The sequence below is a fragment of the Oryzias latipes genome, chromosome 16 (assembly GCF_002234675.1).
Source record: "Oryzias latipes chromosome 16, ASM223467v1".
Lineage (NCBI taxonomy): Eukaryota > Metazoa > Chordata > Actinopteri > Beloniformes > Adrianichthyidae > Oryzias > Oryzias latipes.
The window spans coordinates 4,283,194-4,355,112 of record NC_019874.2 but is presented as its reverse complement, the minus strand read 5'-3'; the positions used below and the strand labels follow the sequence as shown (position 1 = coordinate 4,355,112).

The window sequence follows — 71,919 nt, the reverse complement described above, 5'->3', positions numbered from 1 at the left end:
CCATAAGAGGAACATAAAAGTCTTACATTTTCTCCAAAATGTACGGTGCGGCCCTAATGTCTTGTTCTGTGACTTCGGTAAAGAGATTCTAGGAGATAACAGCATGAAAACGGTACGAAGAGAGGTGAGAACGTGAAAGAAGCCCCCCCCCTCCCCCATAGTACAAAGGTGCAGATATGTGCATAATGCAGAACAACTTTAGAAACCCTGGAGGTATTGAGGTTGGAAGTCTGAATCTGTGAAGATCTTTCTAACTTTATCAAACCTCAGCTGCCAGAGAATTTAAAATAATGAATCCATGGTTTGCAAGTGAGGACGCTGGAAAACCAACTCCGACAAGACAAGAAGACGCAGCAGCAGCTGAGTTTCCGTGGAAAAAGAGGTTGCCTGTGTTGAAGTATCGACTCGGGCGCAGCAACTTCCAGCAGATTACAATGAGAAGCTGTCCATCCTCTGCTCCTTTTACTGGGAGGCAGCGCCGGGCGAGTAACGCCACACTATTGGACTGTAGGACTAAAGCTGGGGCTGACGTGTCTGCTTGTTCTTTGGAGCCGCACGGCAACGAGACGGACTCTGACGATGATGAAAGGGAAGCTGGCGTGTTTGAAATGGAGCCCAGCTGTTTCAGATACAGGCAATGAGGACTTTGATGAATTTTTTTGGTGCTGATTAATGACTGAAAAAAATGAAAAATCACAACCAACTCACTTTTGCTCTCACTGCCTTTTTAAAACACACCAGCATGCATGTTTTACCGGTATATGTTAACGTTAAATACAGAAAAAAACACTCATAACTGAAACTGCACCGTTTAATCCGGAGCTGTTGTATTGTATTGTTGTGTTATGGGAAATAACATGGCTTTAATTGCATGTTTGTGTGTGTGTGGTGTGGCTCTTTGACTATCACAGTTAGAAAATTTCGGCTTTTTGTGTCAAACTTGTTTGCCACACCTGTTTGTGTTAGAGGCTTGTATAGAAAAAATACGGATTAAAACGTTAACCAACAACCCAAGACCAAGGTAAGAAAGTTCAGCGGGTTTCTTTGTGCTGTAAGTTTTTCCTCATGGGAAAATCACTGCATTCGTTAACGTTTTAATACACATTACAGCCGCCATTTCTTTTCTATTAAAGCCCCAAAAAAGAAAGTCCCGCCCCGCTGCCTCGCCAAATTTGAGCAGCAAATTTTGGCCAATCAGATCAACCAGAAAGGTTTCCACCCCTAAGTGACAAACACACCCCTGAACACCGCCCCCCAAGTGACAAAAAACGCCCCTTAACACTGAACGCAAATCCTGGTGAGGGCGCACAGGAGGTGTGCAGTTTTAAAATGCTGGGTCACTCGGTTAGAATTGCACCTGCGTGGTTGTAAGGTTTGCTCACTCAGCTCCTGAATACGCCGCTCAGTTGTCTTTGAGCTTGTTCAATAAATGGCAGCCAGGAAACGCCATTGCGGCCATTCTAGCCCATATTTTTAGAAGCGTGAATTCTCTGTGATTAAAACAAGGAAGAGAGAGGGGAATCGTTGCCCTGACATGTCCGAATTCCATCACTATTCCTTTACTCCTAAAAGACTGGGACTATGGTACGGAACTGTCTAGTGCCCTGAATTTTGATGAAACTGAGACACATGCTCTACTATTATTATTTTTTTACTCCAAAGATGATGTCACCTTTTTGCCAAAGTAAAAACCTAATAAATATGAAAATGTTATGACTATTAATAAATCCACTTTGATAAAAACTTAAATGATTTATAAAATATTAATTAGCATGCAAATTGTTCGAAATAACAAGTTGTTCCAATGCTATGCAATATTCGCCAATTTGAGCATTATGCACACTGGTTTTTCACAGAGACTTCTTGGAAATTTCCAGTGCACTGGATTTTGGACACCCATGACAAAATGGTGAACGCTTTATATAGTGCACTAACCAGAGAGTAGCTAGTGAAATCGAATATAGCACTAGTTTGCTAGACCAGATCTGTTTTCCATGATGGAGACCATTTTTTTTTAAATAGACATCCAAACAGGTCCAAATCAAATTGAATTCTTGGAGTCCTTCCTTCCAGATATTTTTCTACAAACTTACCTTCAGAAATGGGGGGCTGAGTTTCAGTGTCTTTGCAGCAAAATTTGTTTGATTATTAACATATTTAAAGTGTGAAAAATTTGCAAAAACAAATATCTGAAAGAGGAAAAATACTTTTTTACTGCACTGTATGAGTTCAATAGCGGATTATTGCCAGAACAGGGGAAACAAAAACTATGCAAAACTATAAAATGAATTAACTCAGTTGGGGTGAGATTATATAATCTCGCTTCTTCCCAATCCTTTTCAAGCAATAAATCAAGTTCAGCATGTCTTTAGTTAATAATCCCCATTTAATAAGCAAATGTGACTTAAGTGTGTCTTTGTGTTTTTTTATCTGTATTCTATCATTTCTGTAGTTTGATCAAATTTTCATTTTTTATTGTATTGACTACAATTAATGCTTGAAATACAAATAAATCAAATCAAATCAAAACACAGAACCAAAAGGCTGTATATTAGTCTTAATGTTTCTCCTCCGCTGTCATAAACTGCAGTCAAGAATGACAGACAGTTTTTCACTCACAAAAATGGCAGAATTACTCAGCACATTTCCTGGTTTTCCCCTCCTTCAGTCCCTTCAGGAGTTGATTGTAGCTGCAGGTGAAAGCAGCTTCCTTTTGTAAAGTGGACTTCACCTCTGGAGCCCTGCAGCCATACATCCTTCACATGAAAAACCAAAGAAAATAGCAAAGTGAGGCCAATAACAGGCTGAGACACCTTCCTGCTGGCCAAATGGAGCAGACTGTTTTTGTATGTGCCCCCCTGCCAGTTTATGTGAGTCACTGGATGCTGCCAAAGACTGGCATTTTATTTGTTCCAATTCATTTCCATGAACCTGTTTTTAGATGGGACTTTGAGTGACCATTCCATTTTCTTTCAAGGACTCTGGACATTATGAGTCCCTTGAGGTGTTTAAGTTTTGAGGTGCAACCGTCCTTTGTCCTTGTTACAACGAGCAGTTGTCACATTAAAGAAACAGGCAGAGATGGTTAACTGACAGAATTTTATTGGTTGGTGTTGCTGGAGTTGAGCAGCAGCGGCAGAGTTCTTCTTGAGTTCTGTGAAAGCACATATGTTTAAATATTTAGGTTTTACAGCTGCTGCGTGTCTATGTGTATGTAGGGATGGCCAGTTCGACACAGATGCTTCGGCGCTTGTTTCACCTTCATGAAACAGAGTGGTTCGACACAATGTGTCGGGGCGAGTGTCAACTAGCGCAGATCACGTGGTTGATGACGTATGAAGCACCAAATGCTTCGTTTGGTCGAACCACGGTTCAGATGTCACTTGTGTTTGAACAGTTGGGCGCGCTATTCTCTATAAAGTTCTATTGTCTCCCCTGGATTGGAATCAGCGTCAGTCCAATGCACTTTACCATGGCTCCTAGTTAATAAAAAAAAGTACTGTGGCTCAGGATCCTTTCAACTCTGTTTCTCCTAATAAGACAATTCACTGGGAACGTTGTTTATAAGGAAAGTACTTGTATCCATATATGATGGCAAAAGATCATTGTATCAGTACTGATAGATCAGTGGATTTACAGTGATTGAATCCTTGAAACCTGGGTTCAAAGCTAGCGCTTTACTTTTTTTCTTTTTTTGTTTGTAATCTGCTTTAGCTCGTGCTGGTTTGCGGCACCTTCCATCCGTGAAACCAGGGTTCAAATCCAGGCTGCTCCCTGTTCCCTTCTCCACCTCTGTGCCGGTCCCAAGCCCGGTTGCTTTGAGAAGGTTGCATCAGGAAGGGCATCTGGCATAAAACATTGCCTAGTTTACCATGCGACTTGTTCGCTATGGCGACCCCTGATGGGAAATGCCAAAAGTGAAAAAAGAATTTGCTTTGCTTTTATTTTCTTCATGTATGTGTGTTTTGCTGCGTCGAGCACTTCTCACAGCAAACGTAACTCGTGTTGTTTTACGTTGTTTTTCATCATCAATAATAATAGTTTTGTTTTACGTTTTTTCATTATCATTTCCACATTGAAGTGTTGCAAGGAGCTTAGTTGAAGGATATACACCCAGTCTGCCACCAGATGCCGCTGTTCACCGAATGATTGGTTCAGTTTTCTGGCACAATTACATGAACCCCAATGAGGCTTCATGGAGCTTCTATTCATCTCCATATGTGTATGCCTTGTGTGATTGTGGTGACTCACCTCTGTTTTCTGTGTCAGGAATGGTCTACCAGTTCCGGGGAGGGAACCAAAATCATTGTAAAGTTAACAGGGGATATTTAGAGTGTTAATTTTATTATTAGAGTGAATTATTGAAATGTTTTAGGAACAGTTAGGGAGTTCTATTTTTGTATGGGGAAATGATCTTTTTTTATAGGGGTTGGGGAAACTTTGAATGTATATCTTTTAATATTTTGTGTAAACAGGTTATCTGTGGGAACCTGCGTGGATGTTAGCTCCCAAAGGAGAAATCCTAAAGGCGGGAGTTGTAACCATTTGGGGTTTGTTGTTGGTTAGCGGTTAGAGTTTGGGGCATGACTGTGAAATGGCAATGAAAGAAAAAGAAAAATGAGGTTTTGAGCTAAACCCAAGTCCTGAGACCCCGCCTGTGCTCCATCGTGATGGCCTCCAAGACTACGAGCTGAATGTGACAGTCCTGGACCTCCTCCTGAATCCCACCTCTCTATACTGTATGTACAGGTGTCCAAAGTAGCCTGTCCAGCTGGACAGAAAGTCTAATTTCAGTGGGTTGTGTATTGCTGAGACTAAATAAAGAACCACTTTATTCTGCAGAGGCTACAGGAGAATGATTGGAAGGGTCATGTGTTGATGAAAGATTTTCTATTTTACGCTGCAGAGGCATTCATTAACCTCTTAACTATAACTTAATATAAGTAATAGTGTTTCTTCATTTTTTAATTTCAAACTGCAAATAAATGTATAAATAGACAGAATTTTCTTTGATAAATCACACAAGAAATAGAGTTTTCAATGTGGAACTGTTATTTGCAGGTGATTAAAAACCTGAGTGTTGAAGGGGCTTGTCTGGAATAGAGCCTTTTTCATGACGCCAGCAGGACACTGCATTAACCATAACAGCCTCTCCATCAAAGTTAAGGAATAAGTCACTCCACTCTGCTGAAGGTGTTATTTGTTCTGCACTGCTCTGTGTGCAAGGATCCACCGTCACTATCTGCTGCATTCAAAAGGATTCTCACATGGGAGGGTTGAGATAAGATTTAATATGTGCTTCAAATGTAGCTCATGTTTGTTTTGCTTTTTCCATTCACTTACAGATAAAAGATCTGATTGAACTGATATTTCAGTGTATTTCTTTTTTCCTGTTGTTTGTAAACCACTTCACAGTTTGAGGCATCTGACCCCAATTATTCTGCATAAAAATGTGTTAAGATAACAAATTATTATATTATATATGTATTTAGATTTAGATATAGATTTAGATATAGATATATATATCTATAGATTGATATATATCAATCTATAGATATATATCAATATATATGGATAAATACGACACACCAACCTGTGCCCAGCCTGGATTGATTACAAGAAAGCCTATGACTCAATGCCACACACGTGGATCACTGAATGCTTGGAGCTGTACAACATCAACAGGACTCTAAGAGCCTTCATAGGAAACTCAATGAAGCTGTGGAAAACCACCCTTGAAGCCAATGGAAAGCCTCTTGCACAAGTGTCCATCAAATGTGGGATATACCAAGGTGATGCTCTGTCCCCACTGCTGTTCTGCATAGGTCTGAACCCCCTCAGCCAAATAATCAACAAGACTGGCTATGGATACCGACTGAGAAATGGGGCCAACATCAGTCACCTCCTCTACATGGATGACATCAAGCTATATGCTAAGAGCAAGCGTGACATTGACTCCCTGATCCACATCACCAGGATCTACAGTACTGACATTGGGATGTCATTCGGGCTCCAGAAATGCAGCCGAATGGTGACAAAGAGAGTCAAGGTAGTCCACACAGGAGGGGTCTCACTCCCAGAACTGGAAGCCCCAAGGTCAAAATGGGAAACACCTCCGAAGGTGGTAGAGAATGAAAGGGTAAAGATCCTGGGGGACTTCCAGATCCAGACTGATGGGATGGTAATGGCGAACCAACCAGACATTGTAGTGGTGGATAAAGAACAGAGGAACGCCGTTGTGGTGGATGTGGCAGTGCCAAGTGATGGGAACATCAGAAAGAAGGAACATTAGAAACTGGAGAAATACCAGGGACTCAGAGAAGAACTGGAGAACCAACAACATCCAAACTTTTGCAAAGATGGTTTTGCATATTGTGCATATAAAAGGAATGAGTTTTTGCTGATCACCGCTAGCTCTGCTGAGAAAGTGTGTGTGTGTTGGCCTGGGGATGGTGCACGCAGCGCAGACTCTTCCTGGAAGAGGCTGTTCTCACTGGTCTACGTCAGCTCGTTTTTGTGGATTGGGAGGGGCTGGTGCTCAGAGCACAGGTTTTTAGAAGAATACTCAGAAATGCGTGAACAGATCAAAATATCGCTTTGGGGGTTCTTTTCTTGGGGAATGAACATCATGATACACTTAAAAGCTCAAAAAAATGGATTTTGCATGGTATAGGTCCCTTTAAAATATTGAGGAAGAAACCATGTTATTGATCAAGACTGTCTTGTTTTCTCTTATTGTGTTTCTCTTTTCACTGTATTTTCAACTATAAAACTCAATTAAAAGGATTTATGGAGATGATCTGGTTCTGCTGGTTGACTTTGGGTTGAGATTTCTTGTTCTCCCTATGTTTGTGTAACTTTTTTCAGAGCGGTTTGGTTTCTCCACACTGTTCAAAGACAAGCATTAGGTTCTGTGATGGACTGGTGCCCCTCCCCAGGGTGGACCCAAGCTTCTAAAGACAGCTGAGATCCACCAGACTCCCATGACCCTGATTAGGAGGAAGCAGGAATGGATGGATAGTTCTGCCAGAGGTTTTGGCCCCCTATCTTAAAAGCTTATCTTCAGCAGCAGTTATTAGATATCTGTAAAGGGTACTGACATGACAGGGCATCCCACAATTGGTGTATGTGGTGTCTCATATTGGTGTCTCATATGTTCTCCAGAAACAGGTCTGTGCACTCACTCACTGTTACCATAGCACAGCCGGTCCATCTCACACTCAGTTGCATTAGAGAAGATTTTATCTGAACATTTCAGGGTGAATTTGGCCTTAACTCGTAGAATTGTGGAGCTTTGTTATTTTCATCTGAGCAAATGAAACCTCTCAGCGCTGCCAGTGCCTCAACCAGAGGATGCTATTACCACCGTTTTTTTCTCTGTTCTTCCAGCCTCTGCTTGTTATCTAGTAGCTTCTTCATCTCTTGCAGTGGCCTGTCGTCACAGTGCAGAGTGGCTAAACAAGCGAGCTTCGCAGCATGAGCACAGGCAGAGTGCCACTAACATTGTTACGTGTCACGAGTTTGCAGCATTTATAGGCCACAGCATGCACATGATTTCATCTCCAGTGTGTGCATGCACCGCCAATGTGTTGTCATTAACATTTTGCACCCTTCTCTGTAACATCAGGGGACCACAGCGGTTTTGCCCATAGCTGCAGCTCCTGCTACCCTGCCAGCTTCATTCAGGATCACATCTGACGAGAGGGAAATGTTTGAGAACCACGCAACAAAGAGGAGGGGCTTCATCTTCCAGCAACAGCTGTCAGGTTGATCTTGTACACTTTTAGCACACATGCACCTTTTACATAAGTCTGCAGTCGTCTTTCAAAAAGATTGTAAACAAGGCTTTTTAGAACACTTTTGTGCAACAGACAAGAGATTTATTTTGCACAGCTAACAAACTGCTATCCATCCATCTATTTTCTGAACCTGCAGAATCCCTTTCGTGGTCCTAGGGTTGCTGGTGCCTATCCCAGTTATTGTTGGGTGAAGGCAAGGAAGTCTGTTGCAGGGCCACAAAACCACACCCTCTCAAATGCACACCTAACGACAACTTAGAATCACCAATCAGCCTATGAAGCCTGTTTCTGTCAGGTAGGAGTGTCATGGATGGCTGGTGGCAGAAGACCCAGAAGCAGGAAGGACACAAACAAATCCAGTAGGTTTAGATGATTTCATAGCAAAAGAGCAGAATATCACCCAAAAGTACAGAGGATGCTCCTATAGTAAGAACAACAAATATACTGAAAAGCAGAGGGTAGGGGATCCAGGAGAAGTCGTAGCAAAAGTGAACACAGAAACAAAACACCCGATTCAAACCGTAACAGAGAGTGCAAACCTCTACATCACAGTGCAGCCCCAAAGTTCAATCTAATTTTTCTCCCCTTCACAATCCACACATCCATAGAAAACAAAGCCATGAGCATAAAAAGTGGAGACCAGGGTGTACACGAATTTATTTTTGAAGTAAAATCTGATTTTTGAAAATCGGAGTCAATAAGAAATTGCTCCCATCTGATACCAGCTTCTTGTGGTATTTTGAGGAATTGCAATATTTAGTTCTTCCTGATATGGGTCCTGTTTAGAAGGGAATGGTGGGCAGTTATTGTCCAGTATCCAATATGAGAATTGGACTGAATGAGAAAATGGTTTTCTTCCAGATCCAGCCAAATTAAGGCCATTTAGTCACCATATTTTTGTTATATGGATGCCGCCATGCAGAAGCCATAAAACATCAGCGATTGGTCTGAGTCTGTCTGAGTCAACATTTCTATGGCAACCACTCTTGCCAATCAGGAGCAAGCTTGTTGGGAGGCCACTCCCCTACCACTTAAAAGTGGTCTCAGGAGAATCTGTCAATCAAACATTTAAGACGTTTGACGTAGGACCACCTGCTTTTATTGAGGCATTTGATTGGTCAGTTTATAACTGGAATAACTTGTACTACAGTAAAAATATTATAAAAAATAGGATTAGCAAGAACATGTTAAAAAGAAGGTTGCAAGAGCAAGAATGGTTATTTCTGCTAAATAAAAGCTGTTTATTTTGCTATAGAAGTCTATGGCGCTTTGACATTTTGAAGCCAGGAGGTACCTTCTGTTTAAAACACATGGGGGGAGGGGCCACTCAGTCCAGTTCTCATATACAGTAGACGCTCTGAACCACCCCTCAAAGTGTTTCACATTGAGAAGTGGCACCAGAGCTGTGACAGAGATGAGATGCTGTTTTCTATCGTGAGTGCTATCCGGCAGTATTTGCTGGGACCAAGACTTACAAGTCTGACATTTAGAAGAAACTTTTATTTAAAGTAACCTGTAGGTTACTCACAATTAAAGGCAATGTAGGCTTGAATGTCTGGGAACAGAACCGCCAACTTCTGTCCGCGATTGGCAGACGGTTGTTCAACACAGTGAAATAAAGATGCATTGTTTATTGAATTTTATAAAGCTGCTTAGAGTTTATCTAGTTAGACTGAATTTGATCACACAACATTCCTGTACCAAATCACAGAATGAATGTCTGTTCAGATGCTTTGGTTCAGATTTTTTTAACAACTCATGTTCAATTGTGTGCACTGCAAAAACTCATTCTTAAAAAAGTAAAAAGACTTTTTTACAGAAAAAAATTATTTTCTTCTGCTGTGCAAGAAAAATAATCTTATTAAGAAAGTCTTTCAGCATCTTAGTTTGCAAATACCTGTTAGTGTCTAGAATTTTTTCCTTAAAGTAAGATTTCTTGGTAAGACTGTTTTTCTTAACCCATTGGCAGATTTTTTCTTTTGCTTTTTTAAACCCAAAATTTCAAGTTTTTTCAGTTTCTTTTTACTTATTTTAAGGGGTCTGTTTTTCAGTGTGCACTTGATTTAGGTTAATACGTCAGATGTCTGCATGTTTACTCCAGAGAAAGGGAATGAACTATTGTTTCACACTGGCAGGCCATGCAAACAGCTGCAGGTCTTCCACAGGTTGCAAGCGTCCTCAGTCAGTTCATCTTTCATTGTAGGATAGGATGCAAAGTAGGAGGAGCAAATGTAATGAAACTTTAACGCCATTGGAAGAGAAGGCCCAAAAGCAGAGGAACATTTTGCTGGAATCTCTGTTTTCTGTGAGGCTTTGGCTCATCACAGTCGCGAAGATGAAACTTTCTAAGCACAGGCTGGAGGTCTTTATCAATACACTGAAACAGCTTAGATTGCAAGAGAGTGCACCCTTTCTTTCATCTACGCTTTTGCATCAAATCTCAAAATAGAGCAATTTTGAGTAAAGAAATGCAGCACAGATGTGTTTTTAAAGAACTACTTACGCTTTAACAGAAAATCTAGAAATTTCTAATCCACAGCGATAGGGAAAAGAAACAATGCAACTTTAACAATACTGGAGAAGAGGTAAGTGTAATCTCAATTCTCTCAATCCAAAGAGGGTGGAAGTCATTACTGCAACGTGTACCCTCAAGCGTGCTGAACTGACGCCTCCTTCTGCCCGCTCGTGAATGTCTAAAACCACAAGACCAGATGTCAGATCAAGTTTTTTTGTCTGTGTTTGTTGAAGGGATTTGCCAGAGAGCATGAAAAATCCTTTTCGAGCAATGGTTTTGAGCACCCCAGTGAATTCCAAGAATTTGGTTTTAACCCAGAAATTGAAAGAAGTGCCTGAATCTGTCGTGGAACATACGAGCATGTAAAGTGGTCGGAGTTTGCAAGAGATAATTGAGTTTTTATCCTCCTCATCTGAAACTGGCAGAGGGGTAACAGGAGAGAGGTTAATCGCTTGAAGTGTTGGCTTGTAGACGGTAATAGAGGTATAGTCCACTACTATCTGATATCTACAGATCGAGCTCATGTTACTCAGCACTTTAAGAATGCCGCGTGTCATCTGTCGAAGGGCTGTCTGGCCCCATCCAAAGCCTGCCTCATTGCTCTCCAGCTTGTTTGCCAGACTGCTTTGGAGGGTTGCCTCATTTTAAACTGAGAGCAGAAAAAGGCGACTCTGAAAGCAAAAAGAAACAAGACTGAAAACTAGACTATAGCTTGTGAAATATTAAAAGTAAACATTTCCAGTCTTCATAAAGTTCTTGTGTGGGCAATGGAGATGTGAATGCATGTGTGGAGCACTGCCAAAAGACAGAAATCTGGAAAATGACATTGGAATTCATCAGGTATCAACAAGGAAAAAGGTAAAACTGTTTAATATAAAATCAAAACCTGTTGATCCTAAAAATTGACTGAAATTATTTTTCAAATTTTATTTTCATAGTAATGGGATGTTTTGGAAGCGTCTTACATACTATAGAATGTTACTGAAGTGAGGAAAAAATGAAATGAAAAATAAGTACCAGGAAATGTTTTAAGATTACATTACCTTTTTGGAACAACAGGGGGCGACAAACTAGGTCTCAAATTGACACTTTGCAAACACATGGTAACTATGTTCACCTATCAAGAGCTATAACTGGTAAACACATATTTATACTGAATCTTTAATAGAATGAAAAATAGACTGTTTAAACACGAAGAGCGTTCTTAGATTTGTCATGTCTAGGTGTAATTATGATGTCTGATTTCAGTAGATAAAGGTGTCTCTGTAGCACATGAGTCAAACTCAAGGCTCTCTGTCATGAGGTGAGTTATGACGTAAGTAATTGAGTTTATTTTTATCCGACGTGGCTTGAAGTTGTGGCGTGGCTGGAGGTTAAAGTGTGGCGGAATGTTTCCAGGAAATTCCGTGAGGAAACTTCTGCTCTGGGAGACGGGAAATGCAGGTGACCACTCGTGGTTAGTTGTCATGTAGACGAGGCGTAAAGCGAGATTAGGCAAGAAGCAAAAACACATGAGTGGAGAATAAACATAGTGACCAGACTAAGCACCATTAGGGTCAATGATCTGGCGATGAATGCTGGCATTGGATCTCCTTAAGAAGGTCTGGAGGATGATGAGGTGAATGGCCACAACTGGTTCGAGTCAGGAACAGAGCAGAGAGGGGAGGGGGAGGAGAGCTGCCAGAGGCACCATGACGCTCGCGGGCCAAATGTGACCCGCCATGTCATTTTATGCAGGAGCATAAAAGTTTTAATTTCTCACAATAAAATTAAATAATGGTGTTTAATTATTCATATCTAGGGGGAATCTGATATGAAATATCGGATTGGTCAACTATACATTAGGACTTAAACACTGTCCACATAACCTAACCTGACAGAATCAAATGTATAAGAATTTATGCTAGAGTAACAACCAAACATATGTTTTCTATGCAACTGATATTGTCACTTTAAAAAGTTATAATAAATAAAAAAATGAGTTACTTAACATTAAGGAGTAGGTACATTTATTTTTCATTACATTTGGTTACATGTATAAGTTATATCTGGCCCTTTGAGGACAGACACTATGCTGATGTGGCCCTCAGTGAAAATGAGTTTGACACCCCTGGTCTATAGGATTCAGGAAAATCTACTCCTTGTTTACTGATCCAACAGGTCCCCACTAAAAAGCACTTAAATTTAAGATGGAAACAATAAAAATAGAATTAAATAATAAAACGGGAATAAAAAAATATATATGTAAATGGATCCAGGGTGCAAAGGCACTGTTATGTTGAAAATGACTTATTGTTCTTTACACAGACAGCCCACGTTCAGTTAAATTAAACTTTATTCAACGATTTTAATTCTCTTTTACTTTCTCGCTTTAACTTATCAGTACGTTTTTTTTATGTAATCAACAGCCGAATTTCAGTCAGTGTGTTTCCAGTCAAATACAACTTTTAAAATGTTTTTACATTTAAAGCAGAACAGATAGGGAACAGTAAAAATAATATATATATATCATATGATATGATATCATATCATCGTGAGAGACAGGTGAAGCAGGTCAAATTTGACCTGAACCTGAACCTCAATGTGACTAAACAAAAATCAGAAACCTGACAAGACAAACGAGTAAAGAGTCAGAGGAGGAAAACTCTTAAATCACCGAGGGGTAACTGACCAACAGAAAGCAAAGTCAAAGAAACAAAAACCAAAAAACAAACCCACAACCAGAAGACAAATACATGGCCTCGGTGACTTTTTCAACCATTTTTGAATCATAATGTGTTTTTGGGTCATGCGTCCTTCACTTCTGAGTCAAGGAAAACTTCCTCGATCAGATCTTCAGCATAGTCTAAAAAAGAAACCCTACAATTAATTTAAGAAATCCAGAACAAATGGAACCTTTATTGCTTTTTAAAAAATGCATAACAGAAGTTCCGATTGGTAATAATAAGCTACATTAATAATTCAGTCTTCCTTTTAGTTTGCTGTTGCCTGAGGAGCTGAGCCTCCACTTTAGCACCAAACACATTCATAGCTTTCTCTTTCAGTGAAGTCCTTTTTATTATATTTTCTCAAGGCTTTCTGGCCGTGCCAATTTGAAGAAATAGTACTACATGTTTATAGATGGATATTTTTGCATCACATGACCTTGTGGAAGCAGTGTTGGATGAGGTGTGTGTGGAGGAGGGGGTGTCCTCCCTGTCTCCACTCTTGATGTGGTGCCATTCTTTTGCTGAGGTCATTACTCACAGTGACACCTTCCGCTGATCTACATCTACAGCGTTTCAAACTGCTGCCTGCTTCTTGTGGCCTAGAGAAGAACAACGACCGGGACTCCCAAGCTCTGCTGCAGGCATCATGGAGGATGTGCGTTCCTCGCCAGATCCACCAGGCTACTGATTTGCAAAACTTGCAATTTGTAGAAATGAAATTTCAAAATAACAGCAAAATGCAAAAACAATTGGTGAAATAGGCCGAGTCGAGCTCCACAGTATCACTTTTTCTCTTAAAGTTACCTTTAGTTCTTCTGCCAGCAATGTTAGAAAGAAACCACACTCACGGACACTGACCAATGACTTTTCAGGCAAACCTGGGGCTACTGCATTTCTCTGCTCTTCTCTAAATCAGATTTTCCTTACTCTCTGGAGAAACCACTTAGCTTTAACCAGATAAAAATACAGTACACTCGTGAACACTCGGCATTCTCAAATCTCACACAACCAAGCTGAATGAAGATCATTTTTCTTGATCTAATCTTCCTTATGTCATGATTTGAATTTGTTGTCTTGTTTTTGGTCCTTGTTCTGTCTTGTTTCTGTTTCCTGTTTTATTTTGAAAGTCTCCTGTCTTGTCTGGTTTCTTGAGTTTTACTTCCTTTGGTCCCCATCAGCCCTGATCGTGTCCACCTGTGTCTTGTCTGCCCTGTCTGTATTTAAGTCTTGTCTCTGCCTTCCTCCTGTGTTGGTCCATTACCCCTGTTATGGTGTTCATGCCTTGTTCCTTGTCCCTCGCCATGCCACAGTAAGTTTTAGTTTGGTTTTGTCATCCTGCTCTGCAGCGCTTTTGTTTGTTCTTTTTGTGCATTAAAACCCACTAGCCCTGATCTTCATACCTCCGCCTCTGCGTCTGGGTCCAACCGGCTCTCGAGCCACCCCTCACCATGACACCTTAATTTAGACTATTCTGGCTTTTTTATGTTTTCTCTCCTTACTTGCTTGTGGGAAGTTTATGGTTGGTGTGTTCACACAATTAACATAAAAGCACCTTTTTGTGACATGATCAATTTTGTTTGATTTTATTTAACTCTAAAAGGCAGGTTTTATCTCGGCTTTTTCTTTTTTTTTTTTACTAGTTTTCCCTGCTGTCTAGCATTACCAGCATGAGCAGAGAGGTCAGGTGACTGCAGGAACTCAGGATCTGATTGTGAATGGTAAAGTGCGCTGCAGTGGGGCAACATTTTTCCATGAACTCTCTCCTTCAGGGCTCAGATCAGGTTTCAAAAAAAGGAATCCAGACTCAGAGTGTTGCTCAATGGACTCATTTGAATGTTAGTTTTCTATTTGGGGGCATACCGGTAATTTTGAACCTGTTACTGCAGGCGAGCATCATGTGACAATAAAAAAAAATTACTGACGCTTTTTCCAAATGGTTATAATGTTTTTTCTTGGCAGATTTTCTTTCTGATTTTTTTTTCCAATAAAAAATGTGAAGATAACAAATAACCCGACGCACTGTGTCTCCTGCCCTTGTCTTAAAGGCACAGCATGAAGCGGGCTGCAAGACTGAACTGAGGCTCAGTCCATGATGGACATAACAGACCAACATGTTGAGTGGTGCTGCTCAGCTTTAACCACACCAACAAATTGTTTCAAACTAGAGGTGCAACAAATCTTTATAAAAACTTCTTCGAAATGCATTTAGATGTTTTTAGTCACACCTTTTTTCCCTTTTGCAATAATTTCCAAAAGCATCAACGCCCCTCTACATTTCCCTCGCTGCTGCCCCTGAAGCTCCTGTGGCAGATGCTGCACCAGCGGAGGCCGCACTGTTGTCACCTAAGATCCATCTTCGTTTAGAAACTCGTTCATTAGGCGCTGTGTAGCTCAACGGGAGGCCGGCCTGCGCAACACGCCTGTGCGACCTCATGAATCCACATTATAGATGAGCAAGGAGGCAGGTTGCCCCAACACTGCTTGAAGCAGTAATAGCAAATACTTGACAAAGAGGGAAACAAACACAAGTTTATGAAGTCAGTGGAAATGCAATTTTGCTGAAAAATGTCACTCCTTTTATTAATTTGATTTGTTTTAAAACTTTTCATTTATTTAAATGGTTGAAAAAATGATTTTCATTATTTATTTAAAAAGTGTCTAAATCTACCTGCCTCTTGGTAATAGAGAAAAAAAATCAGTCAACAGCTGTAAATCAGCCTCTGATCCTAAATCTATTTTTATGATTCCATGGGTTGTCGTAACCCTTGTGCTATCGTAGGCCCTTTATCATTGGGAGTTGGGTCATCTAGACCCACTAGACAGTGCTCTGAACCTTTTTTCTTCAATGATTTGTGATCTTCACTGGTGTCCATGGATTACATGAAATCTTTCCTCCTTTATCCACCTTTGTCATGGTAGGGAGAACACGTCAATGTAAGGGTGGGGTCATCTAAGATAGCACAAGGGTTAAAGGAGTGTTTGAAATTTTGTCCTGCTGCAGAACCCAAGTCATCTTGGATTTGATTTCAAGTGCATGGACAATTTGTCTTTTGACTATTTACAATACAAGTGTCATGATCTGCTTGGCGGGACAGACCAGACGCTGGAACCCAGAGAGAAACACAGGAGAGTTAACTGGCGAATAAAGGATTTTAATTTCCTGGACAGGGATCCGAGGGTGAGTATATTGAGAAGTGTCCGATGGCGAGATGATACTGGCGTGGTGACCGAGAGTAATGGCTTGGAGTTCTGGCGTGGCTTGAGGATCTTGACTTGGCTAAAGGCGTGGCGTGGCTGGAGGCTTGGATAGAAGGTGAGGATCAGACTGCTCTTGAGGAGGAAAGACCCAGGTGGACGCTCGTGGTTATTTGTCCTGTAGACAAGGCATAGAAGCGAGGTTAACATGGAACTTAAGTTCCTGCTCATGGACTCAAACAAATGACCGGGCTAAGCACCATAAGGGCAAACGAACTGGCGATGAATACTGGGACAGGATCTCCTTAAGAAGGCAGGTAGATGATGAGCTGAGTGTCCACAGCTGGGTCTAATCAAGAAGGTAGAGCAGAGAGGGGAGGGGGAGGCACCATGACAATAAGTCTGGTAAATTGGTAAATGGCGTATACTTATATAGCGCTTTTCTACCTACAAGGCCCAGACTGTAAAGGACTTTACAGTCACAGACCCATTCACCCAGTCACACACACATTCACACACTGATGGCGGCTCCGCTGCCGAACACTGGCGCCAACCTCCCACCAGAGGCAAGGTGGGGTTCAGTGTCTTGCCCAAGGACGCATCGCCTTATGGGCGTGCAAGGCGGGAATCGAACCTGCAATGTTACGATAATGGGTCGACCGCCCTACTGCTGCACTACGGCCGCCCCGTTATTGTTATTTATATGTGTGATCTGAATTTTGATGAAATACATAAAAGTTACCTTTGATATTAGTAATAATCAAAGAAAATAAACATGTTTTTTTCAATAGTTTAATATTTATTACCCCCAAAATCAAGACAATGATACATATAACCCCAAATAACAAAAATTGATCATGTCATTACATGCTACATGCAGTTCTGCCTGGTCACTTAGGGGTTCAATCATCCAGTCTCTGCTTCAGTTGGTCCCATACGTGCTCAATGGGGTTCAGGTCAGACCAAACCAAGCGAGGCACTTGTACTTCCCTGAAGTGGGATACGTCTTTGTATGAATGTATAATTGCTGATTACATGGTTTTGTGCATTATTTTTGACTGCTTGAAATAAAAAAATTCAAATCAAATCAATTCAGACAATTCTGGTACCATGTGGTGGAGGATTATCATCATCCATGAACAGAAAGTTGGCGGGGTGCTGGTGGAATTGGATGATGATGATGGTTCTATGATGTCTCTGAGGTAAGAACGTGTAGTGACTGGACTATCAACAAGAACCAATTGGGTTTTGCGCTGACTGGTGATGCCTGTCCAGACTGTTGCACCTCTTCCATCAAAGCGAACCCTAGGGACCATGTTGACCTCGATGTACACTCAGCTTGTCTTCTCCATCAACGCTGACAACCATTATTTCTGTGTGAGGTGACCCGACACTCATCAGTGAACAGGATGGTAGACCATTGCTGCATTGTTCAGGTCACATGTTCTTGTGTCCACTGCAAATTCAAAGCAGTGTCTTGGTGTCAGTGGAGTCACCTGCAAGTGTCATCCAGCATTCAAGTCAAAGATCAACCATTCACAAAGTCAGTTGTGAAGGGTTTGTCTGGATACCCTAGTGCCCATCACATCTGGGGGCAGAGCTATTTAGTATGGGTGTAACAACACAACTGCTGTACCGAACCGTTTCGGTACAGCAGTTTTGGTTCGGTCCACTTCTGCATTGTTTCGGCAAGTTTTTTCTTTTTTTCCCCGCATATGCATTGTAACGACCCAGCTTCTTTGCCGCGTTGACTGTCCTTGCCCCATACTTCACAAACAAACAGTCTCAGAGAGTAGACTGACAAGCTGATTGCTCACTCTCCTGTCTGTCATTTCAACCCATTTATTATGAACACACACGAACAGCGAAACAACATGAGCCTCACTTTTCAAAGCTCTCTCTGTGATGGTGAAGAATTCAACAAACAAGATTTCACACTTCCCATGAGTCTTAGTGGCTATAGGCGGGGCTAGCCCCCAGGTCGCCACTGTATTACAGTTTTTCTCCATTGGTTTGGCTCATTCCTTGAAACAGAAATTACATTGTCAAAACAACATGGACAAACCTCCAAACCATTTAACTGTTCACAACAGAATGGAATTTCTCATTAGTTTGATCAAATTGCAAATCTCTTAGTACATGTCTCAATGTCTCAGTACATCTTTCAATTGATTAAGTACAGGTAGCCTACATTTAGCACAATTTCCAAGTGAATAGATCTTGTTGATCTAAACTGATTGTTGATTCTCAATGGTTGTTCACTCCAAAATGAGTCAGCATCATTTCATTGTGTAAGTCATCACATGCACAATAATTTGTTCAATTGTCAAAATTAGTCAAGAACAAAATACCATGAATATGATACATGAATCCCTTGGAACATTTGAATTACTAATTACAGCAATTGACAGTCAGGTAAAACTAGAACTTGACCAACGAAGTCATAGTGCTCCTACCACCTTACTCTCCTTTCCTCAATCCTATTGAGGAGTTTTTAAAGTGTTTCTCTCTGTTTTTCTCCACTTGGAGGTGAAGAGTGTATGAGCATCTGGCTCAAGATCAGAGGTCCCTGCTCCATGCAATGGATGCTGCGTGTGAGGATATTACAGGAGATCAGTGTAGGGGATGGTTGCGACATGCACGCCGTTTCTTCCCTCGTTGCATCGCAAGGGAGATTATATGCTGTGATGTGGACGAAAATCTGTGGCCAGACATATAGCAGCGTGAGGATGGCCAGCAGGGTGACGATGATGGGAGAGGGAGAGTGAGGACAGCGACCAGTGAAGAACTGTTAGTTGTGAAACTCAAGATTATTTACAGCACTGGAGGCTGAATAACGTTTTCATTGTTTTTTGTTTGTGTTTATATTATAAAGTATATTATGCTGTATACATTTTGATGTATGAAAGTTAATTTATGTGTGTGAATGATAATGGTCAGAATTTCCTTTGCAGTGTGAGTGCAATGTATGCTGTTAAACCTAAGAGGCAAGTCTTACCCTAAAATCCTTTTTTCAGTTTTATACAAAATTGTATTCTGTTAGCTATACAGTACAGATACCATTGTCAATAAAGGACTGAGCTAAGACTGAAAGGTGGACATGAGGGATATTTCAATGGTCCTCTGCTATAGTGACAAAACATCTAATCATTTTGACTTGCAGTGCTTACACAACACCAAAGAGACAAAGTATTTTGGAGGCACTGACTGTTTAAATGAGATGGAAATTTAGTTTGACACATGAGTGAATTAATCTGGGTGAGATATGAGCTTTTGCAGGTGAACCATGCTGTTGTACATTATTTTGGCAAAAGCACCAAGAGTGTTGAGAACGTCCGGTCTGATCAAGAAATGAGCCAAATCAATTGAGAAGGATCTTTGCCATTTTGGTGGCACTGACTCTTTGCATGGGAAAGGAATTTAGTTTTGAAGCATGAGTGAACAGTTTTGGGAGATATATTAGATTTTGCAAGTTAGCTATTGTTATTAAGCAGATCACCTACATAGGTCAATTTTACTTAATGTTATGTAAAACCAATAAATGCATTTTGTAAGTAATTTTTTTCTGCCTTAGTTTTTGTACCGAAAATAGATAGATAGATAGATAGATAGATAGATAGATAGATAGATAGATAGATAGATAGATAGATAGATAGATAGATAGATAGATAGATAGATAGATAGATAGAAATTCTTTATTCATCTCCCAAGGGAAACATTCAGGTGTCCGGCAGCAAAAAACACACAGACACACACAATAAAATAATAGTTCATAAAACAGCAGTTCATATCAGGCAGATTTGTTAAACAGCAGTACCGAACCGAATTGTACCAAACCGAGCCCTATGAAATTCTGAATCGAACCAAATTGAGATTTTTGCGAATGGTTGTACCCCTACTGTTTAGATGATGGTCATGGTCTATCTCTGGTAGGGCAACAATCCTGGGTCTGTCACAAACTGTCAGTAGTTTTTTGGTTGAGCCCTGATGAGTAAGACACACTGAGTGAGACACACACAACATATTAAGACCATTATGTAGGAAAATACAAATCGAGGTGCATCTCCAACTCCAACACAATTACTCCCTATCCTAAAAAACTGTGAAGTGAAACACTTTGTATACGATATCCACTGATTTTTTTCACAACATCCCTAACGTATTGTGAGTAGTATAATCTTTTAAAACATGTAATTCATGGTTCCATCCGTTTTAGCCTTAATCTGCGAAGCAGCCCCACACCACCACAACACTACCACCATGCTTGACTATTAGTGTTCTTTAACTGATTAACTTTGGCAAATTAGATTTATACATTACAGGACATGCACTTTCTAAATAAGCAGTTAACCCTATGTCTCCGTAGACCTCAGATGATCTTTTTGATAATCAGATGTTTTTGTTGGTTTAGTCAAAAGTATTTGTGTTCATTTTTATTTTGCTAAGCAGGATCTTTTTGTTTGAAGTCATAATTGCTGAATCATGAACACAGATCCTAACTTGACAGGTGCTGTTCAAGGCCGCAGACTAGCGGGCCACAGTAAATGTAATTATGGGACTCTGGCGATCTGATAACCTGCCTGTCTGTCTCTCAGCACACCCGCATATTAACTGTGGCTCAGTGAACGTGGCTGGAAGCAAAGAAAAGTGTTTCTGTTGATCTTTAATATGGGGGGGGGGGGGGGGCATTTTTATCATCAGGCTTTGTATACTCCAGCTGTAGATATGTCTTAGTGGTGTTTCAGAGAAAATACTTTATAAAGAAAACAAATGTTAATTTATGAATGTTTATGTTATAAAATCTTTTTGCTACCAAAAGTGTTTTTTTAAAGCTATGAAGTTGAACCAATGAGGGAGTGACTCAGGTTTGCAGGGTGCCATGACAGACCTTAACGTTTCTCTCAGCTTCCCATCATGCAGCATGTTCTTTTTCTTGGATTAGGTTGCAGAGATTTCAAAAGATGCACATTTCACAAACAAATGTGACTGTTTCCATCTTCGACCAGCACAACTTAAAAAAAAACACTCCTCTGTATTTTTTATGCATGTGGTATTTTAGGCAAAGTGTGTGGAGTTATTTATTGGGGAGACCCTCAGGACATTGTGTCAGCTCCCGCAAAAAAACAAAAAAACATCATAGTTTCAATCCTTGAAGAAATCCTGTCAAGCTGTTGGAACTTTAAACTGAGAAAACAGTCCAAAGTTGAGGTGAGTGTGAGTGCTGTCCACCCCAGCAGGGGAAATGACAGGCAGTGCAGATATTTCTACACTGCCAACCTTTTACCTGTGTTAAAACCCTTCAGTTAAACTTTCAGGATGACAAGGAATGAGACTACTTCTACTTCTACTTCTTCTCTGAGTGGCACACCCGTCATCTGAAAGGCAGCTGAACAGCTAATGTGGAGGGGGTGGGGGGGTCTCCAGCGGGCAGTAAATCCAGATTACATGACAGATTGTAACATAATTGGCTGCCGATTTGCTCAGAGAGATGAGCTGGGAGTTTCTTGCTGGATCTCAGATGAGGCTTCAGCAGTTGGAGTTTGCCAAATGAGGAGCAGATCTTCAGACACTGAATCCTGATGCTTAGTCAAATTTGCAACGGTGAATTTGAAAGCAAAGACTCTAATAAGAGGGACTGGTTTGTGTGGTGACACTTCATAAAAACTGGCGGCTGACGTTCCTCAGGTCAGACGATCTGTGAAAGAGCACAAGCACATTTGCTGTCATGGCCCATTGTTTTCATAGCACTTTGCCTGCCCCTTTTTTTGGGTCAGTAAATTTACTTTGAGGTGAGAAATGTTTATTTTTTATTCATTACATTTACTTGCCCTTTTTAAGGAAAATGTGAAATATCCAATCTTTCTAAAAACAAAAGCAAACCACTTTTTAAGTTTAAACTTGTGGGTTTTTCTTTAATTCTGTACGTGTTTATGGTAAATAAAAAAGCTTCCTAAAAGGCTTTATTTCGTCTGAGTTGTTAGAAACGATAAAAGATAAGAAAGTTGAAAGCTAAAAACAATGAAAAACAAAGTATTTTCTTCTGTTCCTATCGTGAAAATATTTTTGTTTTTAGGACCAACTCCAATGAAAATTGTGTTTTTTACATCTTCTTGTGACCTTTTTCTGATACTACTGTACATATATAGAGAATTGTTGAAAATTGTTATGAATCAGGAGCTGTTAGAAAAAGAGTTTATTGGTGATGTAGATATGTGGGCGGGTCACCACCTCCCTCCTCCATTCCATTCTGAAACATTCAGAAACTATGCCTGGAAAAAGACAAAGGTTTTGGGATTTTGGGCAAAAACAGCATAATAATAATCAAAATACCACTGAGAACACTTTTAAAATAGTTCATTGGAGTGGGTCTTCAATGCAATTCTATTATATATCAATAAATAATAAACCAAGTGTGGTATCCAGACAAATCATTATTTTTATTCCTTTGATAATACTTCAGAGGGTTTTTGCTTTCCCATAAGAAAAACTCAGGAGTTTCTGAAATTTTTAAAATTGGATGTTTTGCAAACACACAAAAATCTACAAAAGCTCAAATTTCGTGTATTTGCCTTATTTAACTATTCATTTATCTAGTATGCCATTTTATTCTATTGGCAGAATTTAGTTTTTTTCCAATCAAACATTTGCTGTGATGAAGATATCTTCCAGGAACAAGTAATTTAATTGAAGAGAGTTAGAATGTGTCACATGCACCAGCTCATAGGCCCTGTGACTGGAAGGTTGTGAGTTTGGGTTCCAATCCGGGCCGAGTCACACCAAAGACTCTAAAAATGGGACCAATGCCTCCCTGCTTGACACAGCATTAAGGGGTTGCCGAGTGTCAAGCAAATGGTTCCTGAGCGCGGCTGTGTCTGCAGCTCACTGCTCCCCCAGGGGAGGGGTCAAATGCTGAGAACAAATTTCAGACACCTAGGGGGGGTGACAGATTATTATGGAGTCCTATACTGTTCATAATTAAATAAATAAATATTTAATTCAATAAATAAATATGACGTCATGCAAATACACAATCAACCCATAAATCTCTCATAAATATATGAAGATATCATGAAATTGTGAAAAACTTGCACACAGACTTTAAATTAGCCATTATATTATTCAATATATATTTCATTTTGCTTTAAAAACATGTTCATTATTTTAAAACAGCATTTTAAAAATATTCATTTTAATCATGTGGAATATTATTATAATTGTACGTCAGAACCTCGGATTTCAAAATCAATATTTTCCAAAGTAGCTTTGTTTTTATTTAATGTTGCTGTTTTTCACAATGGCTGATTTATTTCATGAAGAGCTTTTTCAGGAGAATGGGTCTGTCTGTCAATCAAACTAGACAAGGCGGAGACACTTTTGTGATTGGCTATTCCTTTACCCAGACATGAGCAGCAGCACCCTAACTCCCCTGACTATATCGATCGAAGATGCTTCAGCAAACGTGATGGCGCAATGCACACCCCTCAACACTAGGGGGAGTATGCACCTCAACACATCCACAGTGTTACAAAAAATTGGGCAGTTTTGGTTCTAAATTTGCGGATAAAAGTGGCTTTGGGCGAGTGTGCATAATTCAGGTGATTTTGTGGTCTGTTTGGCAATTTTCATCTTCTCATGAACGTATAGTAGTGGTCTAAGTTAGGCTGAGTGGTTGTTGGAGTTCCACTAAGCTTCTATGAACTGGAGTTTCCATGAACGCACCATGCCGCGTGTGGGAGGGGCAACAAGCTAGTGTTTTTAGCCTTATAGCCACATGGAGCGGTTGCCTGTGCTTATCTCAGTAACAATGCATGGAAGCACAATGAACATGGAGAGTGTTAAGATGTCAGAAACGTCATCGCAGGAAAGGTTCAACATTTTTCTTGAGAGGGAAAAATAAAACCAGAGGACCTGATTATAATCGTTGAAAATAGAAAAATATCATAAGGTTCAGGAGGCCCGAGCAGGCTTGTCCCGCTTTGCACAGCTGCCTGGTGTCACTCTGCCGATCCTCCTGCGAGCCGACATATGTCACGATGTGAGCTGTGAGTGAATGGCGTAAGAATGAGGAGTGTGAAAGATGTTGACGACCGGAGCTCCTTTGTGGTTTGGTCCACACAAACCCTCAAACTACAAAAACAGAGTTGTGGATGTTTGCGTCTTCTGCAGCAGACAGATAGTTTGTCTCTATTTGATCCTCTAATGTCAGGAAAGCCTCGCGGATATCGCTGAAACATGTAATCTCTCTGACTGGCACACCGCTGAGCGGGTATCGAGGAATATGAGTCGATTTCCATGGATCAGCCAATGAGCGTTTAGATCCCGCCCACTTTCACTGATTGACAGACAGACCCATTCTCCCGAAAAAGCTCTTCATGAAATAAATCAGCCATTGTGAAAAACAGCAACATGAAATAAAACAAAGCTACTTTGGAAAATATTAATTTTGAAATATGAGCTTCTGAAAAAAGACAGAATTATAGTAAAATTCAACATGATTAAAAATGAATATTTTAAAATGCTGTTTTAAAATAATGAACATGTTTTTAAAGCAAAATGAAATATATTGAATAATACAATGGCTAATTTAAAATCAGTGTGCTGGTTTTTCACAATTTCATGATCTTTTTATATATTTGTGAGAGATGTATTGGTTGATTGTGTATTTGCATGGGGTCATATTTATTTATTGAATTAAATATTTATTTATTTAATTATGAACAGTATAGGACTCCATAGATTATGGGACTTCTGATTTTCGATGTAATACAATATTACCCCAAATTCCAGTTAAAATAAACTCCATTAAAAAAAGTTTTTAAAAATGGAAAATGAGTTAAAATACTCTAAAAAAAAAGTCAGAATACTTAAACAAAAAAGGTAAAATTGCTTTAACCGATTATTTTAAAAAAATTATTATTGAATCTCATTGAAGCTCAATTGTCATTTTTATACGTTTGTCTTCATTTAATCTCAGATAATTTTGTAATTTTATTTATTTCATTTTTATTTCCACAGATTTTTTTGTGCCGTTGCATTAATGCCCGACACACCAAACCAGCAAATGAAGATCAAAACGAACCAAGTGTGTGGCTTGCTGTATTCATCCCTGATGAGCGTCAGCGAACTCCCAGTCCTAATCCCAGAGCTCCCAGTATCTGTCTCCAGCTAAAACAAACATCAATCCTGCTGGTGCCTGGACTTCGGCAGCACCAGGTGACGGTCCTGACAGACATTTGAGAAACTGGCTGCCTTCTTCTAAAATCCATGAGGGCCTATTTAGACATCTACACTGTTTTAAGGCTCTTCCTATCAGACAGAGGGTGTGCTGGATGAGCCAGCCAAGGTGTCAGAAGAACAGTGAGTTCTCCCTGTGCTCATTTATTTTATTCTTATTTCTCTTCAGCCGTTTATTCCCTCACCTTTTTTCCTCCCAACTGTAATTATACCTGCTCTGCGAAGCATGGCTTGAGGCGTGGCGGCGCAAAATCACTTGTTAATACGAATGTGAGGAGAGTGGGAGGTGAGGGCCTCCTCACCGACAGTCTCTGTGGAAACATTAGGTTATGAGCAGTCTGCACCTGGATGTTTCTTCTGGGAAAAAGAGGCAAGGAGGCCTCGCTCTGGGGAATTATGTGAGCGTGAAGTGAGACCATCCATCCTCAGTACACAACCACAATTACAAATTCATAGCTAAGAGGGCAAAGTTAACCGCCTTTAAATGAGGCCTCAAGTACTCCACACGGATGCAAATGGAAAAGGAGAATCTCCTTTGTATCTCCAAGACCTGCACAGCTGTTAAGCCAAATGCAGATGAAGATTGGCATCACATCCTCACCTCAGGTGGTTTCTTTCAGATTAGAATTAGCAAATGTGTGAGAGCCGACTGTTTTCTGCAGCACACATGAGGTCACTTTGAGAAGATTTAAGAGAAAGAAGATGATTGTCTCTGCCCACTTTTCAAAAGGCCAACAAAGTTCACAGAGCTTGCAACAAACATCATTAATTTGAACAGCTAGACAGCAGTAAGCATTTCTTCAAAGGAATACCACACATTAATTATTAATCCCTACTACACCGGACAGCATGAAAGAACAGCTGCTGACAGTTGGTTATAATAGGGGACACTTTTTCCTCACTGATGCTGGCTCCCTGTAAACAGTCTTATATATAAGCAAGTTGCTTCAGCTCATTTCCATAGTACCTCTGCTTGACCCACAAGAATCTCTGGCTCACTTTGCCTTCAACTTTGCGGGACTGGAGCGTATTTGGGAAGCGTGTGGTCTGGTGAGTGTGAAACAAGCAGAGCTGCAGTAAACCTGCAGGAGTATAGGAATGTTTTCATTCCAAAACCATTAGAAAGCAAATTGGAGGGGAGATAAAAGCTGTCAACTCGTATCACCTTCCTACAGGAGCTCATCGAATTCCTCACAGAACAGCACGTCTTCTGCTCAAGTGGAGAATTGAAATTTGTTGCTGTTGACCACAGCGTGAAGGGTTTTTGCACTGCAAAAGTGGAATTTTAAGAAAACAAGAGAGACTCATTTTGCTGTGATGAAGATATTTCATGAGTTTAGTTTAAGAGAACATTTCTAAGTGACTCGAGTTTCTAGGATCTTTTTTTTGACCCCACTGGCAGATTTCTTATTTCAAGAAAATCTGTTGATGATGAGTTAAGACTTTTTGACTTTTTTCGAAGGGGTCTGTCCCTGCAATGTCTGTGTTTTCTCCAACTTCCTCCCACAGTCAAAAAAAAAGCTTTACAGGTATTTCAGAGGTAAATGCGTCTGCGTGTGAGGCACTGGCAAACTTTAGCCTGCCTTAGCCCTAAAATAGCTGGGATAGGCTCCGGCAACCCTGCCCAGGACTAAGGACTAACTAAGCAGGAATCCAAGATAGAGGGATCTCACTAGGGCAGTTTGCTGTAGGGCGGCTTGTCAGTGCAATGCACACTGCACCTCAGCTGTTCCCGTGGAGATACAAGTGCCTACAACGTAGCAGACGGGCACACATTTCACTTATCTTCTTTATTGACCGTCGGGGTTTGTCGGCTGCTCTGTGTTGATGGTGGAATAAATGTGTCACTGGGGTCCAACATTTTGCTGCTGATTCCTTTTCTCTAGGTCTGCTGCTCAAAGGGCCTTCAGTCCAGACACATCCCGTTATTAATCCAGAGGCATTTTATTTAACCCAATATTTTCACATGAAAAACATTGAAAATAAAAATAAAAAAGGTCACATTCATCTATTAACCAAGAAAACTATGCAAGGTGCACTAAGATAAATCCAAAGAAGGCTAAAGCAGGTAACATATTCATATATTAAAACTCAAGCAGTGTAACGTCTCTGCAGCAGAGGCTTAATGACATGGATGCAGAACATTTCCAGCAAGTATGCTTTCACTTATAAGTCAATGCACTCCTTAAGGAAAAGTAAAAATAGAACATGTCACTCCGCGCAGCTCTCCAGGAAGACCCTTTGCCAAGACTCACTGTCCATGCAAAGTAACAGGGAAACAGCTGGCAGTCGCAGCTGTCAGGTACTTGTGCGGGACATGCGGCCAGAGGGAAGTCAGAAGCGATAATAGATGCAAAAATCGACTTGGTATTATCAGGGGGGGATGGAGGGGTGGGGGTTGAGGGCGTAAGGGAGGAAGACTTTCATGCAAAATCTCAGTCATTTGTCATCTCACGGCAGGGATCCAGACTCGGAGCCGTCCTCCCCTCACACGTCCGAGTTGATGCTCAGGTTGGCCAAACGGGGATCAGAGTTGATCTCGTACCTGTAATGATATCCCTCCATGTGGTCCCTGCAGGCATCGCGGATGTTGTACATCCACCTCTTGATGCCCTTTCTGTTCAGGTAGAGCACCAGCAGGAATATGACGCCGATCAGCGCCAGCACCAGTCCCAGGAAAACGTAGGACGTCTCCAGCACTCGCTCCATGTCACTGGAACAATTCAGCTGTGACAGCTCCACCTGCAGCAGAGGCTCACGCCTAAGAGGCTCAGGCTCCGCACACGTGAGCTCCTGCCTGTCCATCACCTGTGTGGCGTTCTTCAGCCACATCAGCATTTCGTCTATGATGCAGTTGCAGCGCCAGGGATTCCCGGACAGCCGAAGGCGAAGGTCAGGCTTGGCGGAGAGCTCACCCAGGGTGCTGCTGTGCAGAGTTCTCAGGCTGTTGTTCCTCAGGTCAAGGTCACGAAGCAGGGGCAACTTCAGCGTCACATTCTGGATGCTGATGAGAGAGCTGTTCTGCAGGCTGAGGGAGGTCAGGTTGGAGAGGCTGCTGAAGATGCCGTCCGGAAGAATCACCAGGTCATTATTTGACAAGTCCAAGGTGGTCAGATGTAGCAGGTTTGCACTGTGGAGGAAATCCAAGACAACATCGGCAAAAGAATGATTGTTGAAAGATCTGCTTAGGTTTAAAAACTCCAGGTTATTGTCTGGAGGGAGAGCACTTTCGTCAAAAGTCTGGAAATTGTTGTTGCTTAAGTCCAGCCTGGAAAGCTTTGGCAAGTTGTCAAATCCCATTGCTTCCACATGCTCAATGTTGTTCCCGCTGAGATACAGATCTGTGAGGAGTTCCAGGCGAGTCGGGAAAGAAGCTCTGTTAATATTTGAAATGTTGTTTCCTGTGAAGAAGAGGATTTTGGTTTTGGCCGGGATGGAGTTTGGAACTGCGTGCAGGCCTTGGTTTTGGCATTTCACAGTCTGTGAGGAGCACACACACTTGTCCGGACAGCAGTGGCAGGCCAGCACGAAGGCAAGGACGAAAACTAAAACCAGCCCAGACTTCTGTAGTCTCCGTCGGATGTCTCCGTGGACAAAAACGCACGCGCTGCTCATTTTGGGGTTTGGAAATCTGTGCGCGCTAACCGTGCGTAAATATTCTGTTTCACCGAATCACCGCTTCCGCGCAGAACAAAGTTTTTCTTTTTCTTTTTTTAACAGTGTCCCACCTCTATCCTTTCAAGAAACTGCCCCCAGTTGGAACTCCATACAACTACCCCTACACCATTCTTGAGCAAAGGCGAGTCTACATTTCCATCCCGTGAACTTCTGTTATCCTCCAGGTGTTTGTCTCCTCTCGGATTTTAAACAAGCGGAAGGATTTCTTTCTCAGCTCCGCTGCGAAAAGAAGCTGTTGAGGCGCAAAAAGAAGAAGAAAAAGTCTGCGTTTAGTTCGCTCTGCCGCTGCACTCCAGACAGACAAAGCGCTTACGCACTTCCAGCCTGCCGCCCCTCTGATCGCTGGGAGAAAAGAGGGAGAGACCAAAGCACGCAGGGCAGAGCGCCACTACCAAAGAGGGGCTCGTACCATTTCTTTAGCCGTGGGGGTGAAATCAAAAACTCTAAAGTTTACTTTAGGCCTTTACTTCTGTATGATTTTTAGTCGTACTAATAAATACAAATCATTATTTACTACAATATTTTTCCTGTTGGTCAAAAAGTTAAACTTAATGCTACATAATTTAAACCATTGAATGTTGGAAAGTTGGGTTAGGACCAAATCACAGATTGTATGGAATAACAAAAGTGCCACAATAAAATCCTTTGCTAAATCGAAACTGCTAATGTTGTTTTCTCTGAGTATCACAAATTGTTTTTTTTTTCAACTGTGTTGCTTTTACCACTTCTTTAGTTTAACTGCATGTGTGGAAAATGCACAACTTCTGCTCCAAAAAAAGAGCAATCCCTAATGTTAAAGTCCCTGAAGCACAACTGTAGGCAGTTTCTGTCAGCCATTGGAAAAATAAAACCAAGAACCAAAGAGCTCATTTTTTAATGAAGAAAATGTGAAAATACAATGCTCTCTGAATTTTCACAGGAGCCACGTTCTAAAAATAAGGTAAGTATCATCTGTGAAGTAGGATTACAGATGTTTTGAGGCTGCAAAACCCCTCACTGCACACTTTATACACTTTTCGTAGACCCACTTTCAAACCTTTCAAGTTCAAACCTTTGCAGAAAAGCAAGTCCAGAAAACAAAGAACATATCCTGTGTAGGACACAAAGCACAGATGAGATTGATTGGCAAAGTCGGATTGGCTAGCGGCTAGCCAATAAGGACCCAAGACACATTGTGCTGTTAAAAAAAAAAAAACAAGAAATCTGTGAAACAGTGACGCCATGAAAGATGAACTGTGATATAGAGAGGAAGTATTCTATAACTAAAAGGTTAAAAAATAAAAGTGTTTAAAGCCTAAAAATAGTACATATGTATATTACTACCATTCTAATAAGAATATCATATATTCAAAAAATCTACACAACGTATCAGTGATTTATAATTTATATTAAAAGGTAAAAAGAACTTAAATCACCTGTTCCATTCACTTTCAGGACTGCAGGTGTATAAAACCACACAGGCTGTTTCTACAAACATTTCTGAAATCAGGGTCTCTCAGGAGCTCAGGGAAGCCCAAGCTGTGGTTGGATGTCACCAAGACTGTTCTAGATATGTAGAGCATAGAAGCACATAGCAGCATCTGCGTGTTTGGTTTCTACTCTAGGAACTGATAACAGCCCGGATCCAGATGAGCGGAAAGGTTTGGCTGCTACATTCTGGGTCAGGAGGTCAATTGTGTATTTTGGTGCCAAACCATTCAAAGCTTTATAAATCAGAAACAGAACTTTAGACTTTATCCTCTAGCACAGAGGTTCTTAATTTTTCCAGTACAAAGGGATTCAAGGCCCATTCAAATATTAACATGTTGATTTAAATTGATCGTGTTGGATTTTTATTTAATAATTAAATCAAGTATTTTTATGGTTTATCAAAGTAAAACCTTACGGGGGGGAAATTTTATACAATGTGATCATCTCAAAGACATTTATTTTCACACGGAACAGGTAAACCAGGGTCCTTAACACAAATTAGATCCAAAAATATTTATAAGGCATTTTGATTTAAAAAAATGTGGTAGTAAAACAATCATTCTTAAGATAAAGGTTTCAAATTGAATAAACTGTAAATTAAGTGTCATGGTGCCTCTGTCAGCTCTCTTCCCCCTCCCCTCTCTGCTTGGTTCCTGAGCTGTGTCTACTCACCTCATCACCAACCAGACCTTCATAAGGAGATCCAGAACCAGCATTCATCGCCAGTTCGTTGCCCCTGATGGTGCATAACCTGGCCTCATGGCTAGTTCAGTCCAAGTGTTCATGGTCACGGCTAACCTTGTTATTGCGTCGCCTTCAGGACATTCTGACTATGAGTGGACACCTGAGTCACCAGATCACCTGAGCCACAGAGCCTCTCGGAACCTCAAGAGCCTCCAGCCTCGTCACGAGCCATATCTACCTAAAGCTACTTCACCTGCTTCGCTTCGGCCTCCAGCCACATCAAGATCTCAAACAATAACATTAAAACTTTACTTGCCTACTTACTCGCCTTGTGTTTTCCTTCGGGTACCAGCGCCTGGGTCTTCCTCGCCTAGCTTGCCGTGACATTACATTCCATTTCAGTTTGTTTCTTAAATGTTTTATTTCCTGTCAACAAGCCTGGTCTGCTACTTTTTGGGTCCTCCACCACCAGCTCTTGACTTTGTCGACTGTAGCAAATACACAACATAATTAGGGTAAAAAATTATGTTACTGTGAATTTTCCTGACACAACGTCTTTAACTTTTTTGCCACACCTCTACTGTCGTCAGTGTATAAATAGCCGGGATTCCCATCAGAAAACTGAAGAAGCAAGGACAAAAAGCAACACATCTTCTAGATTAGTCTTTTAACGTCCAGTTGCCTTGGAGAACAGAATCATGTGAACGAGTAAAGCTGGATGACTGAGAAGCTACACAGATATCCCAATTCATTTTTTTCAAGGGAACAGTCCCGTCTCTGAAGGGATTCCTGAGGGGAAACCACTATTTCTAAGCCATCAAACCACATCTAAAACATCTCTGTAAAAATCTCAGACAGTGCTGACGACATAAGAAAAACCAAAAATGAAAAAACTTTTTTAGAAAAATTAGATCATAGATCTTAATTTCTACAATTCTTACACCTAAATAAGTAAAAGTGCATAAACTTGTAGAGCCTGTTAGCAAACATTGTCTGAACCATCTTCATTAAAAACAAAGTTAAACAAAAACAAGGGTCCACACTTGTAAGAACACTTGAAAGAATTTTCTTTATCTATTAAGTTTCCTTTCAAGTTTGTAGTGAAGACTGTTTTTACTTTTCTTCTGGACGGAGATCATTTCAGCAGTGACCTTACTGTTCTGCTGTGCTGTGCTGGATTATGCAATAAAATACCACCAGAAGAGAAGCTGTGGATGCGTTCACGCTTGAAAGGGCAGGCTAAACAATATGTCATATTCCAGAGCCCTTCATGTGGATTCAAGTGTAACCCAACCTTTACCCTCATCTCACTCCCTCATCCTGATGACTTGGGTCAGCAGAGGGACAACAGTGTAATTCATTTGATCACTTCTCCATCATGACCACATTTAGAAACGTTTTTCTGGTCTCATTTGAGATTATTAGCGTGATACCAGCATAATTAAATATGCAAATGTTTAACAGTCAACCCTTACTCAAGCTTATTAGACATTCAGAAAATAAGCAATTTGTGTGAAAATTGTGTTTAATTTTTAATAGAAAAACAGAATGAGAATGATCCTGCAGAAAGGGTTTGTTAGAACGACCTGCTGGAAGTTGAAGGTGTGATGTTGAATTTTGGAGGTAGCTTTGTTCTCATGGTAGGGTGTGAGCTACAGAAGAAGGAGAAATTCTGGTGAGCAATGGATGAGGTGATCCAGAGTATCCATACAGTCTAATGCACAGAACAGAAAGGTAAAAGGACAGCTGGTTGTGGACCCTGCTAATAGAATGGAGATGCTAGGGTCGGGTGAAGGCAGTTTTTCCAGAAACAAGTTGAACATCGGGTGACATACAGAGTGGAGGGTTGAGCACACAAGTCCATTTTGTTTTGTGAGGAATAAACTAAAGGATCTCTGAGAGAGAGAGAGAGAGAGAGAGAGAGAGACAGACAGACAGACAGACAGAATGGCTGAAGAATGAAGGAACGTGTTCAATTCAATTCAATTTTATTTATATAGCCCAATTTCACAACAACAGTCGTCTCAATGGGCTTTGTACCGGTAATTGTAAGGTAAACATACAATCAAAAAAGGAACATAAATGGTTCTGGTTTCATTCTTAAGAAGTCTGGAGGTGTAGAGTCATGGCATATAGAGTGTCAGACGAGTGAGGGTGAGGCCACAGAACTACAAAAAATGAGGGATCTGCGAGGGATATTACCATTTGCTCAGAGACAGCAGAAGGCTTTCTTATTGAGATGTTTTAAAGCATAATTTAAAACCAAGACAACAAAAAACAAAACAAAGATGACATAAAACAAAACGTTTAAGGCCAACGCAGCAGGAATATAGATGAGAAAGGTGAACGGATGATGGTTTTCCATGTGGCGCTTATAGTCCAAGTCCCCTTTGCCTTTTGACCCAGCAAAAAGTCCCTTAGATGGGCAGACTGACAGGTGAGGTCAGACAGGAATCTCTTCGGACCATGATGCTTGCAGATGACACCGTGATCTGCAGTGAGCAGGTGGAAGAACATCTAGAGAGTTGGAGGTTTGCTCTGGACAAAAGAAGAATGAAGATCAGATGCAGGAATGGTGAGGTTACAGAGGAAAGAGGTGAACAAGGAGGAGCACTTTAAAGACTTAGGGTCAACTATCTACAACAGCCGAGAGTGTGTGAAAGAGTGTGTGTGCAAGCAGGTTGGAATGGGTGGAGGAAGGATTTGTGTGTGATGTAACAAAAGAGTGTCATCAAGAATGAAAGGAAAGGTGCAGAAGACTGCGGTGAGAGCAGTCATGTTGGTAGAGACACTAAAACAGAGACAGGAGGCAGCTGAAATGAAGAAGCTGAAGTTATCTTTGAGAGTGCCTACCATGACAAAGGTGGATAAAGGTGGAAAGATTTCATGTAATCCATGGACACCAGTGAAGATCACAAATCATTGAAGAAAAAAGGTTCAGAGCACTGTCTAGTCTAGTGGGTCTAGATGACCCAACTCCCAATGTTAAAGTGCCTAGGATAGCACAAGGGTTAAATGACCAGCCAAGAACGTTAATGACAACAGTTTTAACCCCTTTTGCTGTGAATAAAAAGAAACTTAAAAAATATTATATACTCTACTGTACACTTAAAATAATAATAACATACATCTATATTATATATCTATATCTATATAGATATATAAAGAATGCTGCTCTCTGCTCACTCCCACCCCAGTGACAGAAACAAACGGACCCACTCTCAAATCACGTAACGTCCTATGACGATTAACCAATAGAATTCCAGTATACAGGGCACTCTGACCAATCAGAAGTCTCGATGGAAACTAGTGTGTTTACCTAACCTGCAGTGTTATATTCAGGCCAAAATCGGCACAAGCAACGCAGTGGCTGAAGTTTCTGTATTGTAGTCATGTCACAGCGTATGTCCACCGCTAATGCATCCTCCTCTTTAAGCTCATTTCTCTACATCTAGCGAGAGGTAAGCGGACAAGAACAACAAGACATTTATTCCTCTGACGAGAGGAGATGCTAGCTCCGAGCTCTCACTGTCTGGGAAGCTATGATGATCCGGTTCTCTTATGTATATATATGCATAAACGAATGTAACTAGCAGAGCCACAAACACGGCCGTTAAAAAATGTTTTTAAACAACACGTTAGGATTTTCCCTCCGTTTTGCATACATACATTGTCTAAAATGACATGACGCAGCTTTGGCTGGAGGAGGATCTAGTCTGTTAGCTAACGTTAGCTTGACTGGAACTTCTAGGAACACGATCAAAGAAATTGATTTTATTGAGTATTTAAAAGTTCAAAATATTTAAGCTTATGCTGTAGGCTATAATACCAATCATATGTGACATCGCCAGAACATTACATAACACTCAGCCTTAGTGCGTCGTTGGCTCTTTCCCCCTAAGGGCTACCAGATGTCAACCAACCAATGTGGAAACAGGAGGATGTTTGTGTCGAAAGGTAGAGCAGTCAATCTTTGGAAAACTAAAACACCCAACATTTTTAGTGGAATAAAATACATGTCAGCATAAAAAGTTTATTTACTCTTCTGTTTAGGTGGACAGCATAAAGGGCAGTGAGCTTAATCTACGAGTGTGAAGTTTGACAAAAACCTACATTGTAGAATAAAATAAAACTTTATTAATCCCACAATAAATTAACTTGTTACCATAGTTATATTAAATCAGCAGATGGAAAAAACAAAACAACTCTCAAAATACACATAGAAATGAATAGCAAACGTTTTTGTCCAGTGTCTGTGAGGCACTGTAGACTGAAGGGGCTCCTAAGTGCACCCATGGTTTTATGCAAAGCTTGATGATAAAGAGATTATGGATCCGGTTTCCATAACATCCTCCACTCGCCCACTACAGTCAGAGACTAGGGTACATCCCAGGATGGAGCCAGATCTCTGCACCAGTTTGTCCATCCTCTTCCCGTTCTTGTCATCTGCCCTCCTCCAAGAGGCTCACTCTGTAGAAGAGTGCGGATGCAACAATACAATCATAAAAAACTCATTAAGGGTCCTGCAAACTCTGAGGGACCACAGTCTCCTTAGCCTCTCCTGCAATTCCTGGTTGCTCCTTCTGCTGTATATTAATTGTTGCCAAGCAACAACAGCTGGTGGTGTAAACGAAGCACCCACAGTCCACGTCAGATCCAGATGTTTTGGGGAATAGTCCAAAGAGGAGTAGCAGGCATGCCACCGTATCAAAAAAAAGATTAATAAGAAGATAAAACAATACAAAAAACCCTACAAAAACAAGTAAGCAAACACGGAGGTATTGTAACTGACGGCCTACCACGATATCAGAAAAAACAAAACAAAGAAAAACCCGTTTTAACCCCACTATTTCATTTACCAGCCATTTTCCCACATTTTGAATAAAGTCTGGGGTTTATTGCATCTACATCACTTCAAAATAAAGTCTTGAAACTGCAAGACATCAATAACTTTATACGACAAGGAACACGGGATGAAAGTTTGGCTGAAATTCTCAATTATTTAATCAAGACTTGTTTTGTGTCCTTTGTAAACTTTAGCAGGTGCTCATGTGCTCCTCTTAAAATATGTTGGATTGTAATATATCTCTGTAGACTCATGAAACGACTTGATATGATTTGACTTTAAGGTGTACAATTGTTGATTTTATTGCGTTTAATATCAATAACATTTGTGAAAACGTTTTTCCTCCTCAGGTGAACTCTACAATTATGGCGTTTTAAAACAGAAAGGGATCCTTTGGGGGGAAGGAGGCCTTTCCCCTCAGGTTTGGTGGACTGTTGGATCAGAAGGACTACTGGTTGTTGAAGTTGTTGCATTTTGTAAATGATTAGGTGAAAATACTATTTTTGCAAGTTCTGAGATAGAAATTTTTGTATAAAACACATGAAATTTTGTATTTATTGAATTTAGGATGTCATTATATGCTGCAAGCAGCATTGTTTATTTTCAAACCTCGGTCAATATGGTGGACTGAGTCAAGTCCAGCTAAGGCCCTGGGGTTGCTAGGGTGCAGTGGAACCTCAACACAGGCACGATTCTAGCACTCCAGATCATCTCGACTTCTTCTGTTCCTAAACCTCACACCACACGTTTTCGGTGGGGGTTGGAACTGGGGCTGGTGGATTTGTCTGAAGGACTTTGTAACAGAAGGAAAGCGGTTTCACAATAAAAATTAGTTGGAGGCCAGGATGAGTCTGGCACCAGCAGACTGCACCCCCAAATGCCGGTCCCAACAGCACGCAGACCAGGTCATAGCTGCCTTAACTGGGGGGTCCGAGAGGCAACTCAAGGCGTTTCTGACTTCATATTGTCACAATGCAACCACCCTGCGCGACGCGTTTGGCCGCACGGCCCTTCACCTCGCGGCCTCGCTGGGAAAGAAAGCGGTGCTGGAGTGGCTGCTGGAGAGCAAGGGGGCAGACCTTATGGTAAAGGATAAGGAATCTGGCTGGACTGCTCTGCATCGCAGCGCTTTCTATGGACAGATTCACTGCCTCACATCACTCATCAAGGTATAGTTCATCTAAAAAGCTGTGCTATTCAGTTTTGTTTAGAGATGCTCTTTTTTCTTCTCTAACAATAAATATAATGACCAAAACATTGTTGCTTTATTGTCACAAGTGGAAAAAATGATGAAATATTGTTTTGCTTTGGTTTTAGCATGGTGGACTTCTTTCCACCCAGGATAAGGAAGGTTTCTCTGTCCTGGACCTGACGATGAAGGACCGACCAGCACATGTTGTTTTCAAAAACACTGGTAAGGAAAGTAAAAACCTTTTAGTTTTTGCTTTTGTTCCGTTTTTTCACTTCGTCAAATCTGCAAGTTGATCTCCCTGTAGAGGTTAAATCTTGATTCAGTGTCGGCATCGTCTTGGTTACATTGGTAATAGTGTTTTGTTCACTTCAGACCCAACAGAAGTGTACACGTGGGGAAACAACACCAATTTTAGTCTCGGTCACGGCAATCAGGAGAGCCGGCAGCACCCTGAGCTTGTGGATGTGTTTGCCAGGTCTGGAGTTTACATCAAGCAGGTAAGCTAACAACCCACTGTTGCTGTGTCATCTCTCAGGAGAGTGGGACTCATTATTTCCTACAGTGAAAAACCCACACATACATTGGTACCTCTCTTATCACACCTCATGCTACAAGACAGTACCAATATGTGTGACATCAAACTTGAAAAAGGAAGGAAAAGGTTGTGCATGTATACTGTAGATAAGTCACTTGGGTAGAAAAACACTCCCTTCCCATGAGCGCAGCATTACATAACCATCCCTCAAGGGTGCATCAGCATGTTTGAAAAGGCTTTTTCCCAAATGGTTGACTCCTATTGGCTTCTACCTTTAAATACACAGCTGTGAAAATAGTGGGTACAGTGTGCATTTTGAAATTGTAAACTATTTGTACAATATGCATACTCATACATACATCTGTGTGTGTTTGTTTGTGGTGGTGGTGTGGTTAGCGCTGTGGCCTCACAGTAAGAAGGTCCTGGTTCTCTTACCAGCTTGGATGCAAATGTTTTTGATGGGCTGAATGGAGATTCTCCATTCCCCTCAGGAGTGGCTGTGAGTGTGTGGTTGTCACTACGTTTGTCTATCTGTAGGCCTGCGGTGGATTGTTGATCTGTTAGTGTGTCGACACCTTTGTGCTGCTGAGATAGTTTTAAAAGGAAGTTTATATAATGGATGCGTATAATCTTAATTTGTGTTTTATATGACCTTATTTTAAGATGTTTAAATGTACAGCATTACACTGATGTATTTTCTCTAAAAAGCTCCTTTCGCTGAATCCAGGGGTTGATGTGCAACAAAGTTTCATAGAGCATATCTGATATCATGACCAAACAATGACCCAATGTCCCTGAGTGTTCTCTTTGTCTTCCCAACTCAGTGCAACAGGTGCTTGAGGTTAAATATTAATTCTATAATGGCGTGTTTTTAATTAAATGACTTGCATTGGCGTGTATGCATGTGTATGAACGTCCACATCAATAGACACTTTGGGAAACATCCTCACTCTTTATTCAGGGCTTGATGGGAGCGATGTATTAGTAATGATGTTTGCTTTTCCACTTGTGCGCTGGCCTTCTATTGATGTAGTGTTTTACTGTCAAGTCTTGGCTGAAGGAAATGGAAAGACACAGAGCATGCCCTGTGGGGTCAGGGTTAAAGTCCCAATTGTCTTTTGATCCATTTTCAAAGCGTTCCCAGAGGTCTTTTGGTTATCATTATGCCATTTTTAGGCAAACTCAAAAACCTGTGTTGTTTTCTAGGACATAATTTCTGCTGAGCGGCAGGACTTCATCAGAAATTGGCCTCTGAGTTGTGGGCGGGACATTTAGTGCAAAAGTAAGCCTCTGCTTATTTCCCATCATCCCTTTGTTTACACCCTCTCCCGCCTTAGAACCCCAAGCTAACATTATTGGTGCAACAAAAATGGCGAGCAATTTTGGAGCTATCCAGCTGAACAGTTTTTAGCCAGTTGCCAGCTCAGACGAGGAAAACAAAAACTGTAAAGGGTCTATTTATTTTGCAAGTGGATGTACCTGGATTGGAGCGGAGCAGGGAGCTTTTGGCCTGTCGGTTATAGATTCTACATAACTACAAGCTTTTATGAAGGGATATTTATGCCACCACGTTGCACACAAAACTTTCTAAGTTGCAAATGAAAATATTAAATATTTGCTTTCAAATTTCTCTTTTGCTTTCAGCTTTATTTTTTTGCTTTCAAAATTTTTATTTTTGGTTTCAAAATCTTTTTTTTTCCAGATTTTTTTTTTGCTTCCCAAAAATAATTTTGCGATGTCAAAACAAATGTTTTTGCGTGTGTCTATCTTGCTTTTTTCCTATCTTTGATTTTGCTCCCATAAGTTTCCGTTTAGCGTGACAAAGCTGCCATCATACAGCTGCTGATTGGTCCAGATTCTAACCAATCAAATTGCCGTATTTATCTAACATGGTGTCCGCTACTGAGGCTCAGAAGCCGTTCCAGCTATTTTTACCCTCAATTTTGTCTCTTTGGATGAAAAAGATTTCAATTTTAATCATTTTAATAATAACTCATCCTTTCTTTCTTTTTTAGCATTGATTAATTTTTATTTATTCAGATTTTTAAATTTATGGCTGAGGATCTCCTGAAACTGTTAAGTGTATCTGCTGACACTATGCTAAATCAACAGGCTTGTGTGTGATCTGTAAATCTCCCGGAGCAAAATATTGATAAAAAGTTTGATATAGTTTCTTTAAGATCTTTTTGTTAAATAAAAACAATAAACGATTTAAAGCACATATTATTTTATGCTGCACAAATGTTTTGGAATAGATTAACAGCAGTAATAAGCAAAGGAATGATGGCTCACCGAAGTAGACTCAATGTATTTAACAGAAGAAGCATTTTTTACTTTTACGTTAATTTTCATAGTGTGCTTTTGTCCAAAGCAAAAGAAAGTTTACTCATGATAAATTCTATTTTCTCTTCATATATCAACATTTATTGATGAAAATAAAACTACAGTTCAGATATAAATCTTAATGGTAATAAAATCTTAATTCCTGCTGGTCGGAGTCGGATGAGTCCAGAATCCCGTTCAAACAGAATCGACACAAAGTCCAAAGTCCATGTCTGCCTCCAAGTACCGTCAATATGAGAAAGAGACACCTGATTGGGTGGAATCTGGACCAATCAGCACCTGTTTGATGGCAGCTTTTTCACGCTAAACTGAATCTTATGTGAACAAAATCAAAAATAAAAGCGAGATGAGGCACTGAACGCATACGAAAACAATTGTCTTGCAAACGCAAAAATATCTTTTGACAGCAAAAAAAAATTTTGAAAGAAAAAGAAAAGTTTGAAAGAAACGTTTTTGAAAGCAAAAATAAAGAATTTGAAAGCAAAAAAAATTTGAAAGCAAAAAAAAAAATTGAAAGCATTTTCATTTGCAACTTAAAGTTTTGTGTGCAACGTGGTGGCAGAAATATCCCTCCATGAGCTTTTTTTAAACAGCAGTTTTTTCGTCTGCTCCTGATCCCCTGCAATTTAAGGAAATAATATAAATGCAATTTAAATCTCTATATGGCCTCTATCTTGAGAAAAATGCTACAAGAAACGTCTGAAACATGATGTCATTGGAGTGAGTTTTTAACCAGTTCAAACTGGTTACAGTGCCTTGCGAAATAATTCTTCCCCCATTCCTCCTTGCAAAACAGCTGGAGCTCAGTGAGGTTGGATGGAGAGCGTTTGTGAACAGTTTTCAGTTCTTTCCACAGATTCTGAATTGGATTCAGGTCTGGACTTTGACTTGGTCATTCTAACACCTGGATAAGTTTATTTGTGAACTAGTGATGCACAATAATGACTTTTTACAACCGATACCCGGTATTTTCCTGCCTCTTGTAGCAGATACTCAACCGATAGTTTTTAAAATACTTGAGAAAAAATATTAGTAAGTAAAAAGTAACAGCTATGGGCTCTTCTATATTCAACAAATTTGCAGAGCTAGTTTTACCTGCAAATTTGTTGAACAACAGATACAAACACTTTATTTGCCTTTTCAGTCTGTCATACATCTGTGAACAGAGAAAGTGCATTTCAGTGGTCAGAACAAATACTAAGACTTTAACTTAAATACCAATGTAACAAGAACATTTTTCAATACAAATAATCCCTGATATAAAAATGTGCTAAAGAAATAGTTTAATCTTAAAGTGCAAAAATTATTGCTTTATTGCAGTGCAAAATAATAACTATGAGGTTTTTAACTGAAGTGCAAAATAAATGGTTGCTCATAGAAATAAAATTTTCAAAAACATTCAAGCATTTTACAAACCGGAATGACAAAAAGAAAAAAAAACACCACAATTACATTTCATTTTCTGTTCTAACTGTGGTTTGGATCAATGGGACATTTTTCCTGACACCATGTAGCATCTCTGCTTTCTAACAGGTCAGCTGTTGATGTTTTCATCCAGAACATTTGCAGCAGAAGAAAAAAACTATCAATGCTAGTGCAGGACGCTGACCGCTATTTCCATGCAAGCCCCGCAGTATTTTATTTTATTTTTCCAGAATGAGCGCTAGCAAAGACAGCAGCTTCATGTTCTTTCCACGCATGGCGGTGGTGAATTTTTAAATAGCTTGTGAGAGTTGTGGTGTTAAAGCTTGACCTTTTTTCCCTCTTTGTGACACTTCTGTCGAACACATTTTGCAAAAAGCGAGTGAGTCACTTATGGAGTCCTAAACTGTTCATAATTAAATAAATGATCTCATGCAAATTCAAAATCAACCAATAAATCTCTCATAAATATATAAAAATATCATGAAATTGTGAAAAACTTGCTCACAGACTTTAAATTAGCCATTATATTATTCAATTAATTTCATTTTGCTTTAAAAACATGTTCATTATTTTTAAACAGTATTTTAAAATATTCATTTTTTATCATTTATCATGTTGAATTTTACTATAATTCTGTCTTTTTTCTGAAACTCTGATTACAAATTGCACGGTGGCGCAGTGGTTAGCGCTCTTGCCTCACAGCAAGAAGGCCCCCGGTTCAAGTCCCGGCTCGGGGACGTGAAAAACAGTACATCAATGGGGGACCTTTCTGTGTGGAGTTTGCATGTTCTCCCCGTGCATGCGTGGGTTCTCTCCGGGGTCTCCGGCTTCCTCCCACCATCCAAAAACATGCTTCATAGGTTAATTGGCAACTCTAAATTGTCCATAGGTGTGAGTGCGGGAGTGAATGGGTGTGTGAGTGAGGACATTCTACCCTGCAACAAACTGGCGACTTGTTCAGGATGTCCCCCCTGCCTTCGCCCACAAGTGGCCGGGATAGGCTCCGGCAGCCCCGTGACCCCAAAAGGGATAAAACGGTTAAGAAAATGAATGAATATTTTCCAAAGTATCTGTTTTTATTTCATGTTGCTGTTTTTCAGAATGACTTATTAATTTCATGAGGACCTTTTTTCCAGCAGAATGAGTCTGTCTGTCAATCAAACCAGACAAGGCGGAGACACTTTTGTGATTGGCTACTCCTTTACTCAGACATAAGCAGCAGCACCTTAACTACATCGATCGAAGATGCTTCACCAAACGTGACGGAGCAATGCACACTCCTCAACACTAGGGGGAGTATTATGGAGAGAAATTAGACTCAGTCGGATTTGTGCGTGCGTAATTCTTGATTTGTGCGTAAATTAGGATTTGTGTATGCATTTTCTTGCTTTGTGCGTGCGTAAATTAGGATTTGTGCATAAATTTGGATTTTGCGTGATTTGTTACTCACATAATACGTTTTGTGTATAAGTTAAAAATATATAAAACGAAAAAAATACAAAATGCAATTTACGTATGCACAAATTAAGATTACAACAGCTTGAAACTACTTACACACACACATCCATAAAAAACACGCACGAATCCCTTGTTCCACACACAAAGCCAAAGTTACGCACGGATCTACCGTGAGACTGCCTTCCCTTCTAAATGTATTTCCTGCAGTGGGTGTAGCAGGGCTTAAAAAACTTTAAAGGAAAATAAAAATTATTATCTGAGAATAGGACGTTCACTTTTAAACGCTAATATATATATTAAATGTATATTATTCTCCGAGACACCGAATTGATACAAAATGCGTAACAGGAATGACCAGTAGGGGGCACTGTTTTTTTTCTTCCGGAAAAATCAAAGGCAGTCAGACTGAGAGAGTCACGGGAAGAATGGCGGCCCATCTTGGTGGTCAGCGCCCCGAAGTAAGTAGCCTCTATGTTCAACACTAACATCTACTGTCTTCATGTATTGATTGAGTCATTGTCTGGATACGTTTAGAAGGGAAGGCTGATAGGAAAATTGTGAGACGTGAAAACAGTCTCACGGTAGATCCGTGCGTAACTTTGGCTTCGTGTGGGTGTAACAAGGGATTCATGCGTGTTTTTTAAAGATGCGTGTGTGTAAGTAGTTTCAAGCTGTTGTAATCTCAAATTGTGCATACGTTAATTGCATTTTGTATTTTTTTAACTTATACACAAAACGTATTATGTGAGTAACAAATCACGCACAAATCCAAATTTATGCACAAATACTAATTTACGCACGCACAAAGCAAGAAAATGCATACACAAATCCTAATATACGCACAAATCAAGAATTACGCACGCACAAATCCGACTGAGTCTAATTTCTCTCCATAGAGTATGCACCACAACACATCCACAGTGTTGCCAGAAATTGGGTAGTTTTGGTTCTTAATTTGCGGACAAAAATGGCTTTGGGCGAGTGTGCATAATTCAGGGGATTTTGTGGTTGGTCCGGCGGTTCTCATTTTCATGTGAAAATACAGTAGTGGTCTAAGCTAGGTTGGGTAGCTGTTGGAGTTCCACTAGGCTTCTATAAACTAAAGTTCCATGAACGCACCACGTCGGATGTGGGAGGAGCTACCAGCTAATGTTTTTAGCCTGATAGCCACATGGAGCGGTTTCTGTGTTTATCTCACTTACAATGCATGGATGCACAATGCACATGGAGAATGTTAAGAGATCATGTTTATTTATTTTGAATAGTTCTACATGATAACAAAGTTTCCATGTTTGAGTTCATGAGATCATCCCAGAGAGAGGCTCTCTTCAGCTCTTGCACTGAAACTACGTCTTGATGATGGCCGTCGCAGCAGTTTTTTCCATTTCTATCAGAACGCGCAGCGCAAAAGTGTGTGTGTGTGTGTATGAGCGCAAGTTAAGGGTGTGTTGCTCAGTTCACCAGAAAAGTAATAATAAAAAATGGTTTCCTCTGAAAGAACAGAGACTTGTTCTTTTATTAACCCGGTCTGGAGGCTCAGAGGGTCCAAACGGGGAAGTGAACCCCAAATCAAACCCCGGATCTCCGATGCGTTTATGACCAGGGTCAGAAACGTCATCGCAGGAAACGTTCAACATTTTCCCAAAAGGGAAAAATAAAATCAGAGGACCTGATTTATAATCATTGTCTCAATGAAAATAGGTGGAGGTGTGCCACAGAACCTGGTACTAGAGCTGGCCCTGTGATTTAGATAGTCTCCTTTGCAATAGTTGTTTGCTTTCCCCTATGTAGGGTTTGTTACAGTCCTCACTGCTGTGGGTAGAATAGGCCACATTATTCTGCTGGGCTGCACAGTGGCGTGGTGGTTAGTGCTCTTGGCTAACAGCAAGAGGGTGTATGTGTGAGTTTTCTCCAGGCACTCCGGTTTCCTCCAAAAACATGCCTTATAGGTTAGTTGGTATCTCTAAATTGCCCCTGTGTGTGTGATTGTGTGGCCATGGGACAGACTAGCGACCTCTTCAGCTGAATCCCGCCATCGCCCAACAGTAGCCGGGATAAACTCTGGCAGCCCTGTGCTCCCGTAAGAGACAGCAGGGTAAGAAAATAGATTGATAACTCTGTTGTAGCTCTGGATTTTGTCCTTACGAGTGAACCAGTTAAACTATCGAAAAGTTTGAAATGTACCAGGATGCTGTGCTGTGAACAGTCCAGAGATATAGAATGCAATTCTCTTTTGGCGTTTGGTCATCTTGTTACAGTTTCTTGTGATCTTGGGATTTGAAGAAGGTTTCATTTGTATCTCTGGAATAATCAGGATGACATTTAAAACCCCTTATAAGGTTGTTCCCAGAATCCACAATTGAGTTTAAAGTCTTCAGTGAGTGGTGTCTGGTCCATGTGTTAATATAGCTGATGTGTCATGCTCTTTGAAGCTCTCAGTTACAGTTTGAGTCCTATGAATCCTGGCGTTGTTGTCTCTGAATATGACTGTTCCATCAGGGGTAAAAATAATCCATTGATGTGATAACTTTATTATTCAGCATGTTCCCGTAGTCAGCTGAGAAGTTTCTTTCTGGGACATCAATGTCGAGCCTAAGCTGACCACACAGTAACGTCAGGTCATAGTCCTGCCCCTACATGCTGCTTTTATGTTTGTACAGTGCTCTACCTCTGTGGTCATCACTTCACTTGTTCCTCTACATGTGCTCTTCATCCTGGAACTGAGGAAATCTGGACACGGATGACCTGTTTTACCTGCAGCAGAATTCATTTTGCTGAGGTGCCAAGAAAAATCTATTCCATTTGTCGTTTTTTTTCCCACTTTGATAGCCTTGCTGATAAGTGGTTTGCTTAGAGCAACACTGTTCAGGCCTAATACAAAAGGCTCCTCTCATTCACTGATTCTTTAAGAGACATCATCAAACTGCACCATCATACCCCTCCCAGACATTGGATGAAGACATTGAATGGGATCTTTTTAGCAGATGTTTGTGCTGTATGTGTTGTTGGTAAAAAAAAAGTAATTAAAGCATTGTCTCTTGACTCTTTGTGTTGACCCCCCCTCCTCCCCGTAGGTGGTGCTGTGTAAGTTCCACTCTGTGTTCCTGTCCCAGAAAGGCCAGGTATTCACCTGTGGGCATGGACAGGGAGGAAGACTTGGCCATGGAGATGAACAGACCTATCTGGTAAGATTTCTTCTTTGTCAAGACTCCAATGTGTTGAAATGTTCAGTGTGTGCAAATTTTTGCTTTATATTCTTAATTTCTTTTTGGTTTGAAACTTTTCATGACTGCGACATTATAGATGGAGTGTAGAAGACCTTCAGTTTTGAAGTGGTATTCTTTAGACACCCCTAACCTTTCTACCACAGTACAACTTATAATAAAGTTAGCTTTGAAGGATTCTGGGTAATATGGGGATGAACAGTTTCTGTCTATGTGCCATTATTTTAGCGACCCTCTGTTAAGTGATCATTTATTGTGTGCTTGCGTGCAACTTAGAAAGGGGACTGAAAAAGAAGGAAAAAGATTTTGTGCTTTTGGTTTAAAACTGAACTGTTTTTCTGGGAACCTTTAGGTATCAGACTAAAGGCCTACAGGGAAATGTGCTCATGATTTATTCTGAGTCCGATCCTGATGTGACCTTTGTGATGATTGGTCATTGATCAAAAAAAGTTATTAAAACCCATTTGAACGTCTACCATTTAGAGCCTCAATGCTACTGTGTTTGACTTTATTTAAACCTTCAGAGCCTCATAAACTCCATTTGATGATGCAAATCTAATAGAGCTGCTTGTTCGCTACATTAACAATGAGGTTTCATGAGGGTTTGTATGATTAATAGCGGTGGTCAATAGTTTACTGCTAAGCTCTCAGGTATGGAAAAATGAGAAACCCATAAAGATAACTATCCAGAGGCTGTTGTTCTATTGTGCTTTTACTTTTGCTTCCAGGTTCCCCGAATGGTGGAGGGGCTCATGTCCCACCACTGCTCCCAGGTGGCGGCGGCTAAGGACCACACTGTGGTGTTGACAGAGGAGGGCTACGTTTACACCTTTGGTCTCAATACCTTCCACCAGCTGGGCTTGACTCCTCCTCCAGCCTCGGCGCATGTTCCTAAACAGGTGGAAATATAACCAACCTATTGTGGAGCGAACATAACCCTTTCATTGAGGATTCAGATGTTATCCCTTTCCATCGCACTTTGTCTGATCTCTATAGGTGTTTGCTAAAATGCTAAAGGGTAGGATGGTGACTGGAGTTGCAGCAGGAAGGTTCCACACAGTTCTTTGGACTAGAGAGGCTGTGTATACCATGGGCCTTAATGGAGGACAGCTGGGTGAGTCTCTGCACAGAATTCTAGGCCAGCTTTCAGATGAATAACGTGATTAAGCAGTCTATTGCTGATAGGTTAATAAAAAAAGGGCACATTAAAGTGTTAATATTCATAGAGGATTAATATTAAGCTCTTGTTTGATCATTTATCAGTGGGTGATTGATGTGGACTTACACTTTTAAACAGTGTGTCATGGTTTAAAACACACTCTATATGCACAGATCTGTTTAGTAGCTTGTCTAAAATTTATATTCAGGTGTATCTACATTTTTTAGGATACTTGCTTGATCCGAACGGGGAAAAGTGTGTGACAACCCCCAGGCAGGTGTCCGCCCTCCACCACAAGGAAGTTGGCATAGCCATGGCCGCAGCAAGTGATGGAGCAACAGTGGTCGTGACCCAGAGGGGGGATGTTTATCTGCTAGCTGACTACCAGTGCAAGAAAATGGCTTCAAAGTTAGTTAAATCAAATATGTCATCACCCTCATTGTTTTAACCTTGAAGTTTAATTGAAATATTCTCTTCAAAATGAGAGGTTTAGATCAGACTTTTTTTTTCCCCCCAGGCAGATTAACATCAAAAAGGTCCTAGTCAGTGGTGGCAGTCTGGACCACCGAGTAGCGCCACAGGTTTTGAAAGAGGGAGGAGCTGAAAAGGTGTCCATCTTGGCATTAAACGAAGCGGGCAGGGTGAGTGAACCGTCAGAGGGCAGTCATCGATTCTCATTGTACCTCTGAGGTTAGCAAACGTTTAAAGGAATTTTAGAAAGGATTTTTAAGTGATTTTCTATAAGGAGGATCCTGTTTTGAATGGGAGTAGAGGTAGAACATTTAACCAGGCAATTAATGAATTGACCAAAAATGTTTTTCCACAAATAAATATTAATTTGTTGGTTTTGAACAAAGTTTTTAAGGAAAGTTTTTGCAGACGGAGCAATGATGTTCCTATAAAAATAGTCACAATTTGTCAAATAAATAACCACACAGTTAATAAAGTCCAACTCTGATTATATTTTGATCTATTTTCAAAGTGTTCCCATAGGTCTTTGAATAATAATTATGCTATTTTTAGCCAAAACATAAAAAACCTGTGTCCTTTTTCTAGGGCATAGTTTCTGCAGAGCAGCACCAGTTCAGTAGAGAAATGCCTCTGAGTTGTTAGTGAGACTCCTGCCATGAGTAACCCCGCCCCCACTTCCTATCGCCCATCTGTTTACATGCTCCCCTGATAATTTACAGCCCCTCACACCCCGCACCCAACATTATTGGTGCAACAAAAATAGTGAACAAGATTGAAGCGATCCAGCCGTACAGTTCTGAGCCAGATGCCAGCTTGGATAAAAAAAATGAAAACATGTATGGATTTATTGGTCTATGTTAAGTTTCAATGCTAAGTCTATGGTACAGATGCAAACTGAGGTCCTGCGGCGCGATTTGAGCGACGGGTGCGGTGTGAAGGTCTGGTGGTAGCGCCATTTCAGTGGGGCGGTGAAATTTGGTACCCGTCTGAACCATCTGAACTGAATCGCCCAGCAGTACCCCTGGACAGTCTGTGGCAGGGCCGATGGCTGTGGGGCAATCCAGGGAGGCGAGGTGGCGGCCAGACGGAGATCCGCTGCAGGATGGGAAGCTAGGCTGCTCTGGTCTCCTGAACTTTATAATATTTTTCCTATTTTCATCGAGGCAATAATAAAAATGGTCCCCTGATTCTATTCTTGTTTTTATTTTTACTCTCTCTGGTTGATGCAGTATAGCAAGTGTTTAAACTTGGTCAGAGAGAAAACACAAATGCAGAGGACATATTTGGGACTTTAACTTTAAGTTTCCTTTTGAATAATTGCGGCCAACAACAAAATCCAGTCTTGGACGCACTGAGTGCTGCGTGCAGGGAATGCAGCAATCTGCCATCCTCACTTCTGTGCACGCTGGGCGCAGCAGATCAGGGAGCTTGTATTATGCACAGTTGCTCCTGGGTTGTTGTGACATCACAACGGCTCATTAATTCAAACCGAGCGTCTTTGTGACAGTTTGAATGACAGATATTTTAAAGGAGAAATACTCAGAAATGCAAAGATGAAATGATTTTTTTTATTACATTTGTTCTGTTGCATTAGAAAAATGCAACACGTACATGTCAAAAACTCAAAAAACATGATTTTCATCGGAGGGAGACTTTGAGGTTCAGGCACATCTTAACTTGAGCAGATATTTGTTGCACTTTACTTGAAAAACGACAAATCATAACTTCTCAAATTTAAAAGAAATTACAAAGAGACTAGAAGAAATGACCTGGAGTATTTTCTTCAGCAACTAAACATTGAAAGGGAAAATAAATATTTTAACTTTTTAGTATAAAAGACATTAATATAAAAATAAACATAAAAATAGATAAATATGTATAATTTTATCAAACATCTTCCTGTCCTACAGACTAAATCAGATGTGTTATCTAATGCTATAAAGGAGACCCCTATACTGAGCAAAAACAGTCCTGCCCGTTTGCTAGAATATAGGAGACGATGGTGACTAAGACTTGTGTAACCTGAATTCCTCTGGTCTCGCTCAGGTGTTTTGCTGGCGCTCCTCGGGCAGCTCTGTGAGACAGTGCAGGTGGGCGTATCCACGTCAGGTTTTCATGTCGGATATTGCTCTCAGCAAAACCGGCATGATGTTTGTGACTCCTGATGGAGAAGGCTTCAGTGGCATGTGGGCTGGAGAACATAAGAAGTACGGAGAAAAGAAAGGTGAGAAACATCCGACTTGCTTGCATAACTGATGCTATAAGTCCTGAGTTATGACCTGTGTTGAGGTATTTGTGCATCAGAAAACCTATTTGTGTTTGTAAAACACAAATAGGTTTGTTTTTGCATGTTTTGGTGTTTTAATGAATACAAATTGAAATTATTTTAGGCTAAAGCTCATCAACAGGGAAACCAAGCAAATATAAAGACATCTTGATGTATTTTAAGTGTTTCCTTTTAACCAACTCTGACTTTTAAAAAAACCCTTGTTGTTGGTTTTAGAGGTCACTGTGGACGTCTGTGGTCATTCAGACTCTGGCTCACCTTACGAACGAATCCGTCTGGAGAAACTACCTTTTGTCCACAGAGCTGTCGGCATCACCATGGATTCAAAAGGCAGAAACTTTGGAGTGCTACAGGCCGACCCCAAAACCAGGTAGATGTAGTAGCATTAAACATACAACAGTCTATACACTTGTCTGTGTGTCTTCTGAATTAACTACTTTGAATTTGTTGTAGAAAAACCACATGAATCTGGAGTGTCTGTCCCATCCAACATTCAGCTTTAAGCTTTCACCTCTGTTCATTTGCAGTGGTCTCTCGTTTGTCATGGGACGTATTCTCCAAAAGTAACCTGCAGTAGGCGAAATCTGCAAAGTAGTTCGATTTTTTTTTTTTTTTCAGTAGTTGGATATTTTAAGTGATGCTGAGGTGTAGCGGCCAACATCTATTTGGAGGTTTGCAGGTCCGGTTCCCGCCCTGCCCACTTATGGGTCAAAGTGTCCTTGGGCAAGACACTGAACCTCACATTGCTCCCGGTGGTTAGAGGTCATTGCTGGAGTTGCCATCAGTGTGTGAATGTGTGTGTGCATAGGTGAATGGTATTGTGACGGTAACACCATTTACTATTTCATACCCCTCAATACACTTTTAAGACACTTTTCTCAGACAGATATAAACATCTTCACACTTTTAAAGTCCAGTATTATGGAATGAAGGTCCTGCAACAGACTGGCAACCTGCTCAGAGTGCGGCCCGCCGTCACCCAACAGTAGCTGGGTCGGCTCCAGCAAGTCCTGAAGATGAGTGTAGGGAATAAAACCAAAGATCAAACAAAGATTCATGTATATTTATTGAGCTGCACCCACTCTGTACTTTACAAGAGACAAAGTACAGGGGAGATTGATTGACAATGGTTTAGACCAGGGGTCGGCAACCCATGGCTCCGGAGCCACATGTGACTCTTTCATCCTTCTGTTGTGGCTCCCTGTGACTTTGGAGAATAATGAGTATTTTATATTAATTAAATTTTATTTTAGTTTGTTCATTTTTCATGCCATTTCAAAGGCGCTGCTGGCTCCGCACGAAGCGAGTGCCACCTAAAAAACAGCTTCATAATGAGCTCGTATTTATCGGGCGAGACCTGCAGAGCTGATAGCAGGAGGACACACGCGAGGCGGCTTCAATAAACACTCCGATCTTTTGCCGGGAACTTGACGTGCTGCGGGGCAGAGACTGATGACAGACTGAGAGTTCGCGCCAGCGTTGCCAGCTAGAGTCACAGTTTTCCAGCCCAAAAGTCCTCTGAAAACCGCCAGACCCAGCCAAAAACCGCCCAAAACAGCTTTTGTTGATGTTTTTTTTCATACTGGACTGATTTAGCAAAATAAAAGATTTTTCTAGATAAAAGATAGTTCAGACTAATAATAAAATGTGTACAATATTGAATATTTCTTCAGCGGACCGCCTTCTTCCATTCATTTGCTCAACCCGCTCTATCCCCGCTATAACCTGCGTCCGGCTCTTTCATCCTTGTGCGGCGCTGGAGCGCCCCGACTATCGCGTCAACCTATGATGACTGTATTTTGCGCTCTCTGTGGGACACACTGAGGAGCGCGGGGGAAACAACTCTCAGCTGCAGAGGATATGAACAGGTGAACAGGTAGAGAGGAAAAGCAGGTAGAGAGGCGGAGGAGGGGCTTTGGCTTCAAACTCTGTCAGAGAGATGCAAACACGGGCGTCAGATTCAGACGCAGCTTTCCCTGCAGGAGTTGAAGCAGAGACTTTCTCGGATGATTTTATGAACTTAAACATGGAAACATTATTGCCAAGTAGAACTCTTCAAAATAATAAACCTGATCTCTCCACGTTCTCAGTGTCTACCATGCATTGATAAACACATCGCTCCATGCAGCGATCAGACCAGAACCAGTAACTCCTCCCACATGCGGCCGCAGCATCATCTTTTAAAAAACATAATGTGCATTTGCAGCGACGTATGCTTCAGACGATGTCCGATTGGCCAATCTACATGTCAATCAAGTCCCTTACTTCTCAGTGAGGACTTTGGTGGATTTTAAAGAAGTACTTTTTTTTTTAAAATCTTTTCTGGCCCGCGATCTACACTTATATCATTGAAGATCAACCGGTCGATCGCGATCGACATAATGGGCACCTTTGAATAATATATACATGCATAATATATATAATGATGTCAAAACGGGTTTTGGCTCCAGGTGCTTTCTTTTTTATTAGGGGCGGTCCCAAATGGCTCTTTGAGTAAAAAAGGTTGCCGACCCCTGGTCTACAGCCAATCAGGATGTGGAACAGGATGTGGCTGGAAAAAAATAAAATAAAAATAAAGTGGTCAAACTGCATTAACAAAAATCTGCTACACCGTGAGGCTGTGAAAAATAACCCGCATTATAGCGAGGGAATACAGTATACAGAGATTCTAAAAAATCTGTAAATGATCCAAATCCAAAGCAGTTCAGGATAAAAAAAGTTATCCTCATGCCTGATGAGCCTAAACTGTTTTTGTTTTTAGTGTTGTTTTTGTGCAAACGCTTTTAGCATCTAAATACAACTTTTTTGTCTGCAAGCAGTCTGCTTATAGCTTACATTGTTAATTGCATGTGATTGGGAATTTTTCTTTGTTTAACCTGAAATCGATCTAATAAATGTTTTATCTTTGTTTTTCCTAACTTCCAGCCTTTTCGAGGTTCCCAGCATCTCTCCATCCACCTTCTCCCAACACTTCCAGAGCCTTCTGGAGGAGGCAGATGAAACTGACAACATCCACGACGTGACTCTGCAAGCTGGCAATCGCACCTTCTCGGCTCACAAGTACATCCTGTCCATGAGATCAGACTTCTTCAGGAAGCTGTTTATGACTGATCACCGCGGAAATGAAGAGGAGCTCGATAAAGAAGTCAGAAGGAGCGAAGATGCAGTGGGCTGTGATTTGCTCATTTTGGAAAAAATCCCCGCAGACATGCTGGAATACGCGCTGCGCTTCATGTACACAGACTCCTGTGAGCTGCTGGTGCACGGGGCTCGGCCCAGAGCCTCAGGAGTCCCGACTGCACAAAACCAGGTTGCTTATTTTTCACATAAAATATCAAACGTCTTTAATATTCTACTTGTAAACACATACGAAATGAAATTCAGAGGGACTAAATGCTGTGATAACCATGTGTGACTGAGCTTGCATTACCCTGGAAGACCTGTCACCTCTGACTCATCATTGATTGCGACTGTGTGTGCTTGGCTAGGATTCAGAGCAGGGGAGGCTTATCAGCAGTCTGCAGGTTTTGGGTCTGAGAGATCGTTCGGCTCTTGAAGTCTATCGTTCCCTTTCCCCATCCACCAAAGAGGACAACAACAAGGCCAAGAACAAGGGCCTCAAGGTGGGCAAAAAGGCCAAAGGAGGCAAAGGGGACAAGACTGGAGCCAATGAGGGCGGGGCTAACCCTGTCAAAAGCTTACAGGCTGTTGCTAAAAAGCTGGGCCTGGGGAGCCTGTCAGCACGGTAAGAGGCTGTCTTTTCTGCTCCTAGCATGCTGCAGAAAGAACTGATGGTTCCTTTCTAACATCTTTTTCGGTTCCTGCAGACTGGATGGCGTCAGGTATGAAAATGGAAGGATTTCTGTTGTGCAGAAGAAGAGCGGCAGTAAACCTAAATTCTACCAGAAAAAAGGGTGTGTTGATGAATTATTAGTGGTTTTTGGTTCGTTTTTATCTTAAGACATCTGTTGACATAATTTTGTGTGTCTCTGTTTGCAGCTCTTATCTGTGTGATGTCACTCTGAAATCTGAAGATGGGAAGGAGTTTCCATGTCACAAATCTGTTCTCTGTGCACGACTTGGTAGAATCCATAAGAAAGCCTTTTTTATTCATATCATAAATGTGACAATTATTTCAGTTTTCTTCTAACATAGTTACATCACTAAAATATTACCGTATATATTTTTGACCAAATGAGTAGATTTTTATTTGTATTTTCTGGCATACAGTACAGACCAAAAGTTTAGACAAATCTTCTCATTCAAAGAGTTTTCTTTGTTTTCATTGTAGATTCACACTAAAGGCATCAAAACTATGAATTAACACATGTGGAATTATATACATAAAGTATGAAACAACTGAAATTATGTCATATTGTAGGTTCTTCATAGTAGCCACCATTTGCTTTGATTACTGCTTTGCACACTCTTGGCATTCTCTTCAAGTCACCTGAAATGGTCTCCACCAGTCTTAAAGGAGTTCCCAGAGATGCTTAGCACTTGTTGGCCCTTTTGCCTTCACTCTGCGGTCCAGCTCACCCCAAACCATCTCCATTGGGTTCAGGTCCGGTGACTGTGGAGGCCAGGTCATCTGGCGCAGCCCCCCATCACTCTCCTTCTTGGTCAAATAGCTCTTACACAGCCTGGAGGTCTGTTTGGGGTCATTGTCCTGTTGAAAAATAAATGATGGTCCAGCAAAATGGTGTGGTAGCCATGCTGGTTCAGTACGCCTTCAATTTGGAATAAATCCCCAACAGTGTCACCAGCAAAGCACCCCCACACCATCACACCTCCTCCTCCATGCTTCACGGTGGGAACCAGGCATGTAGAGTCCATCCGTTCACCTTTTCTGCATCACACAAAGACACGGTGGTTGGAACTAAAAATCTCTAATTTGGACTCATCAGACCAAAGCACAGATTTCCACTGGTCTCATGTCCATTCCTTGTGTTCTTTAGCCCAAACAAGTCTCTTCTGCTTGTTGCCTTTCTTTAGCAGTGGTTTCCTAGCAGATATTCTACCATGCAGGCCTGATTCACACAGTCTCCTTGTAACAGTTGTTGTAGAGATGTGTCTGCTGCTAGAACTCTGTGTGCCATTGACCTGCTCTCTAATCTGAGCTGCTGTTAACCTGCCATTTCTGAGGCTGGTGACTCGGATGAACTTATCCTCTGCAGCAGAGGTGACTCTTGGTCTTCCTTTCCTGGGGCGGTCCGCATGTGAGCCAGTTTCTTTGTAGCGCTTGATGGTTTTTGTGACTGCCCTTGGACACACTTTCAAAGCTTTTCCAATTTTCGGACTGACTGACCTTCATTTCTTAAAGTAATGATGGTCACTCGTTTTTCTGTACTTAGCTGCTTTTTTCTTGCCATGATACAAATTTCAGTTGACTACCACTTGAAGCTCATCAGGAGAATGCCAAGAGTGTGCAAAGCAGTAATCAAAGCAAAAGCTACTTTGAAGAACCTACAATATGAAATATTTTCAGTTGTTTTACACTTTTTTGTTATATATATAATTCCACATGTGTTAATTCACAGTTTTGATGCCTTCATTGTGAATCTACAATTTTCATAGTCATGAAAATAATGAGAATGAGAAGGTGTGTCCAAATGTTTGGTCTGTAGTGTATTTGTTACATTTTTGAAACCATTTGAATCTTTTGAAACCGTGACGGAACGAGCTTGTGTTTTCTGCAGAATACTTCAGCAGTATGCTTGGGAGCTCATGGATCGAGGTAGGCTCATGTTTTTACCGCTGCATTCCAAGCCTGTTGCCATTGTCGGCATTTTCTGCTTCATACTCGGTTGCACCTCTGTCACCTTTCAGGCAACTTCCTGCTCAGCACTGGAAATGCCGACCACCTCTGAGATTTTGCAGGTCATTCTCGAGTACATTTACACTGACGAGTCCTCCACCATTAAAGGTAAAGTCCCATTTTGAAATTCCAGGTGATCATTTGTCATTTGGGATAGTTAAGAGTTTTTCCCGCCTTCCCCAACAGAGTGTCAGAATGTGGAGTTTGTGTGCAACGTGCTGGTGGTTGCTGACCAGCTGCTCATCACGAGGCTGAAGGAGATGTGTGAGGTTGTCATCACAGAGAACTGTATGTTGTATTCATCTTTTCCTCCTCCGACTGATACCGCTTTGCTCTTGGTGTGAATGGAATATGTCCTTTTAGTGGAGAAACTGAATGGATTTGAAGATGAAAAGCAGCAGACTGAATATATTCACAAGCTTTTAAAGAACCACACCAATGAAAATCGTGTTTTTGGTGGGTTTTTTCCATATTTTTTCTTTTTTTCTCATGATGGAGGACATATTTAAAGGATTTAAGATCAAACTTGCTTTTCTGAGTATTTCTTTATTTGAATCGTTGCAGATGAAAAATAAGTTGCTTGAAAAATCTCCCAGTTGTGACGTAGAAACTGAAACGGACGGGCCAGAGGCTCCTATTCTGATGCATCTACTTGCAGACAAATAGTTCCATGTACATCTTTATTTTCCCCATCTGACCTTGAGTCTGGATGAAAACTGTCTGGCTGGATAGCTCCTATATTGCTCGCCATTTTTTTTCCACTGTTAATGTTAGCTTGGGGTTGTTAGGGGCTGTAAGCTAGCAGGACATTGTGTTAACAAAGGCATGCTGTGAAATCAGCGGAGGTTCCTGAGCCAACAGTCTTGTCCACAATTCAGTGGCGATTTTCTAATGGACTGCTGCCGCTCTGCAGAAACTTTGTCTTAAAAAGTGACAGGTATTTTGATTGTGCCTAAAAATAACAGAATCCTAATTAAAATACAACTGGGAACACTTTAAAAAATAGCTCAAAATACGATTGGAGTGGGACTTTAAATGCAAACAGATTTAATCTTCTTACTAAATCTCTCACGGGTGACATGAGCATCGTTTGTAAAACCAATCTGTGTGAAAGTAAAGAGAGAATCCCTGATTCCCTTTGACATGTGTCTATGTTTTTTTATTTCTTTTTCCAGTGACCTTAAAGAATGCTGCAGAGCTGCTGGAGTTTGCCACCATGTACAACGCAGAGCAGCTCAAACTATCCTGTCTCCAGTTCATCGCTCTCAACATGGCTGCTCTGCTGGAGTCAAAGTGAGAACCAGACGGCATTTCATCGACAGGAAGGCCAGCCCAGCTGCAGCGTGTGTGAATGGAGTCTGATGGGAATGAATCGGCAGAGTCCAGCGCAGGAAGCATTTTACTTTAGCTGCTTCCCACTTTAGACCACTTCCATCTTAAGTTATAAACAAAGCAGCTCAGAAAGGAGCTTCAGGTTTTCTGAACGACTGTGAGACTGGAAGCAGGAGAAGTTTGGTGTGAGATGCAAAGCTGCAGGAGGCAGAGTTTAGCTGCACTTTGCTTTTTCTTTTACTTCTGTTATCGGCTTTTAAGCAAAATTTACTGAACTGAAAAACTTTATTTAGCAATAATAGAAAGAGAAACTTTATTATCTATAAGACTGTAAATGCATAACTAGTTGATAAACAAACTTGATTCTCTCTTCTTAATGATAAAATGGGAACAGCAATGTTCCTTAACGAAAAGCCCCAAATCACCTAAACTCTTTCAAAATCGAATATGTTTAAAATCTGGATTCTTCTCTATTTTTTCTTTTCTTTATCATTTAGAGCTCTGGATGTTCTCAGTGACGAGGTCCTAGTGGAGCTTTCTGCAGCCTACAGGAGGCTGGTGAGTCATATCTGAATAATAATGACATAATCGGAATACGCGACCCGCGTTTGATGTCAACAGACAATTGATTTTTAATGAAGCTTGCGGAGGGAGGGGGGAATCCGCGGCACACACCTGTGCAGAACCGGGGCTGGTGATCCGTACGGATCAGCCACGCACCCCTAGTAGCTTCCCGTGGGATCCGGTGTCAGAGCGCTTAAGGAGTGAATAAAATAACAAGGCTCAGAGATGTGAGTCAGTTCAGCATCAGCTGCATTTCACTGCAACTCCCATGATGCATTGGGTTCACGTGACAGCATCTCTTACTGCGCTGCTGTGAAAGCCAGCATCTGTTCTAACAGTCTGCAAATCTTGATGAAAGCAGGAAAATAGTCCAGTTCTCCTTCAAGGTTTGTGGTTGAAAACAAAGGAGTTAAAATCAGAGATTCCAGTGTTTTTGGCCCAAGTCATCTTTATAAAAGAAAGAACTGCTTTCTAATATCGTCTGTCTTGAAGAACAAATTCACTTTCAGACTTTATTCACCTTTGAAAAACCTGAATTTAAGTTTAAATATAAGAAAAAAAATAAAGTGAAGTGTTCAACGGACACATTTAAACTAAACTGAAACAATTGAGTCATCCCAAAATTTAAACGTAACTAACTAAATTTTGACAAATTTAGTTAAGTCGTTATTGGAAACCATTGGAACCTTTAGGAAAAACAGCTGCAACTTCAGATCTTTTTGTGCTTTAATTATTACAAAAAATGCACGCGAGGTCATGCAGAGACCGGACATCAATAGTGACTATTGATTATTCACCTTTTTTGTTGCTGGTGTGCCGCAGGATTTTTGTCAGGGAAAAAGTGTGCCTTGGCTCAAAAAAAGGTGGAGAAACACCGGTGTAGAGGATGAAACTCCCACCCAGATGCTTTCAAAACTTTCAAGTGCTGTGGATTCAGTTTCCCAGAGTTGTGGTTCTGGTTCTAGATCCCAGCGATGCAGAAGCGAGTCATCACTCCCTATCCTGATGCTCCAGACCTCAGCCTGTATGAGGAGGAGGATTTGGACTCTGCCTTCGGTACCAAGCCGGAGACAGAATTGGATCTGTCATGCAGGTACGACCTATTTTCTACAAAGCTGAAAAGGATTTATTTCTTTATGGATGTGGAAGATTCTCCACTTAAACAGCAGAGTAAAATACTGGAGACGTCTCTGCTTACAACCTGGAAAACACAAAGCACTAATGAATGAACTGCAGAATCTCTATTTTAGGGGGATGCTGTTGTAGTGGCTGGTTTCAGGAAACAAAGCAGATGCATCAGACTGTTGATAAATGTGTTGTGATAAAACCTGCAAAGGGAAATCGGTACCAATGTATGTTTTGTCTCCTCGTTTTCAGGGAAATCGTGTTAAAAAAGGCCAAAATAAAAGCCAAAAAGAAACCAAGGCGGCGCTCTGACAGTTCAGGAGGTTACACCCTTTCTGATATCATCCACAGCCCTCCTGCTGCGGGTAAAGTCCCACACAGGGAAGCTAGTAGGTAAATAAAAGCTCACAACTTGACGGTCGTGCTGTCCCTTTGAGGCAGTTGTGTCTCCACTCTTGGTGAAGTCGGCCAAGGCCAACTCGACAGAGTCCCTGCAGGAGCTCCTGACGTCAGACTCGGACGGCAGCTGCATGGGAGCAGGCAGTCCCAGAGACATGCAGTCACCTGTCTTTGATATCCGGACGGAGGTCATTTTCACCTTTGATTTATTTTCTCTGCTCACATCTACAACAGTTGTAGGATATCACCTTAAAATTAGTAGTAATTATTTAACTAGTTGCATTGTTAAATCAACTCAGTGCTTTCCTGTCACAACTAAGACTTTCAAGACTGTATGTTGCAGGAGGAGGGGGCTCTCTCCCAGACGCCCACAACACCAACTTCCACCAACAGTTTTCAGACCCCCCCTAACTCCTGTCAACAAATCAGCATCAAGGGTTTTTTCAGGTAAAAACTTGAAAGTCGATCACACCGTGACACTGTCTCAGGTTTACTAGTAACTTTTGTCTCAGATGAATGTTTTTAACATGTTCTTGTGGTATTTTTCTTATAATGGAGGACATGTATAGCAAAAATTAAGCCTATAATTTGCATTTCTTAGTATTTCTTTACTCAAATAGTTACTAATCATAAGCAGACAAAAAAAGGCAGTTTGAAAAAGTGATCGTATAAGTAAAAAAATAGGATGGGAGGACCACAAGCTCCTTGCTCCGCTCTATTCTGATGCACCCACTTGCAGACAAATAGATCCATGCAAGTCTTTGTTTTCCTCGTCTGGCCTTTTTTTGGATTTAAAAACAAATCTTAAATGGTTTATTTTAAGCAATCAAAGCAAGAACAACGCACAAAACAATATAATCAGCAGTTATAAATTCATACAAAGACGTATCAACTTGGGATAATCAGACATTAAATTAAAGATTGGTTGAAAGGAAGTGGAAGGAAGCAACACTAGCTGGAGCTGGAATCTGACTCAAGACCGACTGACAGCTCAAAAACTGCTCTCCATTTTTGTTGCACCGCTTATGTTAAGTTGGGTGTGTAAAAGGCTGTAAGCTAGCAGAAAAGCATGTAAAAAATGATTGGAGTGGGTATCTGATGTGGCACAGCATTGCCTTCACCTTACACTTTCTAACACTTTTATTCTAGATCAGGGGTGTCAAACTGATTTTCACTGAGGGCCACATCAGCATAGTGGCTGTCCTCAGAGGGTCAGATATAACTTATACATGTAAGAAAATGTAATGAAAAATAAATGTAACTACTCCTTAATGTTAGAACTCATTTATTTATTTATTATAACTTTTTAAAGTGACTGACTTTTGCATAGAAAACATATGTTTGCTTGTTATTCTAGCAGAAAACCTTTTACATTTTGTCTGCTTATTAAAACCTACGTAACTCCATTAATGAAGGATCAACCTGTCCAAGTGAATAAAGAAAAACAACATAAAACTGCAGTGGCGCAGTGGTTAGCACTTGCCTCAAGAAAACGCTGGTTCAAGTCCCAGCTGGGGGACCTGAAACAGCTGGGGTACCGTGTGCATGCGTGGGTTTTCTCCAGGGACTCCGGCTTCCTGCGGAGTGTGTGTGTGTGGACACTCTACCCTGCGACAGACTGGTGACCTGTGCAGGGTGCCCCCTGCCTACGCCCACAAGGGGCCGGGATGGACCCCGGAAGGGAATAAACGGAAGAAGATTAATGAATATAAAACTGAGCTAGAAAGAACATGTAATATAGTGTTACATTTTACAAAAAAAGGCTTCACACAGCCTTTCATCCAACTGATGGTTTGATGACAACAATTCCCCTGCAAACACACATAAGACCTGCAAACATTGAACAATTACAACTGCAGCTACACATAGATAACATGTAATCAACTAAAGAAACATTTTATTTTAAGCTTTTATGCTCTCGTGAGCCACATAAAATAAAATGGAGGGCCACATTTGGCCCCCGGGCCATGAGTCTGACACGTGTTCTAAGATGTAGGAGGTTTCTCCTGGTATGAACTGTAGAACTTAGAGCAGATGTTTTTGTGGTCCACAGTTCTGCCAACAGTCCTCCAGTCCTGGACCTGAGGACCATCATGCATATGGAGGCCAACTCTCTGCCGACTCGCTGTGCGATTCCTAAAAACTCTGGAAGGTAAGACATAAAGCAAAGTCCTGATGTGCTGAATGTCACACTGGTTCTGGTCAGAAGGACGTGTTTACTGTTCCTTTAAAAACAATGTAGGTCGTCAGTCTTAATGCCTTTTGAATCTGTTGTCAAAGATGAAGTGAATGTGTGTGATGGAGACCAACCTGTTTTTCTGCCTGCAGCAAGCCCTCTCCAGTTTCCTCTAAGCTGTCTCAGAAACAGAGGAAGATGTTGGCCATGGTCAGCAAGGAGGCTGGTGGGGAGTCTGCCGCCCCCACAGCCACTCCACCCAAAAGCAGTGGGAAAGCCTGGTGAGTGGGTGTCAGGATCCCACCAGACTTGTTCTTCACAAAGGCTTCATTCCTTAAGCATCACTCTGTTTCTATGAGGAGCACAAACATGCGCCTTTACTCTTTCACAGGGCCAGAGCCGTCCAGTCTCCTCCCTCCTCTTGCTCATTTCGCGCTCTGCTGGAGGAGGAAGAGAGCAATTCAGTCAGAGCTGAAGAAATGAGATCACAAAGGGCCCAGAGCGCCCTGGGATCCCCAGTCAGTGCAACTCCAGCCAGCAAGAGAGTCACGTTCAAATGTGCTGAAAACAACGAGCCAGAGAGACCCACAGGGTGAGACATTCCCCACAGAGCCCTGCTGGCTGAATACGAGTTTCATTTCTCCTACAGAACAGAATGGAATCAGATACATAAACCACAGTTACAGACGATTTTGTTTCTTACTGTTTGAAATGAAAAACTTAATCATCGTAAAATCCTTCCTTTTAAGCTGCTCCCAGTGATTTGTTCTGAAGCTGGAATGAGACTTTTCTCGCTTAAGTTCCTCTGAAATCCACTTGGAGGCGCTGTTGCGTCATCCAACTGAACTGTCATCAGCTGCGACAGTCCCTGAAGCACCTTTCTATTCCCTTTTGGTGTCTGGGGATTTCTAACATAATCCTCCATTTGTAGCGGTACAGATGAGCAAATGTTCTGCATCAAGACATTTGTGCCTTTTTCAACATGAAGTCTATTTCTGCTGTGGAGGAAATGCAAACTCATTCAGGTTGTGTCCAAATTCCTTCTCTACTCACTACATAGTGCACTATATAGAGCGTTTGCCATTTTGTAGTGCCGTCCCAATCTCCAATTCTAAAATCGAGGGCCCTAGAAATTTCCCAGAAGTCTCTGCGAAAAACCAGTGTGGATCGATGCTCACTAGATCGGCGAATACAGACCATAATGCATTGAGTCTGAACAATTTTTACCAAAATAATGTATTTAAATGTCATTTTTTAATAAACCATTAACATCTTTATCTTCAGCAGACAGTGGACTCTTAAATAATTGTTGCCAAATGCTCATATTAATTAGATTTTAACTTTGTGAAATCAATGACGTCATATCCACCGTTTAAAGAAAAAAAGGTAGTGAGCGTTGTGTCTGAATTACTTTTAAATCCGGGCACTTCATAGTTTTTCAGTAGTTAGGAGTTAGGGTGGGAATTCGAACACGGCCTCAGATATGATGAGAATCTGCTTATTTGTGAGTCTTTCTCTATAAAAGGCACCGTTACCGTGTGATGTGGTGACTCTCTGAATAGAACTATGGGGCGGGAAGCGCAGAGGTCCATGGTACTCCGAACTGCCCTGAAAGACCCAGCTGGGTTGACCTGAGCGCAGAGACCAGGGCAGCCTGACCTTCACAGCATTCTCTGACAGCTGCACACACTCAACACACAGTACGCCGGGCTTTGCTGCTCTTATGCAGGACATGGTGGTAGCACGGCTCCTTCTGACACATTTCATGTCTTTGAGGAGAGCACAGCTCTTTTATCCAGTGTCTTCTGTGCATCCATGCTTTATGCTGTAACCTCCGTGAACAGCTGGGCCCTGGAGTGAAGCCAGTGATGTTAATCAGAATTGATAAGGCCAGTCCTCTGTCACAAAGGATCAGAGCAGAGAGCAGGTTTTCCTTGTGTTTGGGCGAGCAGACACAGAGATGAGGCAGACCGGTACGTTCTCATACAAGTTCTGATGATCTGCTTCACTCCACAATCTTTGGTTTGGCTGAATGTTAGGCGTCCAGATGCTTTCAGTTCAGACAAATCCAGTTATTCTAAGGTTCTAGTTTACCGGGACTTTCCTTTCCTCATCAAACATTAAAGGAAGATGTGTTTTCTCAATTGAGGGACAGCAGGGTTTGTTATCTGCCGCATGTGCAAATATTCCTAGTTTGACCACAAACCTGACCATGTGGGTCAGTGTCTCCGTAACCTCTGCAGGCTTGTTGGTCACGGATGTTGGCAAAGTCCGGGTCATTTTTAAAAGTTGACTTCAGGAAAACGGCACTGTCTAACCGCTGGACTTGAGTTTTCACACATTTATGAACGTTAATCCCAGAATGAGACATTTACAGTCACTTTTCATAACACTTCTTGGGATTATTTAGTTTAAGGAAACAGGATCATATCAAATCCTGCTTCATATCCTCCATCAATGCAAACGAGTCCTCTGTGGACAAAAACGCTTTCTAACCTGAATGTCTCCCAGTCCCCTGCATACTACGGAATTCACTCCTTTCGGTGCAAACGGGGGGCATTTGGGGCTTTTTAGTGATACCAAATGTAAAGGCATGGGGCTCTGGGACTTGTAGTTTTTGGTGAATTTCAAATTTTGTGACTGGACAAAGTAAGTTTCTCTGGTTGTCATGAGATGGTGATGTAAATGTGTTAATGTAGTTTTGATTCAAATCTCTTTAAATCTTAAAGCAACATTCCAGCTTCAGTTATGAAACCTCCTCTGCATTTGTCAGTGTATTGTTGAGCCTTGGTTCTCCTGCTTGGTCCTCCCTGCTTTGCCACGGATCAGTCACGTCACCCGTCGTGTGTGTTTCACCTCCTTCAGGCCCTGGGTGCTGGGGGCAGCCGGCAGCCCCCCCCTCTCCTCCCCGGTGACCTTTGCTTCCATCGTAGAGGAGGAGAAGCAGCAGGAAGCGGCGCTGATCCGCAGTAGAGAGAAGCCGCTGGCGCTCATCCAGGTAACGCACGCTGGCGCACACACAGCTTTAGTACCCAGCATTCAGCTGGAGAAAAGGCAACATCACATTTTTGAAAGTGCTGGTTAGAAGTTTTCCAGACGTCTGGCACAAACACCTTTCCCTCGCGGATGCCTGGCTGCCATTATGTGAAACGGCGCTTAACCACAGAGCTGTCAGTGTCGGACTCTTTGTCTGTCACACACCGACAAAACTCCGTATTTGCTGACTTTTATTTTCATTTTTGCAGATTGAAGAGAGAGCCATTCAGGACCTCCTGCTTCACTATCAGGCGCATGACAACCCAGACGAGCTGATCGTGGTGGAGCGGTCCTCCGCAGGGCCCATGGCGGCCCCCACCTGGCACAAACACTGAGGATGAGTCATGTGGCGGCGTAACATGCCATCAGACTGAGAGCCTCGCCTCTGGCTGTCAATTTTAACTGTTTACCACATCCAGCTTCAAGCTTTGCTTCTCTGCAGTGTCGCCTTCATTTATTTGTTTGCTAAGTTTAAGAGAGAAAAAGAGCTTCAGTCTCAGAGGGAGAAGTTTAGAGCTCCTCTTTAATTTGGATTAGTTCAATTTTTTCAGTGTTTTTTTTTCCCCTTTAAAAATGCAACTAATGTTCCTAAAATAGAGACGGATTGATGTTGTGATCCCAAAGATCTAAAACGTCAAATCTAGTTCTGAACTAAACGATTAGGACCGTTTCTGTGTGGATGCTGTCAATATTTTTTGATGAAAGTGCCAAACATTGACTGTGGCAGAGCGTCAGAGCTTTACATTGATCTCATTCATGAACGTATTGCCTCAAGTGAATAGCAGAAAGCTGATTAAAGGCTTCAATGTTCATCCGTCTTAAAGGCATGTCTGTTGGAAAAGTGAAATCCTGCAAAGTTGTGAAGAATAGTTTGAAGTTCAGGATGGATGAGGATGTCTGGAGCTGAATTTTCTCAAACTCTTTTGTGTTCAGACGTCCAGCTGTGAGGAGAAAATGGCACAAACTAATAAAATATCTCACCCCTCTCATGTCGTCTGCACCTTCATCTATTTAAAGTTCAATCTCACCAACAACTGAATGTTTGGGTTTTACTGTCATTGCACCAGAACGTTTTCTCGTCTTTGTGCTCTTCCTCTCTCACGATCGAATTAAAATCAAATCAAATTTCCCCGTCACCTCACGGATCCTCTTCCCTGCATGAACCGAGAACATTATGAAGTCTCAAGAGCGGTTAAGCACGATGACCCTGATCTGAACAGAGAGTGAGGTGATTAAGGGATTTTATTGGCTGTAATTACATGTAGAGCATTACATCGGAAGTCTTGGATAGACGGCTAATGTGGAAAATGTTAATGAGCGATTAGGGTCTATTACTGAGTGCAGAGACGACGCATTCATCAGAGAAAAGTCATGGTTTTGACATCACATCAATGTGACCTAGTGGCCGCTGTCGGATTCATGAAAAGGACTGCTCATCTTGTTTGTCCCCGGAATTAAAGTGTACTCTGGCGAGTGGCTCAGGGCCACATGAAAAGATTTGAAATGAGGCAATCATATAAAAAAGCAGTTCCACCTTTCATGTTCATCCCTTAGAAAGTGAAGACAAGCAGTTTGCTGATGGATAAACCTGAACAACCTCTGGAAGTGACCAAAAATGACTCAATGTTTTCATTCAATTCTTAAGAAAACAGGAAAAGTTGATATTTTTTACCATCAAAATTAGTTTCATTTTCTTTTTGCTTAAAGTTTTAGGCAAATGACAAATTCCTGTACTTCATTCTCTTGAGTCATCACATTTTATTTGACAGTTTCCATTCAAAGTTCTTAATATAGAGTGATAGTCAAAAGTCTCTCCTCTGTATATATAAAATCAAAGGTTTTATTATTTTAGGTCCTCTGGTCCTCGGACAGTTTCTCAGATCAGGTTCATGGTGGGAAAACGCTGCATCCTCAAAGATTTTAGTCCTGATTATTCTGGGAACAGTAACAAAGCAGCACCTAGAAGGACCAGAATGTTCTGGGAAGTTCTGTTAAATGAAATCAAATCTGTCGAATAAACAGAAGCGAGACCATTAAGAGCTTAAAAAAACAACAAAGAAAGAACTTCAGTGTTAATCCTGAAACTGACTGGAAGCCAAAGCAGATTCAGGAATTGGTGTCATGTTTGCACAGTGGAAGTGTGTGTAAACTGTCCAGACAGAGGAGCAATGCAATGTTGGCTTCTGCCAGTGATAAAGGCTTGGACTCAAATCTGAGAAAGAAAGATTGTGGAACGTCGGACGGATAGAAATGTCTCTTTTGAAATCTGAATTTAAGGTCTGAGGTCGTTTTCAACCCTGACATTTGACCTTTCTGTGCTGGGATTAAAACTAGACTTTATGATCTCTAGTTTAGCTTGAAATCATGGAGGCTGTGATGTGGCTGGAGTTTCTCTGTCCAGCTTGGACGGTGTGTTTTCCTAAGAGGCTGCACTCAAACATGGCTCAGTTTTAGCCCTGCTTTTATTCTTGCTTCAGCTGCTGCCACTGGGGTCCACTTTTAGGAAACACATCCAGATCTATCTTCCCTTAAAATCTGGTGGAGCTGTGTGTGCCGACAATCTAAAGAAGTGCTTGGCAGACATCAAATATGGGACGGAGCTTAACTTACTTTTAAAAACTCATCTTTTTTTCCCTTAAGCTTTGAGCTCCAGCGAGCAGATCTGGTGGGCCACCTTGTTAATTTTGTGAACTTTATTCTTTTGTTGTTTTCATGGTTTTATTGTTTTAATTGTTTAATTGATTTGATTCTTTTATTGTTATTGTTTCTTTAGGCAAGGCAAGTTTATTTGTATAGCACAATTCGTACACAAAGTAATTCAAGGTGCTTCACAAAACAGAAAAATGCATTAAAATCACAATACATCATAGAAATAATCAACGTAAAATTTACTTTAAAAGAAAAGAAAAAAAAATTTGAAAATTGATTTAAAAATAAAGGAAGGAAAGGAAAGAAAAGTGCAGATAGGACCTTTCAGTCATATACACGGCTAAACAGAAATGTTTTAAGTCTAGATTTGAACATGAACACAGAAGACGCCTGTCTTATGACTTCAGGGAGGCTGTGCCAGATTTTAGCTGCAGAATATTGAAACGCTGATTCCTCTTGTTTAGTTCTGACTCTGGGAATCAACAGGAGGCCGGCCCCTGAGGTCCTCAGAGTACGAGATGGTTCATATGGCACTAACATGTCAGAGATGTACTTTGGTGCTCGGCCATGGAGAGACTTGTACACAAGCAGAGCTGCTTTGAAGTCTATTCAGGGAGCCAGTTGTATCAAATTGTTTGGGGATTTTATTTATATTTGATTTTTAATGCGAAGCACTTTTATTGCCTCTGCTTTTACAAGGTCTTTACAAATAATAATTTGACTGACTGACTGACTGACTGACTGACTGAACTTGATTAAAAGAAGGACAAGTTGCAGACTGGTCTGTAATTACTAAGAGAGACTCAGGTTGGATCTGACCACGGTTTATAAGGATTCAGGAAAGTTGGGAGACAACCAATACTTCCTCCTCTCTGGAGTCATGGACTGAGAGGAAAGCTGCATTCTAAGGATTTTGACTGTGGTACAACTGGAAAGTCTTCCTCCTCTTAGACCCCGAGGACACAACGTTTGTGGAGATTCAATGTGGAGTCGTTAAACTACAGAGGAGTGTCCCACTTTATCCCCATCCATCTAAATGGTTCCTGATCCAAAGACCACAAGGGTGTTTTTGCACCATGCTCAAATATGGCTTCTTTCCTGCACGACAGTGCTTCGGTTGGCATCCTTGGAAAAAGCCCAACGTGTTCATTTGTGTGTGCAGCCATTGTTTCATTGGCTAATGAGCACACAGTTATAAGGCCCCACAAGACCACATGTATTCAATAAAGGTTTTCTGCACAGAGATTTCTTCTGTTTCTCTGGATCAGTTCATGTTCATCATGTGCTGCGGATAATAAGCTTTATAGGTCCTCCACAAATGTAAATTGGAGAATGTTTTTAATCTTTTCCAGTTTTGCATGCCTTGTATTGATTAAAAAAGCCTCTGCCCATCAGTTTTTATTTTATTTTTTTTTGTGAGAGACAGTCTCCTAAAAAATGCCTTTTATTTCTGGTTATGGAACAAAATAAACAGCAAATAAATTCTTGAACATAAATAAAATATTAAATTATAGAAAAAAAGAACAGGCAAAATAAATTTCTCTGCTGATTTAAAAAAAACTTTTTGGCCCTTGTCCCAAAAAGTTTGAGAATTGTAGCATGTCTTTCATTTGTAATGATCTAATTCCGTACAAATTTGATTTTTAAACCACTAGTTCACAATAGTCTTTCAAGAGAAAAAGCTTAAAATAAAAATCAAAATTATTATAATCCTATAAATTCCAGATTATTCCAATCTAGAGTTCTATCCTGATATATTTTTTTAACAGATTGTCTCAGATGCATGCTAAAGGATTTATATAATTAACAGTCCACGGAATTTCAGTGTAGTCCTCTTATTGGACAATCAGAAGGGGAGGATGAACGGAATGGATGATCAAGAAAAACATCCAGCAGAACCAGACTCAGTCAGTCAGTCAGACCATCTGCCATGAGGTCTGAGGGAAAAGACAGCAAAGAACCAGACAAACACAGAAAACACTGGAACATCTGTTGGAAGACTAGAAAGGTGGGTTAGTCACTGGGTCCACTGGTGACGGAGGAAGCAGAGGACCAGTCACAGGAAATATGTAATACGACTAAAGAAACGAGTTTTATCCTGCAACGGTGAGAGGAGATGAGAAAAACATCAGACGTTGGTGATTATGTCAGGGAGAAAATAGAAAACAAACCAGCACATTTCTGGAATGTTTGTTCAAACAAAGTTTAGCAAATTAAAGTAAGACAGTTATCTGTTTATAAATCTATTTTTTCAAGGCTTTATTTTAAATAAAACATGGATTCATGCAGTATAAAGGTCTTGTAGTTTTTAAACTAAACCATTTTTAAAACCATCCCAATCACGTTTTATAGAATACAATGAAAATGAATGCGGCTTTGATTTGGGGATCCAAACTAAATGGGATTAAAAGTGTCAAAAGTTTGTGGTTTTCCTTGATTTACTGTCGTTTTGTAAGTTGGCTAATGTTAGGGTAGAAGATGTTCATGATAGAGTGAGGTGGAAAACGATGATTGGCTGTGGCGACCCCTGATGGGAAAAGCCAAAAGAGAAAGAGTGTCGTTTTGTAATTAGATGACCTGAAAAGTGTTTAGTGCTGACTGATTTTTGTTTTTAATTGTAAAGCGCTTCGAGCTGTGCTGTGTATGATAAGTGCTTTCTACAAATAGTTTGATTTGTGTTCACTGTTCTCACTTTATCCTGGTCAGGGTTGGGAATATGCAGGCCTTTAAACAAAGAATATGTGTTGTCCAAAAAACCGTCAAGCCCAGTGGTGACAGAGCAATGCTTTGGGTTGTGCAGCTGCCGGTTCTGGACATGTTGTGATCATTTAGATTTCCTCTGTGTGCTAAAGTGTTTTAACGTCAGATGAGAGTTGGTCTAAGAAAGTAATCTTTGACAAAACTGTTATGATGATTCTGAGGATGTCTGTAAATTCCCAACAGAAAGATTTGAATGCATCAAATGCTATTCTTAGTATCACTTTGCAATGTACTTTCATAATCTGACTGCATTCTTTTTAGAAAGTCTTTTTCCTTTACTAAGTCTGAATTATCACAGGAATCTGAACACAAAGAGGGATTTTCTTCTCTTTCAGGTGGAAAATCCCTGAAGGATGGTTGCAGAATTTACAAAATATCTGAGGAAGGTGCATCCTTTTCTTTTGAAGGCTGATAAAGGAGAAGTCCTGACTAACAGGACCTCCTGCCAAGCACATGGGGAAGTCAAAGGGCTGTACTCCAGACAGTGAAGATAACACGGGAATTCATTGGTTTGTAGACAAAAAGGGACATTCCAGAGCCTTTAGAACTGGACTTCATTCCCGGTCTGCACTGACAGGGAGAGAAAAAAATCCTGAATTAGAGGTATCTTTTATCCAATTGTCCCTCATCCCATTGCCGGCCAGTGACAGCTGTTAGAAAATGTTGGTGACTCCTTATTTTGATCCTAAACTTTCACCAGTGTGCTTCTGGAGCTGTAAGGCTGCGTCACAGAGCCTTTAAAAGAAGGTTATTGGGGGCTTTTGCCTTCAGCCTGGCCAGGACTTGTACCTGCTGTCCTGGCTGCAGATCAGTTGATGCTCCCCTGGCTTCTTTTTGCTCTCACTTTGACAGCGTCAGATCCAAACAAGCTTCTACGAGAGCTTCTTGACTTTTCTCTGAAGTTCCTCAAAGGGGGATTTGATGCCAGTTATGATAATCATACATAAAAGAAGATGTTTTGACAGTGAAATAACTATGAATCATCTTTCCACAGATCTGCCCAAACATGTTTTGTACAAGCTAATATCTGTAGTTTTCTTTCATTCACATTTATTAAACACAGGATGGATCCTTCCGAGAAACTCTGCAAATTCAACTTAGGACCTGTCACATGAGGACATCTGTCAATCAAGTGGTTTGGGTGCAAAGTCAAGTGAAAGCTTTGTTCGGTCCACCCTCCTCCAGTCAAAAACAAAACAACCACACCCCTCATCGTGCTAAGGGACTGAAAATGTCTCTTAAACCAGACAGTAAATGCATTTATTTTGGGTGTTCCATTAGACTCTTTATAGGGTGGGTATTGGCAAGAGTGTGGAGATATGATACGCATCGCGATACATCTCAAATGTCCCTTGTTCTCGTCTGGAGCCCTCTACAAAGCACCACAATCCACTTTCTTATGTGGTACTGGCAGCACCGTGGCACAGGGTTTTGGTTCGGGACCCATCCCAAGCAAAACCTAAGTAGTACATGTCTCATAACAACAGCAAGGCTAACTAAACATTTAACACAAGCCATAGCAAGTACCTCTGTAAGCTACAGTGCTTTAATGTCAGATGAGAGTCAGTCTGTCTAAGAAATCATTCTTGGCCAAAACTGTCACAACAATTCTGAGGATGCCCTCAAATACAAAAAGATGTGAATGGATTCAATGTTATTCTTGGACCATAACAGAGCCAAACGTGGACAATCGCTTAAGGAGGCTCATTAATAATTAAATAGCAATCGCCAAATTCTTGTTCTATAATATCGCGATACATCGCCAAATCATCTCATTTTCCGTACACCCCTATATTGGAGTCAATGAGAATCTGCTCCCCTCTGTCTCATGTCTCCA

At 41.0% G+C, this 71,919-nt stretch overlaps 2 protein-coding genes and 1 long non-coding RNA gene across 4 annotated transcripts; 1 reads left to right on the top strand and 2 right to left on the bottom strand.

Moving 5' to 3' along the window:
- Positions 1-16,158: 16,158 nt before the first annotated feature.
- Positions 16,159-16,525, bottom strand: LOC110016627. Its single transcript, XR_002291944.1, has 2 exons — positions 16,478-16,525; positions 16,159-16,395 (listed from the first exon to the last, which is right to left on the bottom strand). It is a non-coding gene; the product is annotated as an uncharacterized LOC110016627 (long non-coding RNA).
- Positions 16,526-26,841: 10,316 nt separating this feature from the next.
- On the bottom strand, positions 26,842-29,528 carry tpbg (trophoblast glycoprotein). The gene has a single exon (XM_004077596.4). It carries the CDS (start codon positions 29,064-29,066, stop codon positions 27,939-27,941), a length of 1,128 nt encoding a protein of 375 aa, XP_004077644.1. The 5' UTR covers positions 29,067-29,528; the 3' UTR covers positions 26,842-27,938.
- A 5,056-nt stretch (positions 29,529-34,584) lies between these two features.
- ibtk (inhibitor of Bruton tyrosine kinase) lies at positions 34,585-65,662 on the top strand. Of its 2 annotated transcripts, none has more exons than XM_011484859.3 (29): positions 34,585-34,744; positions 36,480-37,298; positions 37,447-37,543; positions 37,694-37,818; positions 46,157-46,267; positions 47,035-47,205; positions 47,303-47,420; positions 47,693-47,873; positions 47,983-48,106; positions 49,983-50,160; positions 50,440-50,593; positions 53,149-53,533; positions 53,712-53,968; positions 54,051-54,137; positions 54,223-54,305; positions 55,923-55,960; positions 56,053-56,149; positions 56,228-56,329; positions 57,217-57,334; positions 57,871-57,931; positions 58,903-59,030; positions 59,315-59,427; positions 59,504-59,649; positions 59,805-59,908; positions 61,515-61,613; positions 61,790-61,918; positions 62,029-62,229; positions 64,503-64,635; positions 64,883-65,662. In XM_011484859.3, exons 2-29 carry the CDS (start codon positions 36,975-36,977, stop codon positions 65,006-65,008), a joined length of 3,990 nt encoding a protein of 1,329 aa, XP_011483161.1. In that variant the 5' UTR covers positions 34,585-34,744; positions 36,480-36,974; the 3' UTR covers positions 65,009-65,662. The 2 variants fall into 2 exon arrangements, with proteins under 2 accessions (XP_011483161.1, XP_020565527.1); XM_020709868.2 differs by having other exon boundaries at positions 61,787-61,918.
- Positions 65,663-71,919: the final 6,257 nt, after the last annotated feature.

Excerpts from the sequence above, each read along its gene's own strand:
- tpbg (XM_004077596.4), bottom strand. The coding sequence starts at position 29,066 with ATGAGCAGCGCGTGCGTTTTTGTCCACGGAGACATCCGACGGAGACTA.
- ibtk (XM_020709868.2), top strand. The coding sequence starts at position 36,975 with ATGAGTCTGGCACCAGCAGACTGCACCCCCAAATGCCGGTCCCAACAG. Across the intron at positions 53,534-53,711 it reads TCCCGACTGCACAAAACCAG|GATTCAGAGCAGGGGAGGCT; the intron begins GTTGCTTATTTT and ends GTGCTTGGCTAG. Across the intron at positions 56,330-57,216 it reads GGTTGTCATCACAGAGAACT|TGACCTTAAAGAATGCTGCA; the intron begins GTATGTTGTATT and ends TTCTTTTTCCAG.